The sequence below is a fragment of the Hemitrygon akajei genome, unplaced genomic scaffold (assembly GCF_048418815.1).
Source record: "Hemitrygon akajei unplaced genomic scaffold, sHemAka1.3 Scf000041, whole genome shotgun sequence".
Lineage (NCBI taxonomy): Eukaryota > Metazoa > Chordata > Chondrichthyes > Myliobatiformes > Dasyatidae > Hemitrygon > Hemitrygon akajei.
The window spans coordinates 608,689-680,777 of record NW_027331927.1 but is presented as its reverse complement, the minus strand read 5'-3'; the positions used below and the strand labels follow the sequence as shown (position 1 = coordinate 680,777).

Below are 72,089 nucleotides of genomic sequence, written 5' to 3'. Positions count from 1 at the left end.
CTGAACAGCTCTGTACGTGGCCGTATATCTCTGTGCCGCTCTGTACGGGGCCGTATAACTCTGAACAGCTCTGTACGGGGCCGTATAAAATCTCAGAACACCACTATACGGGGCCGAATAGCTCTGCACCATTCTGTACGAGGCCGTATATCTCTGTACCGGTCTGTACGGGGCCGTATAAAATCTCTGAACAACTTTGTTCGGGGCCGTAATTCTCCGAACAGCTCTCTACGGGGCTGTATATCTCTGTACCGCTCTGTACGGGGCCGTATACGTCTGAACAGCTCTGTACGGGGCCGTATATCTCTGTGCCGCTCTGTACGGGGCCGTATAACTCTGAACAGATCTGTACGGGGCCGTATATCTTTGAACAGCTCTGGACGGGGCCGTATACGTCTGAACAGCTCTGTACGGGGCCGTATAAAATCTCTGAACACCACTATACGGGGCCGTATAGCTCTGTACCATTCTGTACGAGGCCGTATATCTCTGTACCGGTCTGTACGGGGCCGTAAATCTCTGAACAGCTCTCTACGGGGCCGTATATCTTTGAACAGCTCTGGACGGGGCCGTATACCTCTGAACAGCTCTGTACCGGGCGGTATATCTCTGTACCGCTCTGTACGGGGCCGTATATCTCTATACAGCTCTGTACGGGGCGGTATATCTCAGAACAGCTCTGTACGGGGTTTTTATATCTCTATACCGTACAGTACCGTGCCGTAAATCGCTGAACAGCTCTGTACGGGGCCGTATACCTCTGAACAGCTCTGTCCGGGGCCGTATATCTCTTTACAGCTCTGTACGGGGCCGTATATCTCTGAACAGCTCTGTACGGGGCCGTATATCTCTGTGCCGCTCTCTACGGGGCCGTATACCTCTGAACAGCTCTGTGCGGGGCCGTATGTCTCTGTACCGGTCTTTACGGGGCCGTATAAAATCTCTGAACAACTCTGTACGGGGCCCTATATCTCTGTACCGCTCTGTACGGGGCCGTATAACTCTGAACAGCTCTGTACGGGGCCGTATATCTCTGAACAGCTCTGTACGGGGCCGTATAAAATCTCTGAACAGCTCTGTACGGGGCCGTATATCTCTGTGCCGCTCTGTACGGGGCCGTATAACTCTGTACCGGTCTGTACGGGGCCGTAAATCTCTGAACAGCTCTCTACGGGGCCGTATATCTTTGATCAGCTCTGGACGGGGCCGTATACCTCTGAACAGCTCTGTACGGGGCCGTATAAAATCTCTGAACACCACTATACGGGGCCGTATAGCTCTGTACCATTCTGTACGAGGCCGTATATCTCTGTACCGGTCTGTACGGGGCCGTAAATCTCTGAACAGCTCTCTACGGGGCCGTATATCTTTGAACAGCTCTGGACGGGGCCGTATACCTCTGAACAGCTCTGTACCGGGCGGTATATCTCTGTACCGCTCTGTACGGGGCTGTATATCTCTATACAGCTCTGTACGGGGCGGTATATCTCAGAACAGCTCTGTACGGGATTGTATATCTCTATACCGTACAGTACCGTGCCGTAAATCGCTGAGCAGCTCTGTACGGGTCCGTTTATCTCTGTACCGCTCTGGACGGGGCCGTATAAAATCTCTGAACAGCTCTGTACGGTGCCGTATATCTCTGTACCGCTCTGTCCGGGGCCGTATAAAATCTCTGAACAACTCTGTACGTGGCCGTATATCACTGTACCGCTCAGTACGGGGCCGTATATCTCTATACAGATCTGTACGGGGCGGTATATCTCAGAACAGCACTGTACGGGGCCGTATATCTCTGAACAGCTCTGTACGGGGCCGTATATCTCTGTGCCGCTCTCTACGGGGCCGTATACCTCTGAACAGCTCTGTATGGGGCCGTATGTCTCTGTACCGCTCTGTACGGGGCCGTATAAAATCTCTGAACACCACTGTACGGGGCCGTAAAGCTCTGTACCATTTTGTACGAGGCCGTATATCTCTGCACCGGTCTGTACGGGGCCGTATAAAATATGTGAACAACTCTCTACGGGGCCGTATATCTCTGATCAGCTCTCTACGGGGCCGTATATCTCTGTATCGGTCTGTAGGGGGCCGTATATATCTGTGCCGCTCTGTACGGGGCCGTATAAAATCTCTGAACAGCTCTGTACGGGGCCGTATATCTCTGTACCACTCTATTCGGGGCCGTATATCTCTGTACCGCTCTGTACGGGTCCGTATATTTTTGTCCCGCTCTGTACGGGGCCGTATAACTCTGAACAGCTCTGTACGGGGCCGTATAAAATCTCTGAACAGCTCTGTACGGGGCCGTATATGTCTGTACCACTCTATTCGGGGCCGTATATCTCTGTACCGCTGTGTACGGGGCCGTATATTTTTGTACCGCTCTGTACGGGGCCGTATATCTCTGAACAGCTCTGTACGGGGCCGTATATCTCTGTACCACTCTTTACGGGGCCGTATATCTCTGAACAGCTCTGTACGGGGACGTATATCTTTGTACCACTATTTACGGGGCCGTATATCTCTGTACTGCTCTGTACCGGGCCGTATATCTCTGTACCACTCTGTACGGGGCCGTATATCTCTGTACCGCTCTGTACGTGGCCGTATGTCTCTGTACCACTCTGTACGGGGCCGTATATCTCTGTACCGCTCTGTACGGGGCCGTAAATCTCTGTACCACTCTGTACGGGGCCGTATATCTCTGTACCACTCTGTACGGGGCCGTATATCTCTGTACCACTCTGTACGGGGCCGTATATCTCTGTACCACTCTGTTCGGTGTTGGGACCCCTGCTTTTTACGATGTACGTCAATGATTTGGACTATGGAATTAATGTATTTGAGGGTAAGTTAGACAATACAAAGATCGGTGGAGGAGCGGGTAGTGTTGCAAAAACAGAGATTCTGCAGACAGACTTAGATATTTTAGGGGAATGGGAAAGGAAGTGGCAAATGAAATGCAATGTTCGAAAAGTGCATCGTCAGGCACTTCGGTGGAAGAAATAATTGGGAACACTATTATTTAAATGGGTAGAGAATTCGAAATACAGAGACGCAATGCGATTTGGGAGTCTTTGTGCAGGATACCCTAAAGGGTAACCTCCAGGCTGAGTGGGTTGTGAAGAAGGCAAATGCAATGTTGGCATTCATTTCCACAAGTATAGAATATAAGAGCAGGGATGCGATGTTGAGGCTCTCTAAAGCACTCGTTAAACCATATTAGGAGTATTTTGTGCAGTTTTGGGCTCCTTAGCTTTTAAAGGATATACTGACATCGGAGAGGATTCAGAGAAGATTCAAGAGAATTAGGGTTAGGGTTAGAATTAGGGTTATGGTTAGGGTTAGATGCCTGTTCTCCATCTCACTCTGGTGTTCCACTCCCCCTTTCTTTCTCCCTAGGCCTCCCGTCCCATGATCCTCTGCCTCTCCAGCTGAGTATCACTTTTGCCAATCAACTTTCCAGCTCTTAGCTTCATCCCTCCCCCTCCTGTCTTCTCCTATCATTCCGGATCTTTCCCCCTCCCCTCCCACTTTCAAGTCTCTTACTATATCTTCTTTCAGTAAACACACAATATACGTTCTGTATTTCCTGAGCTATTTTTAGAACAAGAGTCTACTACAGTCAGTTTACGTTAATGTTGTGAGAGAGACAATGATGACAGTTTTATTGAGCGGTACGTTCAGCGTCATAGAGTCATTTGACAAACAGCCCATTCGGCCCGGCATCATCCTGCCTGCTACACCTTGCCCACCACATAGAGCCAATCGAACAGCACCTGATCTGCAACTTCCTGTGGCTTGGCAAAGCAACTTCTGAAAAGTTAAATGAGAATAAACAGAACAATCATTCTAATTAATTTAAATAATTAATTAATTAAATTGATAATTGGTCTGAATAAATCCCATCGGGGCAGTGCTTTTCAGTTCTAGCAGCATTTATAGGAATACATTTCTCTCAGCAATTCTGAATTGCTACCTTCACCGTGTATCTCTGCAGTCTTATGTTTGCCGATTCTGTAACATATTCTCATTTTTTCATTTTAAAATCTTTTTTAATAATTATTATTGATTAACAAAAAGATGCATTAAGTCAATATGTCATTATATACAATAAAGAATTAAATTAGCAAGTAACTGATTGACAAAGCTAAGCAATATGTCAATAATAATAAGAGAAAATAAAGTGTTAAGTATATTTTTTGGAAGAAAAAGAAGGAAAATAAGACCCCTGCTAACTAAAAAGCAACCCTACTAACTGAAAACAAACAGACAAACAAAAAACATTGGGAGCACAACCCTGGAGCTATACAGCATACAAGCTTCCATCGAAAAAGATATCAATCCGTCAATTCAAACCCACTTAAGAAAAACATTGGAAGAAAACCATATTAATTGACTCAAACCAAATGATAGTAGCGGACTAATGAACCCCACATATTCTTACATGTGCACTAGAGCGTGAGTTTATCCAGGTTATGTACCGCTCATAATAATATCATAATCATTTCGATTTTCCTATGACAGCTTTAGACTGGTCTGCAATATGCCATGTATTCTTCATTGATGAAATTGTCACTGCCTTGTCCCTGGCAGCACGGAGAGAGTTTGTAAGTAGGAAAGCGAGGGAAGCTCAAGTTTCTCATTTGGAATAATCATTGCAGCATCGGGGTGATTGGTAAAATCTTGAGAAATTGGCGTCACTGCTTATGTCACAGCACAGCCGGGGGTGTTCCGCTCGTCAGGGACATGGTGGGCGGAAGAGTTTGCTTCTGTGTTGCAAGACACCGTGTTCAAAATTGCACTCATCAGCGCGGAAGAAAGAGATGAATGCAGGTGAATGGACAGAGGATGATGAATAGATTGACATTACAATGTGAACACATCAGATGACACGTTGGGATCAAGGGACAGCAGAGTACAGGAACAAGCCCTTTGACTCACTACTCCTGCGCTGAATAAGATGCGGAATGAGACTCAACTCTGATGAATGTACGTGACCCATCTCCCTTCATTCACTGCATACGCATGTGATTTGACTGAATATTTCCCGTTATGGGAATCTCGAGGTTACATCTCAATAGACAACAAACCTTTACCACCAGCTTCCTTGTTGAAGTAAATATTGGAGAAGGCAAAAGAAAACACTGATTGATGAAACAGGTGAGGTTCAGTTACAGACATCCCCGGAAGGGAGCAGGAAGTCTGGTGAGTTCGCCAAACTAGAATCAAGTTGGGTGATGAACTGGAATCCACATGTAGAGATAGGGATAGCAGAGAAACCACCAAACTGTATATATACATAGAGTTAGTCATGACACAGCAACAGGATCAGCAGTTTGCAAAGGTACAAAGAGGAGAGGATTCTGAAGAGTATATGGAGTATCGAGGGATACAGGCACGGAAAGGGATTGGGCTTAATAATGGTAGATTTGTGGTGCCAGATGATGCATTGTCACCATGACATTTGTGGGCATCAAGGGGCAGATAGAACTATGGAACCGCTGAAGAATCTGTGTTGATAGCCGAATTTGCGAGGGGATGTCCACCATTATTGTAAGAATTGTTTGTTTTGTGCCCAGTAATAACCCAGATGAATTGGCTTTTGTAAAATTTTAAGATACGCTCCGTAGAAGGAGCATGCGTTAACTTACTGGATTATTTTGTTGGATTTTCATCTCCATCCCATGGAGGACTGAAATATATCCTCGAGATAGTGGATGTTTTCACCAAGTGGATCGAGACTTCCCCAACTAGATCATGGAAACCGCTGACGTTACAGACACGATTTTGTTTTTGAGAGAGTTTTTACCAGTTGGTGATTGTCAAGCACTCTAGAATCAGTCATGGTCGCCGCTTCGTCGCACATGTGATACAAAATGTATTGAAACTGTTTGGGGTAAAACACAGGCTGGTATCCATTGTCGGCCACAATACAGTGCAATTGTTGAATGGGTGAACACAACTTTAATGACAATGTTAGTTAAAATGAAAGGGTTAGAATCCTTGTTTGGGCTAGATTTATCATCAACCGAGTCTGGTGGCATTGGGAAGGGCAAATGCACGCAGCAATTAATTGACTCTATTCAGGAGGCCCATTATGTTGCCACCCATAATAGGAGACGGCAGAAACAGCAGAGCAAAGCTTATTTATTTCGAGGTGCGAACAAAACCGCGGGAGTTGGAAATAGGTCAAAAGGTAATCATGTCTCTAAATCAGCCGAGCCACTTTACAGCTTCGCGAATTGTAGGGACATATGATATCGCTGACAGAGCCAGTAGATCAGTACATTGAATTCAGACTGCTACAAATAAGTTGGGTTAGTATCATATTAACCAACTCAAACCCCTTGGAGGTAGTCAACGTCTTCTCGTAGCTGAGTTCCAGAAAACATATTGTCAATGGGATGCTCTGGTCCGAGATGAGTGATCCTCTTAGATTTATGTTTCAGGCAATTGGCGCTGATGGGGATGAGGGAGCAGTTGTTCTCTCAGTGAGTTGGGCAACCACTTCCTGTTTGTACCCGGAGGCTGAGGATAGGTCACATCTTTGCACTCGCCCGAGTGAAGGCGGAGACACTGGAAGAGAAAAACATATGAGAGAAGGTTTTCGGTGCGTGGTCTTCTGGAAATAAATTGGGAGATAATTGATCTGATATGAATAGACTTTAACAAGGCGTTAAGGTTATACATGGTAGGACCAATCATAACATCCGAACGTTTGTTATCCAAGTAAATTGGCTGGTGGATTCTGTACTGACGCCCACAGAAGGCGAAAGATAGTTGTGGCTGGAGCGTTTTCTCCCTAGAGGTTGGGGACAGGTGTCCTGCAGAGATCTGTTCTGAGATGCCTGGCTTTTCGTGTAGTTTTGAATGATGTGGATGAGGAGGTGGAAGCGTGGTTTATTGTACTTGTAATGATGTGCAGGTTGGTGGAATTATGGACAGTATAGAAGGTTGTCACAGATTATAACAGGACAGTGACAGGACGCAGAGCAGCGCTGAAAAGTTACAGATGGAGTTCAACCTGGAAAGGTACGAAGTGATTCATATTGGAATGATGAATTTGAAGACAGAAGTGATACTTTCTCTAGTCAACCGAGGGCAGCACATTAGTGCGAGTTCCACAATGGAAACAGAATGATGAGACTTTCATTTAATGACGCTCGAAAGGCAATATACTTGACAGCAAATCAGGAGGAAAAAGAAAAATACAACTTCGTGGCAAATAATGGAACAGCCTGAGAACCTGCGGATAGTTCACAGATTTCACTTGCTACTTTTGTCCAAAGAGAGACTTGATGGAGAAACAGTGGTAGAATTGAGGCAGATTTGAGAATAACTTTTAAAGTTAAATAGACTGCATCGCAGGTCACGAGTGTGGGGTGGTCAGGTCAGTCACTGGCAGAGGTCAGTTCCTGCCAAACGGCCCATGTGTGCGCTGAAAAACATTGTTCTTCTAATTGTCCACAGCCCTCGCTAATCTCCTGAAGACACTCCCTTTTTGATCACCGGTCTCTGGAATATCTCTTTGGATCGTTTAAAGTGTTTGCAGGAAAATGTGCAGTGTATCTCATTGTAAAATATGTCAGCTGTCACTGTGATTTCCATCTCTCAAACCGCCTGGAATGAAGGACACGAACGAAAGAAAAGAATGAATGAACGTTCTCCTTTAATAAAGAAGTGTGCTCCATGTCACCTGCCAGGCCAAACACTTCCCTCTGTTTTAGAAGCAAATGTAATCCGTTCAATGTTATACAAATACATCGACTTCATTATGAACGCGTATGTTAGAAACAACACTGATGCAACTATGTCCTCTTTAAACAGCTGAGGTTCGGTGCCATGGAAACTAAACTGGCAAATTCACATTACATTTTGTTTTAAAGTAAGCAGATTGCAATGTCCCTTGAGGAGTCAAATTCATGGCACAGTGACAGAGTGAGTAAAAATAGGTTAACGTAAGTGTTTGTGCAGTTGGTTGTCACTAATGTCCCTGACGTGAATCCCACGCTAATTGCCTCAGTGGAATTGCTCTCACCTCAATAAAAGTCTGCTAAACCGACCCCCAGTCCATCTGAGCAGTTGAAACGCTCCGTACAACTGAACGCTGCTTCTGACGGAATATGGGATATCCGGCGATTTACTACATCGCGGCCACTTTCTATCCCACACTTGTAGCGGTTGGTGTCCCCGGTAAGATGCCGGAGCTGGTTACTTTATGTATGGTGCCTTCGTTACTCTGCTGCGGTATCCGCACTGTTACTGAACACAGATGCTACCATCGGCTGAAACGTGTTTCCTGAATGGAGGATTCGGGCATCTAATGTTTTTATTTCCATTTTCCGTAGTTCGATCACAGTGCTTATTTCTTTTGTCAATTAAATTGTCGTTGTTTTAAAATTTCACCGGGCTAGGCTTTCTGAAGTGATGCTGGTCTCTGCTTGTCTCGGTCGGAGTATCTATCAGTGCAGTAACTTCGAGACCTTATAACAACGTGCAGCTTATTTACATGAGGGTTCAGTTTATTTTAGACACGTAGTCAGTAAATGAAAACTCGTGCTTTGTATCTCATTGATGTCACTTTGTTACCGCTACAAAAAATTCCCTCAGCTCTTTCACCTCGAGTAATGGAAACGGTGTTGTTTACTGGAGCAATTGACTGCCCACCGGTACGTAAGCCTTGGAACTCGGATACCTCGCTCTAATCAGTCAGAAGGTCGGCCATGCCAATCCGTCATTGTCCTCCAGCCGGACTGCAGACACAGCCCGTACACACTGGACTCCCGCTTCGAAATAAACCATAACCTGCACAGCATCAGAGGAATGGGATGGGGGCGGGGGAATTTAATCAGTTGAAGCTAAACCATACCCTGCATCGCATCTCCGTAATAGGGTATTCAGAGAGTTGCCGCTGACGATATTTCTCTTTTTTTCCATATTCTTGTAGTTAATTTAACGGCGATTGTGATCCTCTCTCGGGGAAAATGCGGACTCTCCAAATGCATCACCCGTTACCTGGTTGGAGTGGCAACAGCGGATCTGATGGTGGTTATCGTTGTTGCTTTAGTGGATCAGACCAACAATATCTATATTTATTCTAGATCCCTGCTCATCACTCCTGTATGCGCTCTGACAATTGTATTTCGGGTCGTGACGATGGACTGCTCTGTTTGGTTTATGGTCAGTTTTACCTTCGATCGCTTCATCGCAATATGTTGCCGAAAGCTGCGGGAGCGATACTGCACTGAGAGAACAGCAAAGCTATTATTAATGCTTTTTGAGATAGTGATTTAGATGCATATCATATTTTTTTATGAGTTAAGTATTGTATGTAATTAGTTTTGCTACAACAAGTGTATGGGACATTGGAAAAAAGGTTGAATTTCCCCATGGGGATGAATAAAGTATCTATCTATCTATCTATCTATCTATCTATCTATCTATCTATCTATCTATCTATCTATCTATCTATCTATCTATCTATCTATCTATCTGTCTATCTATCTATCTATCTATCTATCTATCGTGATCGGGGTTCTAGTGAGCTGCGGGAGAGGTGCCCCGGTTTACTTTGCCGTTGAACCGTACGTCATCATTGACAATACGCCGTGGCGTTGCGCTCTCACACATGAATACGCGACTTCACCCGTGTGGAGAGCATTCGCATTGCAGGCCAGCATTTTAACACCATTGCTGCCAATCGGTTTAATTCTGGTCTTTAACGGGTTAACTGTAAGACATATCCTTGTGGCAAATAGAGTCCGCAGAAGGCTTCGGCACAGCAGCGACAATCAGAAAGATGTCGAGGTGGAAAAACGCAGAAAGTCCATAATTTTGCTGTTTTCTATATCAGCTAATTTCATATTATTGTGGATGCCCTATGTAGCCCATTCCTTCAATTGGCAAAAACAAAACTATTTTTACCAGGACAGATATTTGAGTTCTCCGGTATACGTCCTCCAACAATTTGGGTATATGTTACAACTTCTCAGCGTGTGGACCAATACTTGTATCTATACACTGACACAGAGGAAATTCAGAGAAGAGCTGAGGAATGGAATGAAGAATGTGTTTACATTAAATGGCCGTCTGTGTAGATAACGGCCACGACTAACGTTAAGTCGGCGGGTTTTTGAAATAAAGCCGTTTTACAATGAACAGGTTTGGAAAACATGTCATTAATTCAAACAATCATATGCCTGGTCATCCGAAAATTGCAGAATTGGCGGAAGATTGCTGACTTCATACAGTTCAGATAGCTGGCGATACAAACGGTCAATGCTGATGGCGTGATTGTAACATTGGTTAAAGTACGTTCCGAACTATCACAGACACTGGACTGTCACAAGGGCAGGGATGGCTTCAGGACTTTCCGGGTGTTAGATGTTGAAAAATGGACGGGGTCGGGTAACAGAGTGTAAAGGGAATGTGATGGGAAACCAGGGACAGAAAGGGAGGACAACGTGGAACGTTTGTTTGTTAATAGACTGTGAGACGAACACAGAAACATAAAGGGTGCGAACACCCCATTTGGAATTTTCTGTTCAGCCGCCCACCAGATTAACAAAAACACTGCAACGGGAACGGTGAGGAACCGATCGGGAAGCGGAACCTGGACATGTGCCATGATATTGGCACGGGCAAATGCAACTTCCACAATATTCTTTGACAAATCTCCCCGCTGGTCAGCATATCCGGAACGACAGGGAGAACTCCCCTCCATGTACCTTGCACAGGGATAGGGCCAGGAAGCATGGGATCTATTTTATTGCGGGTCACTGATTTATGGTGCGACCTGGCAGGGACTTGGGAAGTTAAATTGGGAAATATTGTACTCAGGGAAGTGCGCAACAGATATGTGGGGATTGCTTAGGGAGCCCTGACATGGGGTTCAGTAAGGGTTTGTCTCATTGGCGCGGGGAAAGAATGATAGCGTAAGTAGCCCTGGGTGACAAGAAACTTGGAACAACTCATCAAGAGGAAGAAAGAACGATACTTAAAGATTAGGAAGAAAGGATCAGGTAGGGTTATTGGGAGTTACAATGTAGACAGGAAATAATTTAACAGTGGACTTAGAAGTGTAGAAGGAGAAGAGAAGCCCTTGGCGAGTTGCACTGTGAAGAACAGGAGGAGACTGGAGAGAGTGTGGGCAGATCGGAGGAGAAAGAGGTAATGTGTCTGGAGTCCAAGGAGGCGGTGAAGCTCCTTAATACATTAATGAATGTAAACACAGCATAAAAAGGCTGATATGCCAAACATCCCGACGCTCCGAAAGAGGACGAGAATGGAAACTTGGAAAATACTATGACAGATGATTCCCCGGTGCCGGAAGGGATATAGTCCAGATAATTTGGGAAAGCGAGCGAAGATATTACTGCACTTTTGGACAAGATATGTGTGTCTTCGCTCGGCAAGGAAATAGAACTAGATGATTGGAGGGTGGAACATGTTATTCATTTGTTGACAAAAGATAATAGGCATACTTCTTGGAATTATAGACCAGCAAGTCTTAGATCAGTAGTGTGTAAACTACTGGAAAGCATTATTGAATAAGGAATTTATGAGTATTTGGAGAAACGTACTCCGGCTGAAAAACTGAAAATAAAACAAACTGATGAATCAGAACAGACGATGTGGGTGCATTAATCTTGGTCAGGAGTTTGATCAGTTCCCCATAGTAGACTCATTCTGAAAGTCAGGAGGCATGGGGTCCAGGGAAACCTGGCTGTGTTGATTCAGAATTGGCCACTAACAGAAGGCAGATGATGTAGTAGATAGAGTGAATTCTGGATCGAAGTCAGCGGACAGCCGTGTCCCGCCAGGAGAGTGGAAACTTCGGTACACTTTATAACTTTATTTGGACTCTGCAGTTACAGGTTCCAAGAAATAGGGCTGAGGGATAATTTATGGACTTAGGGCTACGGATGTAAGCAAATCGCTGAGCTGTTGACTGCACCGCCACGTTACCTAAACTGACCTTCCATTTACATATTACAGGGCAGATCCTACAATGATTTCAAAACATTTTTTTCCAATGGAGCCCTACAATTTAAAACCAGCATTTCAAAGTGTTCAGCAGCAGATTTTTCTGCTTATTAAAATAACTCGCCTTCGAAAATGCCAATTCCAAATTCCCAGTTCAAGTACGCACCAAGTTAACCTAATGCTAATTTTCCTCCGAATCGTGGTTTTATCATATCGGGTGTAGACATGCTCATATTTCGATCGATTTAACCCTAAATCCACATGGCCGGTGTGGAATCCGTGTCTCCCTCTGAAATCAATAATAAATGAAACATACAAAACTACACAAGCTAAAAACGCAGCGAAGGCAAAGCAAATATCCGGGCTCACATTTGTCTTCCTTCCTTCAAACCATCGCAGGCAATTGAAGAATACAGAATAAACAACTTCCAAAGCTTCCACCTTCTCATGCTATAACCATCCATTAACTCAGTCTCCATGCTTCAGTGTGTGCAAGGACAGAGGGATCGAACACTATCAACGACTTTCTAGATTGGTCGGTGCTGTGAGACACGAAAGCTCTAACCCAGATATCCAGTCAGACAGCCAGAGGAAACCACCGCACAGAAACAGGGTCTTCAGCCCGTCCAGTCAGTGAGGAATTCTTTAAACTGCCTACTCCCATCGACCTCACCCGGACCGTGGCCATCTATATCCCAGTACTTATCCAATCATCTCTTAAACGTTCAGATCGGAATCTCAATAACCATTTGCGTAGGCAGCACTGTCTACAGTTTGGAGTCCATCCGGGTGAAGAAGTTTCCCCTCCTATTTTCCTTAAACATTTCACATTTCACCCTTCACCCATGATCTCTAGTTGTATTCTCGCCCAACATCAGTGGAGAAAGCCCGCTTGCATTTATACTCTCTATACGCGTCTTAATGTTGTATACCTCTATCATAATCACCCCTCAGTCTTCTACCCGCTCGGGAATAAAGTGCTAACATTCCTAATCGTTCCTTTTAATTCAAAACATCCAGCCCGGCAATAGCCGGGTAACTTTGTTCTGTATTCGTTCAAACGTATTTATTTCTGCCCTGTTGGTAGTTGAGCAAAAACACAACAATATTCCAAATTAGGCCTCAATAATTTTTTTAAGCAGCATCGACATAACAGCTCAACTCCTGTACTCAGTACTTTCGTCTATGAGGGCCAATGTACGAAAAGCTTTTTTTTGCGACACTGTCTAACTGCGCCACAACTTCCATTGAATATGGACCTGATTCCCAGATTCATTTGTTCTATCGTACTCCTCAGTGCCCTGTTTCTCATTGTGTCAGACCAACCCTGGCTGGTCCTCCCAAAGTGCAACATCTAACCCTTGTGTATGTGTTACATGCGACCCGCCGTTTTTCAGCCCGTTGTTCAAGTTGGTCCAGATCCCGCTTAATGCTCCGTTAGTCTTCCTCACTGAGGAGAAAGAGACTGGGGAATGTAAAGAGACGGTGGCGAGAATCTGAGAAGGACGGGAGGGAGAGAGACGCAGCCGAGATTTTAGGAGAGGAGAAATGGCAGTGGGGGAGAGAAACTGAGCAAGACCGGTTGGGGCGGGGTAGAGGGAGAGACCGAGGGCTTAGAGAAAGACCAGGGGGAGGGTGACCGGGGAGGTCGAGAGATCTGGAGTGATAACAGATATTTGTGATGTGGAAAGATCAATGTGAAGAGGAAGATTAGAAGAGAACTCGGAAGGGGAAAGCCCAAGACAGGGGTGGATATGAGTGAAAGCGGGTAGGAAGAGAAATTGGCCGCGGGGGTGGGGGGGGGTGTTGGGGAGACTGGTGGATAGAGAGTGACGCGAAATCAAAATACTTGGAAGAGAAATAGACACTACGGGTTCAGAGAGATACTGGGATGAGGTCGGAAAGTGTGAGTCAGAGAATACTGTCCATAAATGCACTGAACGATTAGAGGACTTTCCTTCCTGGAGGGAATTCTGGGATTACAGCGCTTCCATTCTAAATTCCTTCAGAAACAAGCAACCAGTGTGGTCTCGCTGACCTCTCTCACCACGCCTGCTTAACCACTCTCCTTCCCACACCGTTTCCTCGATCTCGCTTTCCTAAACTGGTCTTCACGGTCTTCACCCTTTCTCTCCGTTCCTGTGATCACATCCGTTGGCTCCTGTTACGAACGCCGCAAAGTAGTATGATGAAACACACTGAGTCATGTTAGTAACGGGACATTCTGGACAATTTACAAGTGGGACCTTCTCCCCGGAGTCCCTCTACCCATCTGTCGGCTGTATAACCTGCCCGACCAGAAAGGGAAGTAATGGCTTACCTAAATGACTCTTTCGCGGCGGGCATTATCCGACCCTCATCTTCCCCTGTAGGCGCAGGATTCTTCTTTGTGGGGAAGAAGGACAGCTCACTGAGCCTCTGCATTGTCTACCGTGGCCTGTGTAACATTACCATAAAGAATAAGTATCCACTGCCCCTTATCAACTCTGCCTTCGAGCCCCTTCACGGAGCCACAATTTTCTCTAAGTTGGACCTGCGGAGTGCCTATCACCTGGTCAGGATAAAGGAGGGAGATGAGTGGGAAAACAGCTGGTAACACCCCGCTTGGTCATTTTGAATACCTGATTATTCCATTCCGCCTCATCAATGCTCCCGCTGTCTTCCAAGCCCTGATAAACTATGTCCTTACGAAATTTATTAAACGTTTCGTTTTCTTTTATTTGGACGACATCTCAATCTTCTCCCGTACTCTCCAGGAACACACGCACCATGTCCGTCAGGTTCTTCAGAGGCTTTTGGAGAACAAGCTATTCGTTAAGGCAGAGAGGTGCAAGTTCCATGCCCGTTCCGTCAGTTTGCTGGAGTACATCACTGAGAGCGGGGAATTGAGGGCGGATCCCGAAAAGACCCGGGCGGTGGCGGAGTGGCCAAACCCCACGACGCTTAAGCAACTCCAGCGATTTCTGGGGTTCGCAAATTTCTACCGTCGCTTCATCAGGGATTACAGCCGGGTGGCAGCGCCCCTTACTTGATTCACCTCTCCTGCGACACCTTTAAACTGGACCCCCGAAGCGGACTCGGCCTTCTCGGAGCTAAAGATGCTTTCACTTCCGCTCCCATACTGGCCCAACCTGACCCTTCTAGTCAATTCATTGTGGAACTCGACGCCTCCGACTCTGGGGTGGGAGCGGTCCTCTTCCAACGCTCCAGACCAGACCAAAAGCTCCATTCCTGGGCCTCCTTCTCTAGCCGCCTAAACCCCGCCGAACGAAACTACAACGTAGGGAACCGGGAGTCAGCGTCCGTCAAACTCGCTTTGGAGGAGTTGAGACACTGAACATCCATTCATCGTCTGGACGGAACACCGGAACCTCGCATATATCCAAAGCGCTAAACGCCTGAACTCCCGCCAAGCACATCGGGCATTATTTTTTGGCCGTTTCAGATTCACACTCGCCTATCGTCCTGCTCCAAGAACGGGAAGCCCGAAGCTCTCTCTCGTCAATCTTCTCCGAGTAGGACTTCCCAACCCCGAGACCATCCTTCCACCATCCGGTGTGGTGGCTGCCCTCACCTGGGAGATGGAATCCATAGTCAGCGAGGCCCAGCGGACTCAACCTGACCCAGGGAATATACCCGACAGTCGTGTCTTCCTGCCCGACGCTGTTCGGTCTCAGGTTCTCCAGTGGGGGCACACTTCTCGTTTCGCCTGCCATCCCGGGATCGATCGGACTCTGTCCTTTCTGAAGAGACATTTCTGGTGGCCCTCCATGGATGCTGACCCTCGTTCCTTCGTCTCTGCCTGTTCTGTGTGTGCCCGTGTAAAAGCCTCACACCGACAACCTGCTGGATTGCTTCGTCCCCTACCTTTCCCGAGCCGCTCTTGGTCTCACGTTGCGCTGAATGTTATTACGGGACTACCCCCTTCACATGGGATCACTGCCGCACTCACCGTGATGGACCGCTTCTCCAAAGCTGTGCACTTCCTAACCCTTCCCAAACTCCCTACAGCCCGTGAAACACCCGACCACCTTGTTCATCACATCTTCCGTTATCATGGAATTCCCTCGGACATTATATCTGAGTGGGGTCCGCAATTCATCTCTCAAGTCTGGATATCCTTTTGTCAAGCCGTTGGAGCCTCAGTAAGTCTGTCTTCCGGCTTCCACCCACAGGCTAAAGGTGAAACAGAACGAGCAAACCAGGATTTGTAAGCAGCAATAACCGCCAGCAACCCGTCATCCTAGAGCACTCATCTAGCTTGGGTAAAGTACGCCCACAACTCCCTGGTCAGCACGGCCACCGGCATGTCCCCCTTCGAATTCTCCGTCCGTTATCAACCCCCTCTGTTTCCTGCACATGAAGACGACATCGATGTGCCTTCAGTTCAGGCCCATCTCCGCCAATGCGGCAAGGTCTGGAAGGATGCATGCGTGGCCCTGCTCCACTCAGCCGAAAGCAACCCGGAGGATTGCCGATCGCCATCGAATTTCTACACCTAATTAGCGGCCTGGGCAGAAGGTTTTACTCTCGTCAAAAGACATTCCCCTTAAGAACGAACCCAAGAAACTCGCCCCTCGCTACATGGGACCATTCGAAATTGAGTGTATAATCAACCACTCGGCAGTCAGAAACAAACTGCTCAGATCCAGGCACATTCATCCCACGTTCCACGTCTCCCAATTGAAACCGCTATCTCTTAGCTAATTGTGCCCTTCTGCCAAACCCCTTCCACCCACCCGTATCATTGACGACCACCCAGCGTACACCGTCTTGTGAATACTGGATGTGCGCCGGCGAGGCAGTACCTGGTCGATTGTGAGGGATCCGGCCCGGAGGAACGCTCCTGGATTCCCCGTTCCTTCATCCTGGATCCTTCCCTCATCCGTGATTCCATCGAGACAATCCGGACAAGCCTGATGGTTCGCCTGGAAGCTTCCGTTCGGGGGGGTGTGTACTATCATGGTCCTGATCGTCAATTCCGTATTTTCTTTTATTTTCCTTTGATTGCGCCACGATTCCGACTGCTAATTTCCCATTTGCTGCTACATCCCTTTGATAACGGCATACCTATTTTTCATCAGGACCTGCAGCATAAGAACCGCGGATTTGCACCCACTAGTTGCCTGATCGTTGGTTTTGCCTGTGTGGTAATTAACGTTTCCCGACCGCTTAGGACCGTATCTTCTAAGTTTTTTCTCCAGTATCGAGAATTACCTGTGAAACTCCATTTCTTCTTGTCAAGTTCAGTTTTCCAAGTTGAATTCCAGTTCAGAGCTTTACCCGTGAAACACAGCCTCTTCGCATCAAAATAAGTCTTCTAATGTTTTACTTCAGTGTAACTCTGCCTCTCCGTACTAAGAAGAGTTTTATCCGCCCTTTCTTTTTTGACGCTCCGACTCTTGATAAACCCTGTCCGACGTCTCCTGCCTACCTGCTCTCCCTCCTGTTTTCCGTTCACGTCTGCATCCTAACCAATACTCCGTGCCTGTCTCCTGCACTTGGGTACGCCTCATTCGTTGTAACAAGCACACCCTTTTCCTTAACATCTTCACACTTAATCTTTTCAGTCCACTGCAAGTCATATCTACAATCGCCAAGATCCTTTTTTTCCCGTGGTGAATACGGAAGCAAAGTATTCATTAAGTATTACTATCTCCTCCGGCTCCGTACACACTTTTCCACGCTCACCATTGATTGGTACTATTCTCTCACATCTTATCATCTTGTTCTTCACGTACTTTTAGACAGCCTTGAGGTTTTCACTCATACTGCTTGGAAAGGCCTTGTCATCGCACCTCAGGCTCTCGTGATTTCGATCCTAATCTCCATCCTGGTAGCATTAAAATCTTCTGGTTCATTACCATTACCTGTTTATCTGAACATTTCGTAAGCACTTCATTCTGTATCTGTCAGTCTCTGCTACAGTCTGTGAGTGTGGATTTCATTCTGTATCTGACACTCTCTACTCCCGTGTGAGTGTGGGGTTCGTTCTGTATCTGTCTGTTCCAGCGTTACGGTGTTGTCTCAGTCCCGTACCTGTGAATATCTGACTCAGTGTGAGCCGCTGTTTTTTTCTCTCCTTCTTTCCTGCTGTTCCACCAATCTAGTGAATACTCTTAAAATAGAATCTGTATTCACTGAGCTATTCTTAGGACAAGAGCCTTCTACAATTGGATGATGTTAAAATTGTGAGAGAGACAGTGCACTGATGAATAATGACGGTTGTACTGGGCAACACAGTCAGCACCATCGGGCCATATGGCAAACAGACCATCCTGCATGCTATACGTTGCTAAACCGCACAGCGCCAACTGAGCAGCATTTGATCCGTAAACCTCTATGTTTTGGCAACACAACTTCTGAAAGGTTGAATGAAAATAAACAAAATAAATATATTAATTAATTTAAATAAACAAGTGCGTAATTAATTTCATAAATCGATCGAAATAATACCCACCAAGACAGCCTGTTTCATGTTCCTGCATTATTTATATGAATACATTCCCCTCAGCAATTCTAAATTGCTCCTTCACCGTGTATCTCTGCACTCTTACGTTTGCTGATTCCGTCACATATTCCTCAATGTGAACCGGAGCGTGAATCTACTCGAGTTATGTCCCACTCATAAATAATATAAAAATCATTTCGATTTTCTTATGACAGTTTCGGACTCGTCTGCAATATGCCATGAATTTTGATTGGGAAAATTGTAACTACGTTGTTCGGGGCAGCACTGAGAGAGTTTGTGAGTAGGAATTCGAGGGAAGCTCAACTCTGACATTTGGAATCATCCAAAGGTCCACATTGCAGCAGGCGGTTGACTGATGAACTCTGAGAAATTGCTGTCACTGCTACGTCACTGCACAGCCGGGAATGTTCCGCTCGTCAGGGACATCGCTGGCGGGAGAACTTGTTCCGGTGTTGCAAGACACCGTGTCCTATGTTACACCCGTCAGTGCAGAAGACCAAGATGAATGGGGGTGAATGGACAGCAGATGATGAACAGATTGACATTACAATGTGAACCCATCACCTGGACAAGTTGGGATCATGGAACAGCAGAGAACAGGAACAAGCCCTGTGACTCACTACTCCTGCGCTGAACAAGATACCGAAAGAGACTAAACTCTGTTGTCAGTACATGACCCATCTCCCTTCATTCACTGGATGCTCATGTGCTTTGAATGAATATTTACCGTTATGGGAATCTAAACGTTGTATCCTAATAGAAGGCAAACCTTTGTCATCGGCTCCCTTGTTGAAGTAAATATTTGAGAAGGCAAGGGAAACCACTGATGGATTAAAAAGATGGAGGATCACTTAAAGACATCCGTGGAAGGGAGCAGGAGTGCTGGTGAGTTAGCCAAACTAGATTCAAGTTGGGTGGTGAAATGGAATCCAGATATAGAGGTAGGAATGACAGAAAAACCAGCAATCTGTACACACATAGACTTGACACAGCAACAGGATCAGGAGTTAGAAAAGGTACAAACAGGAGAGGATTCTGATTTTTATGAGAAATATCGATGGATACAGGCATGGATTTGGATTACACTTGAGAGTGGTAAATTTGAGGAGCGGAATTGTGAAAGAAACCAGATGATGCATTGACACCATGACATTTGTGGGCATCAAGGATCAGATAGATCTATCGAACAGTTGAAGAATCTGCGTTGGTGTCCAAATCTGAGCGGAGATGTACATTATTACAAGAATTGTTTGATTTGTGCCCAGTGAGAATCCAGAAAAATCGGCAGGAAAAGCCGTTTCAGGATATGCTCCCTCGAAGGACCGTGTGTTAACTTGCAGAAGGCAAAGGATAGTTGTGGATGGAAAAAATTCTCCCCGGATGTCCATGAACAGTGGAGTGCTGCAGAGATCTGTTCTAAGACCCCCGGATTGTTGTACTTTTATGAATGATTTGTATGAGGAGGTGGAAGGGAGGTTTATTGCATTTTCAGAGATTTGAAGGTTGATGCAATTACGGAGAGTATAGAAGTGTGTCACACATTACAACAGGACAGTGACAGGACGCAGAGCAGCGCTGGGCAGTTACAGATGGAGTTCAAACCGGAAAGGTTCGAAGTGATTCACTTTGGAAGGATGGATTTGAAGGCAAAGGTGATCCTTTCTCGAGTCAACCGTGGGCCGCACATCAGTATGAGTTCCACAATGGAAACAAGAGTGATGAGACTTTCTCCAATAAGCCGAGGTCCGCTCATCGGTACGAGAACCACAATCGGCACGGAGCGGTGCACTGCAGGAGCAGAAGCAAGTGTGATTGACAGGTGAGCTTGAACACATCCGGTGTTCCACACAGACTTATAGTGACGCTCGAAAGGCAATAGATCTGAAATTAAATCAGGAGAAAACTAACCCAACTTCGTGGCAAATAATACAACAGACTGAGAACCTGCGGATTGTGCATAGATTTTACTTACTATATTTGTTCAAACTGAGAATGGATGGAGAAATGGTGGTAGAATTGTGGCAGATTTGAGAGTACCTTTAAAGTTAAATAGACTGCATCGCACGTCACGGGTATGGGGTGGTCAAGTCATTCACTGGCAGAGGTCAGGTTCCTGCCAAACGGCCCATGTGTGCGCTGGAAAACATTGTTCTTCAGACTATCCACAGCCCTCGCTGATTTCCCGAAGACACGCTCCCTTTTTGATCACAGGTCTCTGGACCATCCCTATGGATCTTTTAAATTGTTTGTGGAGGAATATAAGTGCAGAGTTATTCTAATACATGCCAGCTGTCATTGTTTATTCCATCACTCGCACCGCCCGGAATGACTGGAACAAACAAAAGAAAAGAATGAACGAATGTTTCCCTTTAATAAAGAAGTGTTCTCCATATCACCTGCCAGAACGATCTCCTTCCCTCAATTTCAGAAGCGAATGTGCTCCGACAAACGTTACAAAATAAATCGATTCCAGGATGAATGCCTGTTTTAAAGCAACAATGATATAAAAATATTCTATTTAAATAGCTGAATTCAGGTTTCATGGAAAATTCACATCATATTTTGTTTTACAGTAAATAGATTGCAATATCCCTTGAGGAGAGAAATTCATTACACGGGAACAGCGAGTAAAAATAGATTAACGTAAGTGTTTCTGCAGTTGGTTGTCACTAATGGCCCTGACGTGAATCCCACGCTAATTGCCCCAGCGGAATTGCTCTCACCTCAATAAAAGTCTGCTAAACTGATCACCAGTCCATCTGAGCAGCTGAAACGTTCCGTACAACTGAACGCCGCTTTTGACGGAATATGGGATATTCGACGATTTACTACATCGCGGCCATTTTCTATCCCACACTTGTAGCGGTTGGTGTCCCCGGTAAGATGCCGGAGCTGGTTACTTTATGTATGGTGCCGTCGTTACTCTGCTGCGGTATCCGCACTGTTACTAAGCACAGATGCTACCATCGGCTGAAACGTGTTTCCGGAATGGAGGATTCAGGCATCTAATGGTTTTATTTCCATTTTCCATATCTCGATCGCAGTGTTTTCTTCTTTTGTCAATTAAGTTGGTGCCAATATCGTCACTGTTTCATAATTTCACCTCGTTCGGCTTTCTGAAGTCATGCTGGTCTCCGCTTTTCTAGGCCCGAGTCTCTATCAGTGCAGACACTTCGACCTTATAACAACGTGGCAGCTTATTTAAATGCCGGTCCAGTCTATTTTCGACACGTAGGTCTGTTTTAACATAAGTCAGTAAATGTTAAATTGTGTTTTGTATCATTTGACTCCACTTTGTCACGGCTACAAACAATCCCTTCAGCTATTTCACCTCTAATAATGGAAATGGTGTTGTTTACAGGAGCGATCGACTGCTCACCGCGCATCGCTCTAATTTGTCGGAAGATCACCAATCCACCGCCATTCCATTTCATAATTGTCCTCCAGCCGGAGTGTAGAGACTGAGCCCGCAACACTCTGAATTCCTGCTTTCCACTTCCAAACAGACCGTATCCCACATAGCATCGGAAGAATGGGATGTGGGCTCGGGGGCATCTGATCTGTTGCAGCTGAACCATATCCTGCACAGCATCTTTAGAATGGCGCATTCAGAGAGTTGCTGCTGACTATATTTCTATTTCTGACTGACACAGGACTGTGGGGAGAGAGTGGGACAGTGTGATTAGTTCGGGGACTGACACGGGCTGTGGGGAGAGAGTGAGACAGTGTGATTAGCTCGGGCACCGACCCTGGCTGTTGCGAGAGACTGCGACAGTGTGATTAGTTTAAGGTCTGACACGGACAGGGGAAATGAGCAGGGTAGTGGGATTAGTTTGGTAACTGATATGGGGCTGTAGGGAGAACACGAGGCAATAGAATTAATTTGGGGACCGACGGTCTGTGAAGATATGACGGGACAGAGGAATTACTTCGGGTACTAACAGGGGGCTGTGCAATCAGAATATGCTCTCCGTTTGTGAAGAGAGGCTGCTGGAACAGAGTGAATCACAGTAAAATATAAATTGTATTATATTTTGCATGTGGTTTGGGTTTGGGTTATTCCATAAATCGTTAAAGAAATCTACCGAGGGAAATTGAGACCATACAACGACTCCCCACTCTCCATCGAGGAGCTCCCCCTCACAGCCCAACGTCGCATTACCGCGCTTTCACCTGTTTGACATCAGGACCAGAGAATCCTCGAGCTCAACAGTACAGCCAACCCCAGCAGTGTCGGGGATCCCCCCCCCCCCCACCCCACCACCAGCGATTGCTCCATGGATCAGTCTAACCTTCTCTCCGTTTCCACGGACCATAAGAACTTCAGACATAGTAGCAGAATTAGGCCATTTGGCCCATCGAGAAGGATCAGCCTTGCAATCGTCGCACATCATTTTTTCCTCCTCCTCAACCCCATTGCGCGGCCTTCTCCCTGTAACCTTTGATGCCATCTCCAATTAAGAACCAATAAATCTTTGCCTTAAAAACACCCAACGATCTGGCCTCCTCAGCAGTATAAGTGTAAAGGGGATTTCTTCTTTTTCTTTGTTACTGTGTATGTAATCAAAATGGCATCTTTGTTTTGTTAAAAGTAGGAATACTTCTTTGTTGCGATAGAGTGCTAGAAGCTTGTTTGGGTTAAAATTTACTGATAACGAGAATTGTATTCCTTTGTAAACCAATTGGGATTAATGTTGTTTTTTCTTCTGAGTCTGTAAGCTATTGTTGGCGGGCTTTTGGGCAGATCGGCGCGAGGGGGTGAGAGAGAGAGGACGCGATGCTGTAAACTGGGCGAGGAACGGACCCCAAGGGGGGGGGGGGGGGGTCCGAGGTCAGGAGGTACCCTGAGGAGAGGAGACGACGATAGATGTGTTTGGTTGACCACTTCGGGTGGTCCTGAGCTGCGAGTCGAGGAGTTCGGAGGGGATCGAATGGTGGCCAGAAGACTTCAGTAATTGAGCTCCAACGGTTGTGCACGAAGTGGTTTGGACTTTGATAAGTTTGGCGCCTTTTCTTTATTGTTTTTCCTTCATATATACTGTATCGTTATTAATCACTTAGTTATAGTAACCTTTATAAATTGTACTCATTTAATCGCATATGGTGTACTGTCTGTTTATGGCGAGGCGGGGACATCACACAGCATCCATACCAGCTGATTACCCAGTTTGGCGGGGCCGAAGGCTGCTCCCCCTAGACGAGAACGAGCTGAGCGAGCTTGAGGCGACCCAGGGGGTTACATGTGCAATTCCACAAATTCACCGCCCTTTGGTTTCGCATCTCTGTTTTGAAGGGACGCCTCTCTAACCTGAGGGTGTGTCGTCTTGTCCTTGACTCTTCCAACATGGAGAACATCCTTTCCACATCTACTCTGTCTCGGCCTTTCACCATTCGAATGGTTTCAACGAGATCCTCCTCTTCGTTCTAAATTCCAGCGAGTGCAGACCCAGAGCCATCAAAAGTTCCTGGTATGATAAACCTTTCATTCCTGGAATTATCCTAATGAACCTCCTCTTGAACTTCTCCAACACAAGCTTATCTCTACTAAGATGAGGAGCCGAAAACTGTACACAATCCTCAAGGTGAGACCTCTCAGGTGCCTTGTGAAGCCTCAACATTGCATCCCTGCTCTTGCATTCTAGAACCTTCCTCGCCACTGACTCCACATGCAAATTAACATTCACAGAGTTCTGCACAAGTCCGTGGCATAGACACCAATCCAGAAATTACCAACTGGGAGGTCCTGCTTCTCAGCTTTCGACTTGGATTTAAAAATTTTCTTTTCAGGACCTCTTTGCTTTCCCTTCCTATGTCATGGAGGCTGCCACTCTCTGTGTCTGACACAGGAATTTTATGATGGGTCTGTCTGGAGGGAGATTTTCTCAAAGTCCGACTCTGGGAGTGTGCGATGGGACAGGGTAGAGGGAATTCTCTCTGTATCCGAGCCGCAGAGTGTATGATGGGACGATGCGGAGGGATCTTCACTCAGTGCTTGACTCCAGGACTATTTGTTGGGACAGTGTTTTGGGAGCTTAACACTATGTCTGACACTGGGAGTGTGCGTTCTGAAAGGTTGGGGGTAGCTTAATCCTTTGCCTAACCCCGGAAGTGTGTGATGGTATGCCGTTGTGAGAGGTCCACTCTGTGTTTGACCCTGGGAATGTGTGATTGGACTGTGTTTTATGAACCACTCTGCGTCTGACCCGGAAATGTATGATGGGATGATGTGGACAGAGGTACACTCTATTTCTGACACCGGGACTGTGTGAATAGATGGGGAGGATGAAGATTAAAACTGTGACTGATCCTCAGAGTGTGTCATGGGAATATGCAGGAGAAGCTTCAGTCAGTGTCTGACAATGGGAGTGCGTGATTGGGAGATGCAGAGGGAACTTCACTCTGAGCCTGACACGGAGAGTGTGTATTGGGACGGCGTGGAGGGAGCTTCACTATGTGTGTGACCTGGGAGTGTGTAATGGGATCCTTCGTGGGGAGCTTAGTCAGTGTCAGACACTGGGAGTATGAGATGGGCGGTGTAGAGGGAGCTTCACTCCGTGTTGATTGCTTCTGTTCGATTCCCCATCCCTGTCTTGTTCGCAACCTTTGTCGATGCAGGTCAGATATCATACAGTGTATGAGCTTCCAATATCTTTTGTCGTATTTGTCTGCGGGGGCAAGGAGTGCACGCAGGAAGGCGGGGGTTAGGGGAGTGCGTGATTCTGGGGTATGAGGAAGTGGTGTGTCAGACTGACTGGGGGATGAGGAGTGAAGAGGTCCTGAAGACCAGACGCCACCAGACTGACATCCCTCAGCTGAGACGCTGCTGTACCAGTGTGAGGAGCTCAGACCCATTATTTCAGTTCATCGTGTGCTGGGGGCAGCAGTAACCCCAGGTCACTGTTTCTCCTCTAATGAGACTAAAGTCCGACAAGACAGTAAGTTACAGCTGTTTATTGATTTCATCATGACAAATGTGAGCTGCTGACGTGCGGGAATAAATAAGCTGCTCCCGACTCACTCACAGTCACACACAATTAACTGACCGGCGACACCGAATGACAGGTTGAATCATCAGTCCCGTTTCTCACCGTCACTCTGCATCGGGGAACCAATGATTATAAAATCACAATTCAGAGATCCCTGTAGATCCAGGGTCACTGCCGAAGTATTTGTCAATTTAACATCATGTATCGGCCAGACAGCCGAAAGTACTGTCCTCAGCAAAGTAAACAAAAGGATTCTCTCCCCGGATAATCCCACCCCGGGATACTCGTGTCCGAGAATGAACCCGGCCACTGGGCTCTTCCTGACTGTGCAATTCCGCAGAGCCTAACTTGTGTGAGATCTCGAACTTGGTCATGCGTCAGAATCAGCGGCATTGGACAAGAGGAGGAAATACGTCACTGCAGGACAGCTTCAAAAGTCACAAAGCGCGAGACGAGAGCCCGTTCCGTTAGAATCATTAGGAATCAAACCTGGAGTGCGGGCATTGAAGAGGAGCTTGGGGAATCGGTGAAAATGTCACCATAAGTGTGGGGATGTTCACGCATTCAGATGTTCAAAGGATCACTATCAGTCCAGGTCTGTGATCCTGCACCGATCTTAGTTCCTTCTCCCCGGTCTCACTGAACCGATTCCCCACCAGTCTGAAACACATTGAAGAACAGAGATGAAATAAACAGTTTACACATCAGTGTCAGTAACAGGGGACGGGGATAATGTTTCAACATGCTCACAGACCAATACCCCTGATATTTTATCACATTGAACGTTAACACAAACACTCACCGGATCCACTCCAGATTTGGGAGGGTCAATATGAGGCGACAGAGAGCGGGTGCAGATCGGTCTGTGAGGGAGTTAATTCCCAGGTTCAGCTCCGTCAGTGATGGGTTTGTACTGAGTGCGGAGACAAGATGCTCGGCACCAGAATCTGTGAGGCCAACCTTCCTCAGCCTGCAGATAACGAGAGAGAGTGGGATTGAAAGACAGAGAGACAGGGTCGATACAAATCCCCAGTGTTTATCAGTAACACAATTACTGATCCCATTAATGTTCAGGGTCAGACACCCGGTGACCGTAAACACAATCTCCCTCAGTCTGGTACTTACTCCAGTTTCTGTATTTTACACTCCGGGTTCCCCAGAGCCGCAGACACCAGTTTCACTCCTGAATCTCCCAGTTTATTATCACTCAGGTCCAGCTCCGTCAGTGATGGGTTTGTACTGAGAGCGGAGGCGAGATCCTCAGCACCAGAATCTGTGAGACCGACATCCCTCAACCTGGAGATGAGGGAGGCAAACAGTGAATAACACAGAGACACAGGAGACGGTACAAACCCCTAGTGCTTATCAGTAACACAATTATTGATCACATTAATGTTCAGTGTCAGACACCCAGTGACTGTAAATAAAATCTCCAACAGTCTGGTACTTACTCCAGTGTCTGTATTTTACACTCCAGGTTCCTCAGAGCCGCAGACACCAGTTTCACTCCTGAATCACGCAGTTCATTTTCACTGAGGTTCAGCTCCGTCAGTAATCGGTTTGTTCTGAGAGTCGAGACGAGATCCACGGCACCAGAATCTGTGAGACCAACATGGTTCAGCCTGGAGATGAGAGAGAGTGAGGGTGAAGGACACAGAGAGACAGGAGACAGTACAAATCTCCAGTGTTTATCAGTAACACAATTACTGATCACATTAATGTTCAGTGTCAGACACCCAGTGACGGTAAACACAATCTCCGACAGCCTGGTACTTACCACAGTTGCTGTATTTTACACTCTGGGTTCCTCAGAGCTGCAGACACCAGTTTCACTCCAGAATCTCCCAGTTTATTTGCCCCAAGTCTAAAGCCAAACAGACAAATTGATGAAAAAAGTGATTCAAAAACCATGAGTCTGAGAAAACATCTCTCACTCGGATATTTCAGGAAACATTAAAATCTTCAGTAAATCACTGATTGGAGTTCCCATCACTGTCAATGTCCCTCACTGACCAGCTCCAGGGTATTCACCGAATGTCAGTAATTTAGTCTGTCGGTGTGACCCTGTAAACTCCACACATTCTGTCTCACTTCCAGACGGTGAAAAGAAGTGTTACTGACTTGAGAGCATTGGTAGGGTCAGGGCAGAAATGTGGGAGATATACCCACAGTGAGGAGGATTTGTGAATTATAAATTCACAAATTATAATTCCGATAGGAGATGTGGAAGAGGCACCACCTGAGGAAAAGGGATAGGAAGACAGAACATGCAGGTGGAAGGGGATGGGGAAGAGAGATCCAACAGGAGGAAGGAGAATGGGGAAGAGTCCAACATGATAGGTTGATCCAGTAAAATATTGCACGGGAGGGGTGTGTCTGAACTGAGACCCAAATTTGGAAGGGGAGATGAGCCCATGGAGTCTGAATATCTAGTAGTGAGTGTTGGTGATAGTCACACATGGGGAAGGGCAGGGGAGGACAATTTCACAATGATATTTCTTTCCTTCTCACTGGGACAGTCTGCTGACGGTCTCTTGGCCCTCACCGGGAAGGGGGAGTGAATCTCAGACCCACTGCTGCAGTCAGTGTCGGTCTGGGTATCAGTAACAGTGAGAAGGAATATTGTCAATGGACGTGTCACAGGCAGTGAGAAACACGGCCATTCCTGTGATTTACTACCATTAAACCAATGGCCATTGTCCACTGATCTGATGAAGTCTCCAACATCCCTTCACAAGGAACCACAGAACCCTCCGGTCCTTGGGAATTACTGACCTATACCCTGGTCATTTAACACAATCTTTTATTACCTGATATCCTACAGTTTTACCCAAATCGTTTTACATTGAAACAGCACAATGGAACAGTTTCATAGTTCAGAGATACAAATCAAGTTACCTCAACTCCTGGCACTTGTGCAGCCCGGGTCCCAGCCGCTGGATTCCTTCACACTGAATGTGACAGTTCTCCACGTCAAGGTGTTTTATTGTATCACAGATTCCGATGACATGAGACAGGACTGCGCAGTCAATCGGAGTCAGTGTCATTTCACTGAATGAAAGTGTTTTCACAGATCCCAGTGCGGCCTGAGCCAGCCAGCGATTCTGAGACTCAAACAGGTAGTGCAATGTGTTCAGGAGGCTCTTTTTACCAGCTTCACTCCTCGTGTTTCCACTCTGGCGTTTAACCTCCTCCTTCACCCAGTCAATCACCTGGCAGGTTGTTTCATGAGGAAATGGACCCAGAAACTCCTCCAGGCCCCGAGCTGTCATTGGGGAGGAGAGACCAGCAACAAAACGGAGAAATACCTCAAATCGCCCATCTGTCGTGTTCTGGGCTTCAGTGAGGAATTTCAGGATATCCCCGGGATGTGGATTCAGGAATTGTGCGACTGCAGCTACAAACTCTTGGATAGTGAGGTGTGGGAATGTGTACACCACACACGGGGGAGCATCCCCTCCTTCCAATAGCTCCATCAAGTACCCGGACATGAACTGGGAAGGCTGAAGATTGTTCTTGATCAAATCTCCATCTGTAAACACAATCGTCCTATCATACACTCCTCTGAAGGACATCTGACCAACCCTGAGTAACACATCACGGGGGTTCTCAATCTCACGGCCGTGGTTTTTCAGGATGTTGTAAATATAGTAGGAGTACAGTTGGGTGATGGTCTTGGGAAATCGCTGCGGGTCCCTGACTCTTTGTGTGAAGAAGGGACCCAGTGCCAGAGCAAGGATCCAGCAGTAAGAGGGGTTGTAGCTCATGGTGTACAGGATCTCGTTCTCCTTCACATATTTGAAAACAGCTGCTGCCACTGTCTGATCTTCAAAATGTCTGATGAAATATTCCTTCCGTTTTTCATCAACCAATCCCAGGATTTCAGCCCAGACACTAATCTCTGCCTTTTCCAGTAAGGGTAATGCAGTGGTTCGGCTGGTCACCAGCACTGAACACCCTGGGAGCAGCTTACCCTGGATTAAACTGTACACAATGTCAGACACTTCACACCACCACTCGGGATCTGAGCACTGGTGGTGGCATTCTGTGTCTCTTCGATTGTCAGCAAAATGAATTGTGTGCTTAAATTCATCCAAACCATCGAATATAAACAGCAATCCCTCTGGGTTCTTCCAGACCTCTCTCAGGATGTTCCCAAAGTAAGGATACTGATACAGAATCAGTTCCCTCAGGTTTATTCGACAATTAATGGTGTTTAAATCCCGGAATCTGAAACTGAAGACAAACTGGAATTGCTGATATATTTTCCCTGCGGCCCAGTCATAAACAATCTTTTGCACCATTGTTGTTTTCCCAATCCCAGGGATTCCGACCAATGCTGCAGAACTCCCAGATTTGGATTTAATCTGGGAAAAGGTGCTCTGGAACAAGTGATCTATCCCGATTTTTTCCAGCTCTCCACTGAGATGCTTCTGTCTCCACTCCTCGTGGACTCTGCCTCTTGCCAGTAGCTCATGTTCCACCAGACTCCGATGTTGAACAGTAGAAATGACCGTGAGCTCAGCGTATCGATCAACCAGCTGGAAAACCTTCACCTTCTCCCTCATCAGGATTGTGTTCACTCTCAGTGTTTCAGTCTGTGCCCGCAGAGTCTCCTTGTGTATCTGTTGAACGTCTTTCATGGGAACAGAGAACATAGTCAAAAAGTTCAGTAGCTCAACTGACAAAGAATATTATAACTGCATTTCAAGATTCAGTGTTTGAGATTACATGAATTGATTCATTGCATCCATGGATATTAGGACATAAAATAAAATGCTGTTCACAGACATCGGAACTAACAGCGATGTATGTCTTAGAAAAGATACAATACTGATATTGTGATGCATATCATATTTTTTTACTGAGTTAAGTATTGTATGTAATTAGTTTTGCTACAACAAGTGTATGGGACATTGGAAAAAAGTTGAATTTCCCCATGGGGATGAATAAAGTATCTATCTATCTATCTATCTATCTAGTTACATGTGAAGGCGAACATTCCCCTGATATCCTATTGCAATCCTGACTGCACATCCAACACAACAACATTTCACACTATTTAACACATTGTTTGCATCATTATCAGACGATGTTAATGTTCATCTGCTGTGGAAATATGGAGAGCAGGACACTGTGCATTTTGGTAAGTGTCCACTACTCTTGCATCAAAACAGGAGCAGAATATGCGGGAAATACTCCGGTCGGGCAGCCTCTGTGAAGAGAGTCACAGTGATGTTTGTAATGATAACCCAACGGAATGAGAAGAAAGAAAGCTGATAGTTTTCAATTTCAGTGATGGAGGAGGGGTGGAAAAGTGGAGATGAATCTCCATGAATGGGAGAGACCAGAAGCGTCTCAGTGATGGACGTCGTATTTGTCAGAGAGCTTAGTGAAGTGTTGGTAACTGGTGACGATCACTCTGTGAGGCGCTGTATTGATGACAACAATAAATCAGTAAATTGCCATATTATTGGCACATGCTCCGAGGTACAATAGACAACCTTTCTGCATGAGATGCAAATACATCATTTCATCATATCGGTGCAATGAGGCCGTACAAGGAAAAAGAGAATAGAATAGCTCAGGGAAACAGTGTTTCAGTTGCTGAGAAAATGCAGAGCAGGCAGACAATAAGGTACAAGGCCAAAGGGTCATTGGCAGGTCAGATTTTAATTGAACTACGCTCCTAAACTGCAGAGATCCTCACCTAAAACTACTGTACTGTGCAAATGTCTGAGGTACAGACAAACACATATATATAAACCGCATAGACTCGGATATTTGCTACTAATGTGTAAAGGATGCAGACTGAAGCTGTCACTTTTAAACACCAATGCAAAGCCTTTATATTGAACCTTCATTTTGTCTTTTATTTCCTAGTTTGCACTTTATCCCATTGTAATGCACTATGAACTACATCGTCAGGGTAAGAATTGCTTTATTAATAGGTTATGATTTATTTTTTCTAGGCTCAAACTGGTTTTTCCTGAGGCGCAGGCAAGCCAAACACACTCATCTCTCAATTGATAGGAAATTCCGGACTACTCTAGTGGTGTTTAACATTGTTGCTTTCTGTGGATTTACATAAATATTTCTTTGTAGAACTAATTGTTTAATGTTATTATGTAGTGACTTTGGGATGATACCAGTTGCAGATATTACTATTGGGACAGCGTGCTGCACAGTCTTTCAGTTTATTTTGCTAATTCAGCAGATTTCTGGTGTTTTTCAGCAATTGATTTCTGTATGTCACGTGTGTTTGGAATGGTTATGTCTATTCTGTAAGTAAGTTCTTCTTGACTTTTTATCCTGGATACATTGTCCTCTCTGTAATGATGGATCAGCCATAGTGTAATTTGCAGGACTTTGATTCTAAAACTGAATCAGGTTTGTATTTATAGTAAGGTACTGTGTCTTTTAAGAATGTGCACTGTGAAGCAATATTTTGATGAATGATGCTTTCCACTGTAATTAATCAATGCTGCAGGATCTTGTAATGTGTTGGATTGTATCTCTTGTCTTTGTCTGAATTTATCATCTTCAATTTGTTGGTCTTTTGTTTTTGTATTTTAGATATTTTCGTGCTAACCAACTGTTCCCATGTTGCCATAAGAAATCCTTCTGTTTCTGGGATGAAACCTTCAATTAAGAGCCAGCCGTTCTTGTCAAAATCTAGTCTGCTCAAATCGTGGCGATATCTTCCATGGAAGGACATGCTCTTCCATTCGTTATCTTTTTAGAACCATAGAACCATAGAACATTCCAGCACCAAACAGGCCTTTTGGCCTTCCTTGGCTGTGCCAAACCATTTTTCTGCCTAGTCCCACTGACCTGAACCTGAACTATATTCCTCCATATACCTCTCATCCATGTACCTGTCCAAGTTTTTCTTAAATGTTAAAAGTGAGCCCGCATTTACCACTTCATCTGGCAGCTCATTCCTCACTCCCACCACTCTCTGCGAGAAGAAGCACCTTCCCCAATGTTCCCTTTAAACTTTTCCTCCTTCACCCTTAACCCATGTCCTCTGTTTATTTTTCCTCCCCTAGCCTTAGTGGAAAAAGCCTGCTTGCATTCACTCATCTATACCCATCATAATTTTATACACCTCTATCAAATTTACCCTCATTCTCCTACGCTCCAGGGAATAAATTCCTAAACTAGTCAACTATTCTCTGTAGCTCAGTTTCTCAAGTCCCGGCAACATCCTGGTAAACCTTCTCTGCACTTGTTCAACCTTATTAATATCCTTCCTGTAATTAGGTGATCAACACTGCACACAATACTCCAATTTCGGTCTCACCAATGTCTTATACAACCTCACCATTACATTCCAACTCTTATACTCAATACTTTGATTTATAAAGGGCAATGTACCAAAAGCTCTCTTTACTACTCTTGTCTAGATGTGACGCCACTTTTAGGGAATTTTGTATCTGTATTCCTAGATCCCTCTGTTCTACTGGACTCCTCAGTGTTGAACCGCCCCTCTCTTTCGCCTCAGACCCTGATACTCTAACGTTTATCAGTCTGGCCAAGAGCTTAAATCATCATCCAAGCACCACTTCACTCACTTCGATACGGTCTGGGGGCGTAGACTCCGGTATCGTCCTGTACCCGACTTTTCAATTTCAACCCGGCACCCAGTGCCTTCCAAAGATCTGGTTCTGTCGCTTCAATACTCCGGGGAACTGTACCCAACATTTCCAACTCGGCCTGGTGCACAAGTCAATCGGACTTCGGGATTCTCCTGGCTCTCGGCCTCAGCCCTGCCGCATCAAATTGCCTCCAAGTCCAAAGGAAAGTTATAGGCTATTGCTTAACCTCAGTGCGTTCGAGTGCACATAATGTATTCCTAAAACTTTTCATTCAGTCCCTCTTTTTTTCTTTGTAAGTTTTCCAGATCAGTAACAGGCCAACATATTGCGCCAAAAGAATATTAATATAGGTATACCGAAAGCGTTTATCACTTTGCTGCATTTTGACGATTGCATCGCAGATTTTCTTAAGCATTGAAGTAAATTCCAATTAAACATTTCCCTTTATTGCAGAATGAGGTATTTTCATTGTTTGTTGATATCGACAATCCTTATATATTTCATATTCATCCATCGGTTGCATTGTATTCTGCTGATGACACAGGGGAAAAAGTGGTTCCTTGTGTGAATGTCCTCAAGCTCCAGTACCTCCTCCCCAACTGTAGCAATAAGAATTGGGCATGGCATGAGTGATGCGGTTCCTAACTGATGGATGTGCCTCTTTGGAGCATCGGGCTTTGAAGATGTAAAAAGACCCTAATGGTAGTTATATACAAACCCCCAAACAGTAAAAGGATGTGATCGACAAGTTACAGCGGGAGATAGAAAATGCATGCCAAAAGGACAATGTTACAATAGTCATGGGGGATTTCAATTTGCAGGTAGGATTGGTAGTCAGGATGTTGTGGGATTCCAAGAGGGGGAATCTCTTGAATGCCTGTGGTTGAGACCACAAGTGGATCAGCTATTTTGGATTGCATATTGTGCAATAGACTGGAATTGATTAGAGAGCATTAGGTAAAAAACCCTATCGGGGTAAGTGACTATAATATGATGGCCTTCACCCTGAAATTTGAGAAGGAGAAGTTAAGGTCAGATTTATCAATATTACAGTGGAGTAAAGGAAATTATAGAGGCATGAGATAGGAGGTGTGCAGAATTGATTGGAAAATAACACTGGCAGGAATGATGGCAGAGCAGCAATGGCTGGAATTTCTGTAAGCAATTCAGAAGGCACATAATATATACGTCCCAAGGAGGAGGAAGTGTTCCAAAAACAAGACACAACCGTGGCTAACAAAGGAAGTCAATCCCAAAGAGAGTGAGCATAACAGAACAAAAAACAGTGGGAAATTAGAGGAAGCTTTTAAATATCAATAAATATCATGAAGTTAAAGATGGAATATGACAGTAAGCTAGACAATTATATAAAAAGTCGATTCCAGAAGTTTCTTCAGATGCATAAAAGAGAAGAAAGAATGGATATTGGACCGCTGGAAAATGAGGCTGAAGATGTACTAATGTGGGACAAGCAAATGGTGAACGATCTGAAAAAGTATTTTGCATCAATCTTCATGTGGAAGACATCAGCAGTATGGTGGAAGTTCCAGGTATTGACGGGTCATGAGTGTCTGAAGTTACCATTACTAGAGAGAAGGTTCTTTGGAAGATGAACGATCTGAAGGTAGACAATGTTGGGATCAGGTAGGATGCTCAGAGATCTTGACACCTTTTTGAGGACAGGTGTGTGCCCCCTCATCTTAATCTTTGTGAAGTCCAATATCAATTCCCTTGTCCTACTGACATTGTGCTCAAGATTTTTGCTACAACACCACTCAACAAGCTGAAGTGTTTCGCTCCTCTACGCACTTCCATCACCATCTGAAACTCTGACAATAATAGTTGTGTCTTCAGCAACGTTAGAGATAGCACTAGAGCTGTCCCTAGCCACACAATTATGGATGCAGAGAGAAAAGAACAGTGGGATAAGCACTCATCATTAAGTTGCGCCAGTCTTGATTATCAGCCAAGTGGAGATATTATTTCCATTCCGCACAGACAGTGGTCTTCTGGTGAGGAACTTAACGATTCATTTGCAGTGATAGGTTCGGCAGCCCAGGTTCTGGAGCTTTTTGATCATACCTGTTCAAACGATCGTGTTATGTCTGACGTAAGTATTATTATCCTCTGGGTGATCCATGGCCGCGGAAAGAGCCAATGAAATCGCATCCGCTGTAGACAAATAGTGGTGATATGCAAATTACATTGGGTCTATGTCCTAGCTGAGGCAGGGGTTGATTCAAGCCATAGTCAACCTCTCAAAGTCCTTCATTGTGGAACTGAGTGCTGCGGGACAATAGTCATTAAGGCATCTCACCCTGTTCTTCTTGGGAATTGGTATGACTTCTCCCTATTAAAGCAGGTGGGAACTTACAATCGGAGCAATGAGAAGTTGAAAATACCATTGAATACACACGACAGTTAGTTGACACAGAATTTCAGAGCCCTACCAGGTACGGCATCGGGACTGCTCCCTTGCAAGCACTTAACGTATTGAAAGACCTTCCGAAATCGGCTTCCGAGTCAGAGATCCCAGGGTCAGTGGATGCTGCAGAGACTCTCATTGCAGTAGTTGTATTCTCCATTTCAATGCGTGCATAAAAGCTGTTAATCCCCACTGGGAGCGAAACATCTCCGCAATTCATTGTGTTTGCGCTTTGTTGGAAGTAATGGCCTGCAAGCACTGCCAGAGTTGACGTGCATCCAATTACGCCTCCAACCTCAATCAGAATGGTTATTTTGCTCTTGAGATAATCCTCCATATGTCATACCTGGCCTTCTTGCGCAGTCCTGGATCACCAGACTTTAATGCACCGATATTGTCCTTCCCCAGACATTTACAAATCTCTTGGTTCATGTACGGATTTTGATTCAGCTATGTATAATATATTCTGGTAGGCATAGACACATCCACACAGGTTTTTAGAGTCAGTAATAACTGGGGAGTATTCATTCAGATTTGAATAAAAATGCTGAACAGTCCAGTCTATGAACTCAAAGTTGTTTTGTAAGTGCTCCTGTGTCTCCTGTATCTAAACCTTATTGGTCCCCTCTACTGTTGCTGTGGTCTTCAATATCTATCCATAGATCAGACTTTCCAAATTACAGGTGTAGGATGGCACAGTGAGATGATTGTTGCATCACAGTGGTCCTATGTGTTACTCCTCTGGTTCCACAAGTGATATGTTGTTAATAACTATTTAGAGACTGTTTCACGCTAGCTCGGTTAAAATTCCCCAAGACGACGGGGAAAACATCAGGGTGTTCTGTTTATTGATGCCTGTCGCCCCGTTCAATAGAGACTGTTGGACTCGGGCCTGTGGTGGGCTATACCCCGCCACCAAGATGATGGCTGAAAACTCCCATGAGAGATAAAGTGGAGTATAGTTGTTCCCAAGATCTTCCAGGTTCAGAGAGCAGGACTGGAATAGAACTGCCATGTTTGTACACCACCAGCAGTGGATAATGAAGCATGCTCCTACTCCTCTGCCTTTGAAATATTCATCAGTCCCATCTTGATAGTAAATGTGATGTCAGCGATCTGTAAAACTGCATCTAGAGTGACGGGGATATCCAGGTCTCCCGAAAGCAGAAGAACACAACAATCATCCTTTGCAAACTTCGATTATATTTTCCAGAAACTGTATATCTGTCAGCAAAATAGCATATGCAAGTAAGAATCCAGCCCAGTTTCTGCTTTCTGCTTTCCGTAAAGGGGAAACGCTCTAGCGTCTGGAGACCACCATCCGATATTTATCAGCTTTGAGTAGCAATAGTGTAGCAATAGAGATTTTAACTGCCTTAACATGATGTTGCTTGCTGCATTATTTAAGTGTTTAGTTGTGGATTCCAGCTCTGGAAATCTAACATGAGAATATTTGATTTATTTCCATCAGGGCTGCTTGCATGAGTGGCCTTCTTAATGGTACTACAAAATCTGTTGTATGTTCTGCACTTATCAAGACCAAAGGTGATGTTTCTATCTTTTCAAAATAGCTCTACTATTTGAATTAATTGTTTTACCTTTTATGGATGGAGAGTATAATTTTAATTCATCCATGTATCCATGTATAGAAGGTATGCCAAGGTATAATTTGTTTGTCTGTATGTTTCATTTTGCTAAATTGTTACCCTATCTTTATACAATTCAGTAAATTAGTGAGAAAATTTAAAACCAGGCAAAACCACCGTGGATTTAAAGAGTCGCACTGAGAAATATCTCCTTTTATTTATTGGTGGTTGTTCTTTTTTGATTGAGAATAGACAGAGCGATTAGAGCACGCCAATGCTTCATCATATATTGTGCGAATTTCGCAAGTGTTGGGTGTATTTGTGTACATTATGAACTTCTATTAACAACGAGTGTGGGACAGAATCGAATGTTTTTGATAGTCAATGTAACAAAGTGAATGACTTTTTGCTTTTCCTGTTGGCTTGAATTGGCTATTCTCAGTTGTTCCTTACAGCTTTTCATACCCTTACTGCACACTTTCTGTTCTTCGCAAGTATACTGTGGTTACCTAAATGAGCGGTGATTATTAGTGAGATGCATGATGTTACAATTTCATATTTAGTTTGTAAAACAATAGGAGGCTATTTTGATGGGTTATTTGTGATTTCTCCTTTAGGCAAAAGATCCGTTTTATCTTATTATTCAAAAGTAATTATTATTATCTTACCTCTTTCAAATATGGACTTTTTTAATATTAAAGAGCAGATGTTTCTTCTGGATAACCCCACAGGAGGGGACCTCCTCCCCACTCCCCTCAGATGCACCCTAATAAAATGTCTGAGGATCTTATGTTTCACTGAAATCTAATCTCAAATGTCTAAACTCCAACAAGTATAAAATCAGTCTTCCTTCATAAATCATGTGAATAAAACTCCAGAATAGGTCATTTGCTCTGTTGTTTTATGTCAGTGGCTTACAACTCGCAGAATACGCCTTATTATATCTAAGAAACGTTATGAAATGTGTTGCTTTTTGGCACAGTAGAGCGCAGGACATAAAAACTAGTATAATTGACAATAAGAAATGAAAGAACTATATACCGCAAAGCAGGATTAGCAAGGTCATGTTCATGGACTGCTCAGAAGGCTAACTTAGAAGAAGAAGCTGCTCCTGAATCAATTTGCATCAATTGCAAATCAGGGAAAGAAAACCCATCAACAACACGGACAATACAATCCGATGGAATCCAACACTCTGCAAGAAGTGTAATTTAAATAACAGATGCATGAATCAATTGATCAGATGGTCAGTTTTTTTACAAGTGCTGCTGAAGGATTAGTGGTGCTGACGTTGCAAGAACCTCTCAGCTCTTCTTCAACAAAGCATCATATCACATTTATGGAGAAAAGAACTGAGACTTTGCTTTACATTACATTTAAAACACTGAACCTCTTCAGGACTCATGCCAAGAGGTTCAGGAACAGTTATTATCCCTCAACAAATAATTCTTCAAACAGAGCGGAAACTAAACTTGCCCCATAGGTTTGTTCCCACATCCTATGAATCCGCTTATATATTTATTATTATGTATTTCTTCTGTATTTGCAGTCTTTTGTATCTTGCAGACTGGTTGTCCAACCTGTTCGATACAGTCCTTCACTGGCCCTATTATGGTTATTGTACTTATTGAGTAGGCCAGGAACAAAATGAATCTCTGGGTCGCATATGGTGACATATAAGTGGTAATAATAAACTTACTTTTTACTTTGATATTATTATATGTGCTGTAAATAAGAGCTCATCTTAACATAGAATGTGACCTTTTAATAGACTTAGAAATGCAGAATTAAAGTTGTCCTTGATACTTTCAGGTTTATGTATCTTCTGCCCAATGAAGAAGTGGAAGTATGTGAGTTGGATTAGGATCAAGCAGCAAGACAATCCCCTGCCCCTTGCGTGAGTTCCTTTGAAATTTACCTTTCAATTCATTGTACTCTTACTCTGAGATAACTAACCTAGATGTCCCGATTTTCAATTTTCTACGTAACTCCATAAAATCTCTCTTCAGGACCTAATCACATTTCCTACTTGTGTCATTTGTGCCAATTTGTTTCAAGACCTCTGGCTGCTTTAGAATGCCATGGATCCATTCTGGGACATCCATGACACTGACACCTGGGAAGCAACATACCATCTGTGTATCTCTATCGTGCCCACAGAACCTCGTCGCTTATCCTCCGACTATGGAATTTCCTATCACCACTGACGTCCAATTCATCTCTTATCTCTTCTAAGCCACAACACCAGACTCAGTCCCAGAAACCCTGTGACTGCAGCTCTCCCCTGGTTAGACATTCTCTTCAACAGTATCTAAGGTGGTATACTTATTATAGAGGGAAACGGCCACAAGTATACTCTGCACTGGTTGTGCATTTCTTTTCCTTCTCCTGACAGTCACCCAGCTCCCTGTCTCTTGCCCCCTCCCTGCAGCTCCTATCTATCACCTCCTCATTCTCCCGTATGAGCAAAAGGTCCTCGAGCTGCTACTCCAGTGCTGTAGCTGGGTGCACCTGCTGCTGTTGTGGTTGTCCAGGAGACTGGAGGTCTCCAAGAACTCGCACATCTCAGCAGAGTACAAAAGACTGCCCCTGGAGGTACTCTCACTCCACACTCCACTCCTATGCCCTATCAGATAAGGAATGAAGAATTAAGAACAAAAATGGAATCTTACCAGATACTTCCCATAGCCCAAGCCTGACGAGCCAAAACTACATCACACTCTGACCCACTCACAGCAATGATGGCCTGAGGAATGATCGCTTCACTTGCCCTTGCATTATTTTGAATGATTAAGAAAGACAGATAACGTATAAAGAAGTGACCCATGACTGGGAATGTCATCACTCACCTATCAGTTGAGTGGGTAATTCAGATGACCCTCGGGCGATGTTAATGTATTCCTCTGGATCAGGGTCTGTTTAATTCAAAGAAAAACGTCCATGAAAACAGAACTAAAATAATTTAAACTGTTTATTTCAATGTGCCTTTGTGTTCAGTGCGTGGTTTTAACATACCTCGTTCCTGTATTTCCCTCAGTATTCTGTCCAACTTCGGTAACTCAGTCCTCCATGCCACAAAGGATTCCCACATCGCCCTCCGGGCCTGGGAGCCTTTGCCCATCACCAAACTGAGGAAGAGTCTGGAACTCTCTGCCCGGTTTCCCTTCTCTGTCAGCTCAGTGACTTTCTATAAAAGGAAAACAATGAATTTATTGTGGAGCAGATAGAAAGTCAGAAAGAGTTTTTACATGATCCTGTAAGCTCCTGTTGCTTTAATAAGAATTGAATAAATTTAAGAATTTATGTCTGACATGTTAGATGTTTCTTCTGGCACAACAACTGCTGAAATAAAACCTACACCACATATTTAGCCATAGGTTTGAGGATTAGTGCAGCAAAGACTTCTATGAATGTTATTTTTCATCCAAAGAAAAAATTTCCAGGGACGTTCCTGATAGGGTCTGCATTAACACAATTATGCGGAAACAACGCAGAGTAAACCAGCATGTAACAACAAAAGCAAAAGAGAGGGGGGACTGAGGCGGCAAAAAAAATGGATTTTGTGACCGAATCTCAGACACATTGGGAGAAAATTGAATTCTCAGAAGCTGAAATGCAGGTAATCAGAACAGCCACATTCAGATTAAAAGGCATTCAGCATGGCCTGGAACAGATAAGGGTGGGAATCATATCTGAAAATGCATGTTAAATAACTGCCATTACAAACCCACTGTTGACTCTTCATCCCTATTTGTCCATTGAGGAGTAACAGTTTATAACTGCTGATGAAGATAAATCACGCAGCCATGAGCGGGGATCTCCAGGATGAATTCCCGGTGCTGATGAAGGAACGGTGAGATTTCCCAAAGTCAGGGTGAGCTGAGACTTGAAGTGGATGCGCCAGGTGGCAGTGAGCAACATTTCCACTGCCTAGCTATGGTTTGATGGATTTGCAGGTTTGGGAGATGCAATCAGTGCTGCTGAACTTCTGCACAAACTGCAGGCAGTTCCTGACGGAGCAAAAGGATACATAATATTCATTAACTTGATGCCAGAACCATCCACCCTGTGTGATGCTCAGTTTCAGCTGTTGCAGGGGTAACATGCCGAGGCAAATGCCGGCGGCACCATCGCACTCCTAACTCACATCTTCACAGTAATGAAAGGATTCCCTTAAACGAGAGACATGCAGCCCCTGTCCTGCCCTTACAGTCATGTTTTGTGTGGCATCCATGACATGAATCGAATGAATTGACTTTACTACTTACATTCTTAATATACTAGAGGAGTAAAAATCTTTGCGTTACGTATCCATCTAAATGTGCAATGTGTAGCTTGAAGTAATTGATAATAAGTAGCAACACACACCAAATGCTGGTGGAACGCAGCAGGACAGGCGGCATCTATAGTTAGAAGCTCTGTCGATGTTTCGGGTCGAGACTCTTAGTCCTGCCGAAGGGTCTGGACCCGAACGTTGACTGTACTTCTCCCTATAGATGCTGCCCGGCCTGCTGTGTTCCAGCAGCATTTTGTGTGTGTTGCTTGAATTTCCAGCATCTGCAGATTTTCTGGTGTTTGTTGTCATAATAAGTAGTATGTACAACAGTCAATACAACATAGAAATACAGTTGTGTCAGCATGAAAAAATGCAAGATTGCACTTAATCAGGATATCAGGAGGGCCAAAATAAGGCACTAGGTTCCTTGAGCAGACAAGGTGATTCCAAATATCAAGGGATTCCTCATACATGTTAAGAGCAAAAGGATTGCAGGGGTCAAAATTGGTCCTTTGGAATACCAGAATGGTAATTCATGCATGGAACCAAAGGAGATGGGGGAGATTTTAAATGCATTCTTTGCATTTATATATACTCAGGAGACGGACAAAGTATTTTGAAGTGAGGCCAAACTGCATCAACTTCATAAGATCTATACACATTATAGATAAGGTGTCTGCTATTTTGAGGTGAATCCTGAAGGCCTGACTAGGTGTTGCTTGTGGGAGGCAAGTGTACACATTGCCACGGCCTGGGCAGAGATAATAAAATCATCCTTAGAGATAGCAGAAGAAGCAAAGGATTAGAGGATAATCAAAGTTGGAGGGAGGAGAAAATGGTGGCGCGACACAGCGCGCGTGGTCTCTCCAGTGAACGATATCTGTTATTTGTTAAGTAGGTTACCGTGCACAATTCTGATTTGATGGAGATAGATGTGAGAGCGCGGAGGAACATCTGGAGAAACTTCTGAAATGCCCGCTTCGCTGCCACTGCTACTGGGCGGTTAGGAATCTCCGGAGGAGAAGGCCTCCGAGACCTCGGCTTTGCTTGTTTCGGCGGCCGGGATGAGATCGGAGGCCCTCGGCAGAGGATGGCACTTGGGAGGCTGTATCAGAGGGGCTGGTCGGAGGCTCGATGTTTTCGGACAGACTCAGAGTCTGCTGGGGTCGGGTGCTTCCAATGCATCAGTTGTTGGTGCCTGGAGGTTTATAGCAGGGAGAGTTTCTCCCTTTCTGCTGCCTGATATCGGGACTATTGGAATCGATCGGGACTTGAGACTTTTTTTTAACCGTGCCCATGGTCTGCTTTTATCAAATCATGGTATTGCTTTGCACTGCTGTAGCTATATGTTATAATTATGTGGTTTTGTCAGTGTGAGTCTTTGTTTTGTCTGTTTCTTTTGTGATATCACTCTGGAGGAACATTGTATCATTTCTTAATATATGCATGCATTTCTAAATGACAATAAACGAGGACTGAGTGTCCTCATAACCTAAAAAAGTTGTTCTGCTGTTTCAGAAAGGATCTAAAAATAACCCAGGGAATTATAGGTTGATGAGCCTGACACCAGTCGTGGGAAATTTACTGGAAGGTATTCCAAGGGATGGAATATATTGGTACTTAGATAGACGTGGAGTGATTGGGAATAGTCAGCATGGCTTCATGTGTGGCAGGTCATGTCTAACGGATAGAAACATGGTAAACATACAGCACAATACAGGCCCTTCGGCCCGCAAAGCTGTGCCGAACACGTTCCTACCTTAGAACTACCTAGGCTTTACCTATAACACTCTATTTTTCTAAGCTCCATGTAGCCATCCAGGAGTTTCTTAAGAGACCCTATCACTTCTGCCTCCCCCAAAGCCACTGGCAGCCCATCCCACACACTCACCACTCTCTGTGGAAAAAAAAACTTACCCCTGACATCTCTGTACCTACTTCCAAGCACCTTAAAACTATGCCCTTTCGTGCTAGCTGTTTCAGCCCTGGGGAAAAGCCTTTGACTACCCACACGATCAAAGCTTCTCATTATCTTGTACATCCCTATCAGGTCACCTCTCATCCTCTATTACTCTAAGAGAAACGGCCGAGTTCACTCAACCTATCTTCTTAAGACATGCTCCCCAATCCAGGCAGTGTCCTTGTAAACCTTCTCTGCACCCTTTCTATGGATTCCACGTCCCTCGCATAGTGAGGCGAACAGAATTGAGCACAGTACTCCAAGTGGGGTCTGACCAGGGTCCTATATAGCTGCAGCATTAACTCTCAGCTCTTAAAATCAATTTGAAGGTCAAGCACTGTATGCCTTCACAGAGGCACAGATCGGACCTCAAGATCCCTCTGATCCGTCACACTGCCAGGAGTCTTATCCTTAAAGCTATATTTTGCCATCATTATTGACCTACCAAAATGAACCAGCTCACACTTATCTGGGTTGAACTCCATCTGCCACTTTTCAGCCCAGTTTTGCATCCTATCAGTGTCCTGTGTAACCTCTGACAGCCCTGCACACTATTCACAAAACTCCCAACCTTTGTGTCATCAGCAAACCTACTAACCCATCCCTCCACTTCCTATTCCAGGTCATTTATAAAAAATCACGAAGTGTAGGGTTCTTAGAAAAAAAAACACATAGATTTTTTCAAGCAAGTTACCCAGAAAGTTGCTGAAGGCAAGACATGGATGTTGTCTACATGAACTTTAGCAATGCACATGACAAGGTCCCACATAGGAGGTCGGTCAAGGAAGTTCAGTCACTCAGCATTCAAGATGTGTTAATAAAATGATAAGATTTTGGCTTCATGGGGGAAGCCAGAGAGTGGTAGCAGATATTTGCCTCTCTGACCGGAGACCTGTGACGAGTGGAGTGCCGCAGTGATTGGTACTGGGTCTGTTATTGTTTGCAGACAATATCAATGATCTGTGTAATAATGCAGTTAACTGGTTCTGCAGATTTTGCGGAGGACACAAAGACTGGTACTACAGTGGACACCGAGGAACACTAGAGCTTTCAGTGGCATCTGGACCAGCCGGAAACATGGGCTGAGTAATGGCAGATGGAATTTAATGCAGTCAATTGTGGTGTTGCACTTTGTGAGGACCAGCCAGGGTAAGTCTTGCACACTGAATGGCCAGGCACTGAAGAACGTGGTAGAAGAAAGGGATCTGGAAATAGAGGGACATAAATCATTGAAACAGGCGGCACAAGTAGATAGTTCGTAAATCATCTTTTGGAACTCTGGCCTTCATAAATCAAAATATTGATTACAGAGTTGGGATGCCATATTGAGGTTGTATAAGACGCCGGTGAGGCCTAATTTGGAGGACTGTGTGCAGTTTAGGTCATCTATCTGCAGGAAAGATGCAAATAAGATTGAAGGTGCATAGGGAAAGTTGACCGAGATATTACTGGGACTGGAGGGCATGAATTATAAGGAAATACTAAATGAATTCGCTCATAATACTTTGCAGCATAGAGGACTGAGGGGAGATTTGATAGATGTTTACAGATACGTTAAACGCAAGCAGGCTTTCACCACTAACGTTCGGTTAGACTACGACTAGAGGTCATGGGTTAAAACAAAATGTTCAAGGGGAACACAAGGAGGTACCTTTTCACTCAGATGGTCGTGAAAGTGTGGAACAAGCGGTCAATGAAAGTGGAGCAAGCCAGGTGGATCTCGACGTTTAAGGGAAGTTTCGATATGGATATGGATGGTAGTGGTATGGAGGGCTGTGGTCTGTTTGGAGGTTGCTGGGAGTAGGCAGTTTAAATGGTTCGGCATGATATAGCTGGTGCAGTACTTCTCTATGACTCTTTGAATGGTCAGCCACCCATTTGTATGGGAACTCAGATGGACAGCAGAGCAGGTGTGATTGGCAGCTTTCCCTCCCTCCTTCCCTCACTGACTGCAGTGAAGCCAGTGGGTCAACTGAATTTGACTGACAGCCCTGATGAGATGAGGATTGAATTGTAGTCTGAATGCCTTTCCAACAGTCCAGATATACAGCTACTGTTCTTATACCCCACTGATAAATACCGGTGCGAGAGGAAAATGTGACACTGAAACTGTAGTTCCCAATGCTCCACAACTTACCAGGTTTTACAGCTGAGGCCAGATCTTCTGCAGACAATTCAGGGATCTCGTTGGCCATGTAGAAATGTTAGAACATGTCGGAGATTAATTTTGATCACTTTTCCCTCTGATACCAGTGACGATACATTAAATAGACTCACCCCATGTTCCTGTGCAGTGAAATGCCCCTCCTGTCTCAACATCCAACTGAGTCTTTCAACACCTTCTTCTATCGCTTGTTTCAGTCTGTCCCTGTAGAATTTTGTCAGTTGGTATAGTCGATATTCAGCCCCCTCTGCCAGGATGTCAGAGATTGTAGACTCTGAGTCTGCGAATATAAAAAGGAGGAAGTGGGCACCAACCCAAATATGCCTCTTCTCCACCGCTTTTACAGCACTCACATCACGTCTCGAAACTCCTGCCTTCAGCTACAAACACAGATTTTCTCCCAAACTCCAACACTAGCCTTAAAGCCAACCCAACAACGCTCTGGGAGTTACTTTACCAGAAGGACCACATTTGCAAGAAATCAACCCCTCCACGCCACCCCCTCATTCGGTTCAATTTAGGATGGGCAATACATGATGGGGATGCCAATGCTATTCACTTCCCAGAGATACTCTATCCATCCAGGTGTCCCTTAATTCACATACCGGAAATGCACTCTTCATTTGTACAGCTCCATATTTTCTAATACACATTTCCAGTAGTGGGGTAACAGGTACACCACTACATCACATATACCAGTCCCACACATTTCCCCTCCCCTCTGACCTACCCTCCAATAAGACCTCACACTTACCCTCCCGATTGGAAGACAACAAATGTCATATCACTTTTTGAAAAAGGATGTAGCAAAAGACGGGGGGACAGGTGGATGTCGTATACTTGTATTTCCAGAAGGCGTTCGATAAGTTGCCGCACAAGAGACTTAAGAATAAGATACGGATGCATGGAGTTGGAGGAAGTGTATTGGCATGGATAGTGGATTGGTTAACCAACAGAAGGCAGAGAGTTGATATAAATGGGTGTTTTTCCAGTTGGCAGTCTGTGGTGAGTGGGTTGCTGCAGGGGTCGGTGCTGGGCCCACAGATGTTTACCATTCACATTGATGTTTTGAAAGAGTGGACTGAGTGTAGCGTAGCAAAATTTGCTGATGACACAAAACTGAGTAGAAAAGCAAATTGTACAGAGGATGTGGAGAGTCTGCAGAGGGATATAGATAGGTTAAGAGAGTAGGTCAATGTCTGGCAGATGGAATATAACAATGCTGAATGCAATATCATCCACTTTGGAAGGAATAATAGAAGAGCAGATATTATTTAAATAGTGAAAGATTACAGCATGCTGTTGTGCAAAAGGACTTGGGAGTGCTTGTTCATGAATCGCAAAAAGTTGGCTTGCAGGTACAACAGGTTATTGAGAAAGCAAACAGAACGTTGGTCTTCATTCCTAGAGGGATTGAATTCAAGAGCAGGGAGCTCATGCTACAACTATACAGGGTACTGGTGAGGCCGCACCTGGAGCACTGCGTGCAGTTCTGCTCTCTATACTTGAGGAAGGATATACTGGCTTTGGAGGCAGTGCAGAGGAGGTTCTCCAGATTGATTCCAGAAATGAAGGGGTTAATCTATGAGGAGAGATTGAGTTGCCTGGGACTATATTCTGGAATTCAGAAGAATGAGAGGGGATCTTATAGGAACATACAAAAATTTGAAAGGGATAGATAAGACAGAAGTAGGAAAGTTGTTTCCATTTGTCGGTGAGCCTAGAACTAGCGGACATTGCCTTAAGATTCAGGGGAGAAGATTTAGGAAAGAGATGAGGAGAAACTTTTTTCCCAAAGAGTGGTGAATCTGTGGAATTCTCTGCCCAGTGAAGCAGTTGAGGCTTCCTCACTAAATATATTTAAGATAGAGTTAGATAGATTTTTACATAGTAAGGGAATTAAGTGTTCAGGGGAAAACGCTGGTTGATGGAGCTGAGTTTACAGACAGATCAGCCATGATCTAATAGAATGTCGGGGCAGGCTCGATGGGCTGGATGGCCTTACCCCGCTCCTATTTCTTATGCTCTTATGTTTTTATGTTCTCCTCCCTGCCGCATTCTGCGAACACATCACCCTCATATTTCACTCACCCGCTCCTTGTTGGGGATTTGACAATTCCGTCTTTAATGAGCTTCCAAGATCACAGACAGTGACCCCACTTGTGCTGGTTCCAGAGTACGGATCAGTGTCCCTGATACCTCTGTGTCTGGGCTGATTTTGTTCGGCTTTCTCTGCGGCTGGACTGCATCCGCCTGGGACACCGCTCTCAATCCGACGCTGCTTTGGTACCTTGCTTCCCGTGTCCTGATTATCTTCCATCGATGCATTGCCTGGGAAGAATCTCTTGACTGCTGTCCAGAACCATTTCCCACCTGAAATAAATGATGAATTGCAGGTTATACTGGAGTGATTTAGAGCTGAGCAGAACAAGGATTCACAATGGGTGGGTACAACTGAGCCGAAACTCTGGCTGACCAGATTTGGATTGGGACCGAGCTGGTGAACGTGAACTGCACGTCCTACTAGTTACTGATTCTGATAAGCCGGTGACAGGACACATGCACTCCCAGAAAAAGAACAGGATAGACACAGTAATACTGATCACTAACTTGGTGCTGATGACCAGGGAATCTAAAGGGAACAGCGTCAGGTGATACCGGGTAATATTACTGAGTGTATTTTCCACAAGCAGAAAAATCCCTGGGTTACACGCTGTCCAATCGCCTGTGTCACACACAGATGAGCCACTGGATTACAGACTGTCCTATCCGTTTGATCACACATACTTCATTCACTGTGCAACAAACTGTCCACACCACTGGGTGAAAAACAACTATTTGCTATGCATCTCCTGCTCTCTTTAACTTTACAAAATGAACCTATTCTTTGGTGCACTTTTCACGTACATCTCAGACCCCTTGTAAATTTACATAACCCCCTTCACTGTCCGTTCTACCACCAATATTGCTGACACCTGCAAACTTCCAAACAATATTAACAACTTTACCTACCTGATCTTTAAAATAAGGAGCAAACAATAGACCTTGTGCCCATCCACACTACAGGTCATAAGCCTCCAAACTGAATAGCCCACCAATTATTAACCTTTGTATTCCTTCCTCCTAGCCAGTTTTGTATCCAGGTGGCTGGCTTGCCCGCAAGAAAATAACCTCAGTATTTTTTGTGGTGTCTATATGTACATTGATAATAAATTCAATTAACTTTGAACCCTAAAGTTTCCAGGTATACAATGTGTGGAGTCAACAGAATGTTTGCTGTTATTAGCTGCAGCGCAGAATATAGGTGCAGGGAGATCTTGTGACAAGGTTATAAACTATTGGTTGGATCAGTTGGAATAGCGTGTGCGGATCTTGTAATAATACCTGAGGAAGGATGTATTAGCACCCGAGAGATTGCAAATTGAACATTTCAATGACAAGAGATTGGATTGGATGAGCACATTTTCTGATTCAGAGTCTCAGCTCAGACTTAGATTATTCATTTCCCTCCATAGTTGCTGCCTGACCTGCTGAGTTCTTCCATCATTGTGTGTGTGTGTGTGTGTGTGTGTGTGTGTGTGTGTGTGTGTGTGTGTGTGTGTGTGTGTGTGTGTGTGTGTGTGTTACCCGCTCTAGATCCCATCTTGAAATGCAGTGGGATTCATTTTATTCCTACACACCGATAACATTATATTGACCCGATTCCTTATTTGATTCTATGTTTGTCTCCAGCTGTTTTATTTTTCCTGTGGCATTTCAGCATTCAACGTCTTAAAAACTTTTTTTTTGAGAAACCAAATTCACCATTTGTCAACAGCGCAGACATTCATTGGGGTAGTAAAACACTGAAACAAACCACAAGTATATCTACATATCTACAGTGTCGTCTCCTGATCCTTTGCCATTCCCAACGCTGGCAATGTTCTCGGCTCGGCTACAAAAAATACATTTCGTAAACTCCCCTCATCTCCTTTCCGCAGCAGCCAAGAAAACCGGGGGGGGGGGGGGGGTTTGATAGCTGCCTGTCCAAAGCATGAAATGCTGTGTTATCACACAATTTCTGAAATTGCGGAAAAGTTCCTATCAGCTGGCACTGAGTTTTATTAATGAAAGTTGGAGATGTCTCACACATCAGTACCTCTCTGGAGGCAAAACAGACCCTGACTCTTGACTTTTATATAACCTAAAAGCCTACTGTTGCATTCCTGTGTTTCACTCACCACCACCTAATTCAGGACGTCCTGCTCCTTTTACACAACTGAAGCTTTGCATGGCGAGCGGAGTGATTTCACCATTACCGGTGACAGGTCCCTGAGCTGCAACTGTTACGTTGATCAATTACTCAAGGCCGCAATACCAGTAGGATCAATGGCCCTGCAGGATGATACTTTTCTGTGCCCTGTTAACATCTGTGCAAGTTTCTTCATCTTAACTAACAGGACATAAGGTTAATTATAAAGATCTGAGTGAACATACCTGTAGCCATTCTGATTCTGACTGAAGATTGCTAATAGTCATCGACTTGTTTACACTTTGTTTCCAGTGCAGGGAAGCTCCACCTGTTGGTGATTCTGTGAATTACACAACAAGCAGATGGTGAGTCAGAGAGAGTATGACTAAAAATATGGCAATAGGTCTATCCCCTGTATCAGAGCAGCAGTTGGCTTAGAGGGCCAACCCTTCCCCGTTCCAGTGATATCTGACGCTTCCTATTGATAGAGTCACAGATCAACAGAGCACTGATACAAACCCTTCAGCCCAATGAGACAATGCCAACCACAGTGACCACCGAGATGGCCCCAGTTTCCTATGATGGGTCCATTTTTTCTCTTGGCTTCCTCACTCCATCCACACATCCCAACTACTTCTGTAATTAGACAATTGTGCCTGCCTCATATACTTCCCCTGGCAGTTCCCTCTACATAATCACTAACCTCTGCATGAAACCGTAGTGGGTTTTGCAATCTATTTACCACTCCTGCCCACTTAGATCACCTATAAGCTCCGATAATCTTCACGGTGAGCACCGTCTACTAACTTTGTGTCATCCGCGAACTTACTGGCCAAGCCTTGTGCACTCGCATTCAAATCATTCTCTGAAGAGAATGATGCAAAAACACCAGACATTAAATTCACTGGGTCTCTTATTTGTTAGAGTGTTGAATGAGTAACAGGACATTCCTGATCCACCATTCTCTATGATCACAGCTGGACTGTGATCTCAGTGGCACATCCCTGCGACTGTCTGCAACACTTCACTCCCTTGTCTGTAGAGAATCTGTGTCTGCAGAATTAAACACATTGAAAAAAAAACTCTCCTTCTCTTTCCCTTTGAGGACGAGAATTCCAAACGCACGGAATTTCCACCTCATAACAATAACCTCATGTATCTTCGCCAGTTTCAGCTATCCCTACAGCAGCAAACTTGTTCTCCACATTCCTGCCCGGACTCCACTTATTATTCAATGTATCCAGTAAGGGCTCAATTCATTTATAATATATATATTTATAAAATCTCCTCTCCATCTAAATAATAGTGACTACATTCAACTCCCGTGATTTTTTAATAACCATATAACAATTACAGCACAGAAACAGGCCATCTCGGCCCTTCTAGTCCGTGCCGAACGCTTCCTCTCAATTAGTCCCATTGACCTGCACACAGCCCGTAACCCTCCATTCCTTTCCTGTCCATATACCTATCCAATTTTAGTTTAAATGACAATACCGAACCTGCCTCTACCACTTCTACTGGAAGCTCGTTCCACACAGCTACCACTCCCTGAGTAAAGAAGTTCCCCCTCGTGTTACCCCTAAACTTTTGCCCCTTAACTCACAACTCATGTCCTCTTGTTTGAATTTCCCCTACTCTCAATGGAAAAAGCCTATCCACGTCAACTCTATCCATCCTCCTCATAATTTTAAATACCTCTATCGTCCCCCCTCAACCTTCTACGCTCCAAAGTATAAAGACCTAACTTGTTCAACCTTTCTCTGTAACTTAGGTGCTGAAACCCAGGTAACATTCTAGTAAATCTCCTTTCAATACTAGCGAATACAGTCAAATGCCCCCATTCATCCAGTACCCGAGGGTAAAATCATTCTACCTGTATTTCTACTAAGTCAATGAAAAGAAGCTGAGGTTGATAAATGTGGTGGCGCGGTATCGTAGTGGCCAGCATTGAAGCGGACGGTAGTCAGTGGTCAGCATTGAAGCGGACGGTAGTCAGTGGTCAGCATTGAAGCGGACGGTAGTGCAGTGGTCGGCATTGAAGCGGACGGTAGTGCAGTGGTCAGCATTGAAGTGGACGGTAGTCAGTGGTCAGCATTGAAGCGGACGGTAGCGCAGTGATCAGCATTGAAGCGGACGGTAGTCAGTGGTCGGCATTGAAGCGGACGGTAGTCAGTGGTCGGCACTGAAGCGGACGGTAGCGCAGTGGTCAGCATTGAACCGGACGGTAACGCAGTGGTCAGCACGGAAGCGGACGGTAGTCAGTGGTCGGCACGGAAGTGGACGGTAGTGCAGTGGTCAGCATTGAATCGGACGGTAGTCAGTGGTCAGCATTGAAGTGGACGGTAGTCAGTGGTCAGCATTGACGCGGACGGTAGTCAGTGGTCAGCATTGAAGCGGATGGTAGTCAGTGGTCAGCATTGACGCGGATGGTAGTCAGTGGTCAGCATTGAAGTGGACGGTAGTCAGTGGTCAGCATTGAAGTGGATGGGGAACAGCAGCAGAAGCCCCCGGACATGCACTCAGTGGCCACATTATTAGGTACAGGGGTACACACTAAAGTGGCCAATGAGTATAGAATTGGCTTTTTTTTTGTCTTTGGCCAGTGAGAATAACCACAATATTTTTTAATATAAATATCACTGTCTGATCTACCTTGTCTTTACTAAAAAAATGTGCAGTGAATAATGAAGCACACAGACCCTAAAGCCGCGCGATTTTAAAGTCAATATTGATATGGTTGCAATGCTATGGTTGCCGTGACAGGTGGGCTTATTGAAACACCAAACCCTGTTCTCACCTGGTGCCGGACTCCTGACTCTGTTCTCAGCGAATCCGAGCATCTGAATTTTATTGGCCCTAACAGTAAGTGAACACACCCTGAGCAATGTTCAGTTGATAACACGCTCATAATCCTGAACTTGTCTATTCTGCATGTAACGGCACACCTTGTTCCACAATGCTTGTGTTAAACCACACAGAGACTCATTTTGCTCAAATGTCTTCCTAACATGTGGATCAGGCCAGAATTACTACTTCAGTACACCTTTGCAATGGTTACCTTTCTCTCTAAAATTTGTTCTGCTCCAGAGTGGAATCATACCCCGCATCCAGGTTCAGTTTATCTGTCCAGTCTGATTCATTGTTCACCTTAGAATCAGTTTATCGCCAGACTATAAACCGCAGCACCAGCTAAGGGCAAAGGTCGCTGTGGGTTTATGGCACATAGATAGTAGAAGGAAGGGTGCTGTTAAATCTTTTGCATTTAACACTGCACACTTCCTTTCTCCAGATTTAACTGTGCAGCAGCTGCCTGGAGATGCTGTCACCTCAAGTTCAGCTTTTTTAGAAAGTCATTTCCAACAGTCGTCTGCCGTTGGATCATAAGAGAAATGGGCCAGTTGGGGAACAGCTGTGTTGAGATTACCATCTCCCAGGGATAACAACCGGTCAAAGTCGACAGCAGGAGAAATGTGCCCTTCTCCTTCAGTTTATTGCTCAATTACTGGAAACAAGTTACCATGGCAGAGCAGCAATCATGAAATTACTTTGAATTTGCCTTACATCGCCTTTATTTTACAGATACTTCAACTGGTTCTCATCAGTCAGTGATGGGAAATGGCTGTAATTTAAATTCACTTTGTCTCCTTTTTGTCTGAGCCTGATGCTGCAATATTGGATTAGTAGCAGGACATTCGGCCGCTCGATCCTGTTCCATCATTCTATATGCTGAACTGTCAGCTGAGCTGCCAGACTCTGCGTCCGCCTGCAAGAACATTTCCTGTCAAGGATCTGTGCTCAGCGGAATTAATCACATTGGCAAAAAACTGTTTCATCTCCCCCTGCAGTAGCAATCATATTCTCCACACTCCTGTCAAGATCCCGCTTGATGTTGTGTTCCAAGCAAGCGCTCAACTCGTTTATCCAATTATTATCAAATACAGCCAAGTCTCCATGTTTACCTAATACCACAAATACAGGCATTTTCTCCATTCATCCACTAATAACACATCAGTTAGAGTCAACTCTAATTCTTCCAATTCAGCGAAAACAAACGAAAACTCAGAGATACTTCCTGACAAAGGAATTCATACAAACCAGCTATCAATGTACTAACTCTTCTTTGAACTACAGCATTCATTCTGAAAAAAGAAATAAAACATCATGGCATGCGGTGACCCCCATCAGGTCTGAGAAACAGGCAATGAAATGAACACATCAACTCCTTATATCAGCAATATGGATAGAATCCACCTCCACTTCCTTTGCACTGTATTCGGAACTGTACAGACAGTGCGGTGTGGCCAATAGTACCGGGTTCCCAATGGAACTGCTCAGAAAGTTGCTTCAGATATCTGAAGGAAATAGTTAATCCCTTCAAGAGTGAATTTGCCACAATTCCACTATTCAATAGTTGAACAATTTCTTCCCATTGACCTTCCACAGCCATGTATCTCTTTTACCAATCAAATTCCCATCTCTTCCCTGTAAAGAGGTTCTAAAGAGAAGGTACTTGTCTTTAGAAGGTTCGCATTTATGTATCTCATCTGGGCCAGGTGTACTACATCTCAGGGTTCTGCAAGTGTTAGCTGTAGAGATTGTGGTGGCATTATAACTGACCCTTCAAGAAAAGAACACCAACTGCTCAATATTTTAAAGTAATTATATTTTCTAACTGTTCGCTGTTCAACACTTTGCCGAAAATGGTTGGTTCTCAGCAGAGGCTTGCAGAATGATATACGCGAAGGTAAGTAAATCATTGCAGCTTGCAACAATCGGATGAAACAATAGCATGTTGCTGTACTTCATGGTAATTCCACATTTCTGAAACCAGGACAGCTCGAAGCATTTCAGGCATCTTATAAAGAGACAAATTGTCAATGCATTTTGAGATGATTGTGACATAACACAGCCAAGCAAAGAAACATCAAAACTGACCAAAAGCTGCTTCAGAAGATGCAAGATCTTGAAATGAGCAAGCACTGAAGGAGTTGGAGTGGCTTTTAAGAGCTGGGCTGCTGACAGCACATTAGCAGTTCTGGGGTGATTGCAACTGGGTCTGACAGAGGTATAACTGGTACTTCTGGGCACATTGAGTCTCACTCCAACTATTTCGTACCTTCCCTTGTACAGACATATGCTGTCTAAAGGACCAGTGTTTGAGTAAATGAGACTCACCAAACTTTCTCCTGACTGAATCACTGGAATCTCCGAGTCAGAGGGGTTCTCTACAGTTGATGCTCTCAGTCCTCTGGTCGGTTCACTTGTTGCTGTTCCCTCATCTTCAGTTGTGGTTCTATTTTAGTTATGTGCTTTTCTTCCAATTAATAGCTCACCGCAGGTTTAACATTAACCAGAGAGTTGATGAAGCAGGTTAAAAATACAAAGAAGAACAGAACATTTCTGCACGATGTCCCTAAAAACTAAACTCACTGAAATTTCAATGTTGAAGGCAAATATCTCTGTGAATAAATCTGTAATTGTCCCTCGCACTTCACCAAACTTCATATAGGATATGAAGGAATCATCGTTCAGTCATGGTAAGATATAAGATATCGGAGCAGAATTATGTGCTTTGGTCTATCGAGTTTGCTCCACCATTCAACCATGACTGATTTTTCCCCCAATGCCATATCCCTGCCCTCGTCCTGTAACTGATGGTACTTAGCAATAAGAAATTAATCTCTGCATAAATATACTCAATGACAGCCTCCACCGCCATCTGTGCCAACGAATTCCACAGATTAACCGTCTATTATCTTAAGATATTTTTCTCATCTCAGTTTTAAAGTGAAGCATCTTTATTCTGAGCCTCTACTGTCAGACCCCAGACTCTACGTCTAATGGAAAAATCCTCTCCATGTCCACTGTCTCCAAGTTTTTCATCAGCATTTGTTGGGTTTAAGATACGACCAGCATTCTGAACTCCACTTGCAAACTCCTTGTGAACATTGTTAGCAACACGATGCTGCACAAATTCCCAGGAATAAGAGGCAAATTGGTATCAGAATAAATTAGTGGGGGGGAAAAAAACTGTGGTTTCTTTACTGTTCTGCTAACTAGCATGAAACAAGCGCCCGTGCACAGGTCAATTTCCAGGAGACTAAAATCATTCCAGGGTGAATGTAATTTTTTTAAAAAGCATGGGAATTACCGAGCAGTTAAGGGACAGTTGTGGGGAGAGGGATAAAGTGCCTATCTAAACATGTGCCTATCTAAAAGTCCCTTAAAAGTCTCCAATGCATCTGCCGCTACCACTACCGCAAGCAGCGCATTCCAGGAACTTAACACACTCTGCATAAAAGACCTTGCTTCTCACATCTCAATGAAAATTATCCCCTCTCACTTTAAACTCAAGGCCTCTGGTGTTAGATATTTCAACCTTCTGGGGAAAAATATTGTTTATCTACTCTATCTATGCTTCTTGCAATCTTATAAGCATCCATCCAGTCTTGCCCCAGCCTGCGCCGCTCTGGAGAAAACAACACAAGTTTGTCCAGCCTCTCGTTATAGCTCATGCCCTCTAATCCAGGCAGTATCCTGGTAAACCTCTTCCGTGCTCTCTGCAAAGCCATCGAACCCTTTCCAGAATGAGGCAACCAGAACTGCATGACATATTCCAGATGTTGACAAAATGCAGTTTTATGAAGCTCCTGATTTTTTGAACTCAATGCCTCGACTACTAAAGGCAACCATGCTATTTGCCTTCTTGACTATCTGACCAAACTGTGAAGCCACTTTCAGGGAGTGATGAAGATGGACTCCAAGATCCCTCTGTTCATCCATACTGTTAAGGGTCTCTTTACATTTGACCTGCATAGGTGCCAATACGATCATCACCTCTCAAATTTGATGAGTTTTCCCAGTTCCTGTTGAATTTATTGCCAAGTGTACAAGTACGGGAAGGTACAGGTACAGAGAAACACTGACTTGTGGCAGCATCACAGGCAAGTACAGTCAGATATCACACGGAACAGAAATTCTACGATTCTGTGTGATTAACAATATAGAAATATATTTATGTCATTAACATAGAAACATAGAAAATCTACAGCACAATACAGGCCCTTCGGCCCACAAAATTGTGCTGAAAACGTCCCTACCTTAGAAATTACTAGGCTTACCTACAGCCCTCTATTTTTCTAAGCTCCATGTACCTATCCAAAAGTCGCTTAAAAGACCCTATTGTATCCGCCTCCACCCCCGTTGCCGGCAACCCATTCCACACACTCACCACTCTCTGAGTGAAAAACTTACCCCTAACATCTCCTCTGTACTTACTCCCCAGCACCTTAAACCCGTGTCCTCTTGTGGCAACCATTTCAGCCATTCTCTGTCAGTAACAAAATAGAAACATGTTTTACGTCACCCTGCTAATAGGACCAGAACAACAGGGGCCGAGCGGCGGCTCATCTCAGACGGTTCTGTGTGAATGTCTCACAACCCGGACCGACCCCGGCAGTTTCTGTGAAGGAAGCGAGGCGAGGCCGCCAGTTCGGGAAACTTCATCCCCTCCCCCTTCAGGTTTCACCGATCACCTTGTGTTTCTCTCTCCCTCCCCACCCCCACCTTTTATTCTCCAGTCCTGCCGAAGGGTTTCGGCCGCTAATGTCGACTGTATTCTTCCCCTAGATGCTGCCCGGTCTGCTGAGTTCCTCCAGCATTTTGTGTGCGTTGCTCGCATTTCCAGCATCTGCAGATTTTCTCTTGTTTGAGTTCGGGAAAGGTAAAGGGACTCACTGCCCAACATCAGACCTCTCCGCTCCGGACCGGCTTCAATACTCACCGAATGTTGGTGTTGTCCCGCACAGAATAATCCGTCTCCGGCTCCCCACCGCAGGGGGCAAGGACCCCCTCCTGATCCCATCCCACCGCCAACATGCCTGAACGAAGAACGAAGAAACACTGCCCATGCAGGACTGAGCATGCGCGATGTCGTCAGCGAGTCATCAGGACGGTGGGCGGGGCCTCAGAAATAAACTTGCAGATGGTGCGGATCCGCGGCAAAACGGGTCACGTGACGGGTGGAGAGCCTCTCACCTGACCCGGTGACTCCGCTCCTCACACTTCACACGCCGCGTTTCCCACATTCCTTCATTACTTCCCGTATTATTGCAGCAACAGTTTTAATTTTTCCCTCCATATCTCCCTGACCCTTTCCCTCCACTCTCAGGACACAGAGTTCTCAGAGTTATAGTTCGATTCTCATCCCGGTCCGACACACACAGGAAATGTGCAGGTTTCACTGTCAATACAGTCAATGTTTATAAACACTAATTTCTATTCACGTTCCTCCGGAGCCTGACTGGACAGGAAAACTGAGACATCAAATGAGAAACAGAAGGAGGTGGCCATTCAGCCCCTCAAACCATCAACAAGATGGTGGATGCTCTCCCATCTCAGCCACATGTTTCTGCCCAATCCTCATTTACTCGATCCCTTCGGTCTCCACACATCTGCTGTCCTCTGTTTTATATGAGGAGGATCACTGAGTCTTCACTGCCCTCTATGGTGGGGACTTACAGACATTCACCACCCTCGAAGTGGAGGCATTTCCCCTCATCTCAATCCCGGACAGTCCACCCCCTTTTCCGAGACTGGGATCCCTGGTTCAACCGGTAATGATGTTGTTCATTTCAATGTGTTCACCTCTCAGTCCTCGATTCTCTAAATGAAAGGGTTATCACATTTGATCTTTCTTCATATGATGACCCCACCACTCCAGGGATCAGCCTGGTGAATCTTCATTGCACTCTCTGTAACAAATACTCTCTAACCTCGTTGTTAATCCTCTATGGAATTAATTTCCATCTTCTGCAGCCCCGGGTTGCCCCAACCACTCACCTCCCACCCCTGTCACTGTTTCCACCTTCCCACCTCCCCCTCACCTGGATCCACCTCTCGATCCCCAGCTCTTGCCCTATCTCCACCCCTCACCTCTTTTCTCTGACTATTTCCCGTCCACTCTCAGTCCAGAGGGAGGGTCTCGGCCCGAAATGTTGACGGTCCATTTCCCTCCACAGATGCTGCCCGACCCACTGAGTTCCTCCGGCAGTTTGTTCTTTGGTCTGTATAACACGTGTCAGTATGGGGAGCGGGATTTTACACCATATTCCAGGTACAATTTGAACAAACCACAAGTAATTGTCACTTTGCCCCAATGTGGTGAATCCACATTGGGCCCAGACATTTCCACAGATGAGCCCCTCCTGTCCCCACCGGGACAAACATCCTGTCCGCCCCCTCTCACACCATCTTCATCCTTTCAATAAAATCCCTCCTCCCTCTCCGGGGAACCGGCATCAAACCGACGGGCCGAGCGGTCTCCTCCTACCTCTCAGCGATACATCAGACTCAGGCCGCAGGAGACGCTTCACAAACGCCCCAACTTCCCTCGGAGGGAAATGGAAATAAATCAGAAACAGGACATTTACTTTGAGGTTTTCTCCGCTCTGAGGAGGCGGTCGGCGCTTGAACGGGAGACGGACTCAGCGGGGTAACGCCCACTCGGCTTGTCCGCCTCCGCGACTGGTTGTAACCAGTGATTGGCATCGCTTCGCACCAATGGGAATAGCACAGCGCCTGAATCCTCTGTTGACAGCGGTGGGGGAAGGGGCTGGTCACGTGATTATTAGCCCAGCCGTTAAACCGATACAGCTCGAGCACAGCAGCGCGTGGGTGACGTAAGACACCTCGCACATGAGGGCAGATCCCGGTGTGGGGAGCCCATGTGTGACGTCAGGCGCGTGGGGGGAGGAGCTGTGTGACGTCACCTGTGGGAGAGCGTTGGCATTTAAAAGCACCTTAATGGACTTTTCAGTGGGACAACAACATTAATCACGGGTTTCATCACTGAATCCAGTGTTGTGGGATGTAAAGTCCCCTGTTATGTGTCCGGCTGTGCCGTGTTGTTGGTGGAGTGGGCAGCGTGGTGTTTGTCTCGATTCGGGTCACAACACCAGAATTGCCAGCGGGGTCCACACACAGTGTATTAGTCAACAGAAAACCTCTCGTTCCTGCAGTCTTTGTCTCCTGGTAAACTCAACACCCTGACAGTGTAGACCATAGATACCCCTTCCTCTCAGAGTCAGGGGATCATTCAGACAGCTGATCGCTGAGAGGAATTATATTTATTGGTCATTAAAGTTCGCCCAGATTCGTTTGGACGGATTTGATGTGGAGTTCGGGGTGTCACAGTGAAAGGGCCGGACGGCCGAACTCTCTCCGTTGTCAAGACATTCTTCCAGGTGAGGCGACACTTCACCTGTGAATCTTCCGGGGTCGCCTGTTGTGTCCGCTTCTCCCGATGCGGCCGCCTCTACACTGGTGACACCGGCTCCTCCGCGGTTGTGCGGGGTAGGGGTGTTTTTTGGGGTTGATGATCGGGATGCTGTTCTTTTTTTATGCGGGGGGTGGGGTGGGAGTTTGATTTTTCTCTCTGAACGGCTTTCATGCTCTTTCTTTGTTTCGTGGCTCTCTGGAGAAGAAAAAAAATCAGCGTTATTTATGGATACCTGCTTGGATAATAAATTACCCTTTGAACTATCCGCTCCGAGCGGGACTTCCCGGTGTCCAAACATTTAAGTTCCGATTCCCATTCCCTTTCCGACGTGTCAGCTCATCCTGTGCCAAGATGAAGCCACCCTCAGGGTCCAGGATCAGCAACTTATACTCCGTCTGGGCACCCCCACCCCCACAACCTGATAGCTTAAATATGGATTTCTCCTTCCGGTGAACAAATTTCCCTCACACCCTTCCCTCCCACTCCCTCTCTTCCTCTCTGACACTTTTCACGTCCTCTCACCCGCTTATCACTTCCCTCTGGGTCCACTGCTCCATCCCTTTCTCCTATTCTCCACTCTCCTCTCCTATTAGACTCTATTTTCTTCTGCTCTTGAGCTTACCCACCTTCCTGGTTTCACCTGTCACCTTCCAGCGAGACATTTCCTCGCCCGCCCCGATTTTATTCTGATATTTCTCCCATTCGATCTCAGTCCTGAAGGAGGGTTCAACTGGAAACGTCGACTGTTGACTCTTTTCGATAGATGCTGCCCGGCCTGCTGAGTTCCTCCAGCGTTTTGTTTGTGTTGCTCTGAATTTCCAGCATCTGCAGACTTTGTGGTGTTTGTGATTTACCTCTCCGTTGTCCCTCCCGCCGCCGGCCAGTGGTCGCTCTGTAGGGACCTCTGGCCACGGCTGGTGCTGCCGCGAACCTCCTGCTAAATGCAGGCGCAGTGCCGACTGGAGCTGTCGCCGGCGGTTCTTCTGTTCAGGCGTCCGTGAAGAAGGGTCTGATCTCGGGTTTGTGGAAATCGGGGGCCGGCTGCCGTGGAAGCACAACTTTGTGGGCCGAAGGGCCTGTATCGTGCTGTAGGTTTTCTATGTTTCTATGAAAAGTGCCGGGAACGAGCTCTGCCGGACGGCTGGAGGCTCCGGGCTCTCCGGTCCCGCAGCCCCGGTTTTAGCTTTGCGCCCGAGCCCGGGCTGTGGGATCAGTTAGTTGTGGTTCCCAGGCTCGGAGGGGTTTGGGGTGAAGGGGATCTGTCTATGGGTGTGGGTAGAGGTTATGGGTGGACTGTAGTCGGGGGGTGGGGGGGGGGAGGAGTTGCTGTTGTGAGGAAGTTGGAGGATCGGATGTTCCGTGACCCGCGTAAAATAAAGTTGTGAACAGGGGAGGATCTGCTCCGTTGTATCGGACGCTGTCTGATAGATCGTTTTACAGTAATTGTATTTTTATATAATCTCACAGACGGTGACTGAGGAAGAAGCTTGTTGAGGGAGGATACCCGGAGGTGAGCAGGTCAGACACGGTATCAGGAGAGTGACGGAGATGTGATTTCCTGTGTCACTGGTACAGACAGTCGTCTCCAGTGAGGAGTTTGTGTGGAGATGCAGCTTCCCTGGAGGTGGAGGAAAGAGGACACACCAACAGGTGGAACCAGCTGTGGGAAGACATGGTTTGTCAGGTCTGACGACGAGCTGAATGTACCATAACCTTCAGACTGAATGAGAAAACCATTCTGAGGGTATTTGAAATGTCAGAAGCAGGGGAGATGTGATCCCATGTCTCCATCAGACCCTCAGTGAGATGGTTCCAGTTATAACGTGCAGGGATGAAAGCACAGTGTTTCGAGTCTGATTTAATCACTGATTCTGACACAGTGAGAGGGTTAGTTTTACTGTAAGGCAGCAACATTAATGGAAGAAGACACAGGAACTTCATCAATTGTCAGTTGTTTAGCAAAAGTGAACAATTTGTATGTTACCTTGACAGAAACAGATGTTCCCAGTGGTGACAAAGGGGTGCAGTCTTGTTTATTTCAGGTTGGAGAGGGGTGTGGAGTTTTGAAATCAATGCCTTGCGGTGCCACCATCGTTAATTTAGCATGTCCGGAGTGGTGGATCACACAGCACGGAAACAGGCCTTTGGCCGGCCATACCTGTTCTGACCGTCCACTCACTGTCTACACTGGTCCCATTTATCAGCACTTGGTTCATAGCTGACTGTATCTCGACAGTTTCAATGCTCATCCTGTTCGTAAATGTTGTGAAGGGACCTGCCTCCATCACCACCTCGGGCAGTGTGTTCCAGATTTCAGCTACCCTCTGAGTGAGAAATCTCTTCCTCAGATCCGTCCAAACCGCTTCATCCTCTGCTTAAATCTATGCCCTCTGATCTGTGACACCTCAGTCCTAGGATCGTGGCCGATATGGGCATCAGTGAGGCCTTTGATAAGGTTCAGCATGGTAAGTTGCTGTGGAAAGTCAGATCACACGTGATCCAGGGAGAGCTGGCTCACCGGATGCACAGTTGTCTTGATGGTAGGAAGCAGAGAGTGATGGTGGGAGACTGTTTATTGGACTCGAGGCCCGGGCCTAGTGAGGTTCCCCAGGGTTACACCCCATTGCTCTCATTATTCATTGATATTTAATTATATTTGCATTTGCACAGTTTGTTGAATTCTATGCTCCACTTGATCTTTCATTGATCCTGTTACTATTCTATAGATTTGCTAAGTGTTCCTGTAGGAAAAACAATCTCAGGGTTGTATGTGGTGACATATATGTACTCTGATAATAAAATTTACTTTGAACATCACGTATTGCTACTTGTCATCTAGATCAATAATTTGATTAAGAATGTACAGGGTATGGAGAGTAGGTTTGCAGCAAATTCAAACAATTACTTTTTCTGAAAGATATTCAGTATAATCTCTCTGCTCTGTTTCCCTCTCTGCATTTGACCACCCCCTCCCCTTACTGTCTTCCCTCTCTGCCCCGTCCTCCCGCTCACCCTGACATTGGACATACATTCAGGGTGAAAGTGAATTATTTTCGGGGAAATCTGAAGGGGAATTCTTCACTCAGAGGTTGGTGAGAGTGTGGAATGGGCTGCCAGTGGAAGTGGAGTATGTGGGTTTGATTTAGACACTAAAGAGGAATTTGGGTGAGGATGTGGATGGGAGGTGTATGGAGGCTCTTGTGCAGGTAGCTGGAACTAGGCAGAAACAACAAAAACAGGTCGGCATTGACTGGAAGGGCCGAAGGGCCTGTTTCATTGCTGCTGCTCTCTGTGACTCTAATAATATAGTAATCTGTAATTTCCACAGTCAGTACTTTGCTGTTTATGACTGAACCCAGACATTTACCCAAACAACAATCGTAAGACTCTTGGCTGGCTACAGAAAGCATTTACAAGCTGTGTTTCTTGCCAAAGGGGGTGTTACTAAGTACCGACCATGCAGGGCGCCCAAACTTTTGCTTCGGGCCCTTTTCCTTTTTTGTTATTTTGAAACTGTAAAAGATGGAAATTAAAATGTAATCTTGCTTAAAATATTAAAGAAATGTGTCATCTTTGACTTTATGCCTTTTGGAAATCAGGTCATCTTTTACTCGCTGAGCTATTCACAGTAACAGAAATTTTGACCAGGGGTGCCCAGACTTTTGCATGCCACTACTGGGCTAAGTGTGTAAATGTAGGACGGGACCACGTTGAAAAATAAATGTGCTAGGTTTTCCGAAATTGACCCCTTCCACCTGAGGCCACGAATATATCAATCATCCCTTATATACATTTTCATCCAAAATGAACAGGATTCAGCACTCCATGTGTGTATATGCAATTGTGATAAGAAATACAGACCAGAAAACTTAAATGAGAGGCCAGCTCAGAAAAATGAATCACCACTCTGGAAGAAAACATGAATGAGTGGAATGAGTATGACCCTCCATGGGAGACATCCCAACAATCTGAGCAGACGAGATGGTGACAAATGAGCCCTGAATAAGGACGTTCACTCCCAATGTCATTCTTCCTCAGCCAGAGATTTGAGGGGCGAAGAACATTTCAGACAGAACTGCAGTCAGCTCGACTTCTTCAGTCTGCAAGAAATTCAAGGGAAACCTCTTCACCCAGATTGATGACAATTTGGAACCCATCACCACAGGGAGAGTGAGAGGTGAACAACAGGGGAGGATTTGAAAGATTTGTTGTGGAACAGAATCAGATCCAGCCGGCCTGAGTTGACTCTCTACTGTACACTAGGTGTGTTATAAATTCTCTAAGTACCAGAGACAGTGATTAAAATAGAGCTGATTTATTTGTCACAGAGCTAGTCCCATTAAAGATGAACATGCAGCAGAAGAAACTCCTCCCATGCCCAGTGACCAGGGTGCAGACTTGGGTGTGGTGAGCAGCAGCAATAATTGCAGAGTTCAGCACCGACAGTCACTCTCGAAATTGCATTCAGCAACAGTGATGAACAAATATCCAGCATGCAGCTCATTGAAACTTTCTCCCCAGTTTGAACCCGGTAGTGTGTCGTAAGTGCAACATGCTGTAAGGTTTCACTGCTGATGTAATGGACTCTCTGTAATGTTTCACTGCTGAGTTATTGGCTTCTCTGTTGCAGCAATGTTTAGGGTACGACTAGAGATAACAGGGTTTTGGAGTGTGGGACTATCCAATGACTGAAATGTTCTTTCTTGTGAGTCTGGAAGAGAGATTTTCGTGGTCTTTTGCTGGGGAGAGATGAGAAGAAGAGAGAGTGGGCCCTTTTTCTTTCTTTTTGATTACTGAACTAACCATATAGTCGAAGTAAGAATTATACATTTCAGTCATTTAATCACATATTGTGTACTGTTTGTTATTTCAAGGTACTGAATTGTAACAGGGGACACATCACACAGCATCCACCCAAACAAGATTTCTTAAGTTTGGCCGAGCTGAGGGGATATCACCCCCTGTATTAAGCTGCTAGCCGAAGAAAGAGTTGCATAGGGTTAGATTACTGAGTGAATCGCTTCCAAAATACACAGCAGGTGAACGGTCTCTCCCCAGTGTGAACTCAGTCATGCACATTAGGTTGATTTCGCTGACAGAATCTCTTCCCAAAGTCTGAGCATGAGATCGGCCTCTCCCCAGTGTGAACTCGCTGGTGTCTCTGCAGTTGAGATGTCAGAGTGAATCCCTTCCCACACACTGAAGCCTGAATTATGCTTCACCATGGAAGCTACGCCGTACGCTCCGCGTAGCCGTGTACCTGACGCGGCACGCTAGGCCATACCGTACGCCGTAGCCTAATGCGCACCTTACGAAAATGTAACTGTGCGTCACAGACCGCGAGAACTGTGATCGGTCTGTTTCGTAGCAGCACGTTTCCTCCTAGGGATTTCCTGTTGCTTCAAAGTTGGAAAATGGACCAAATCGAGGAGGGGTTAAGTCAGGAAGTCAGAAAATATGTACATTTGTACGACTCTTCATTGGTATACTATAAAGACTTGCAAATGGCACGAAATTCGTGCAAATAAATTTCCACAAACATCAGTTTGGACGTCACGGACTGCACAAAGAAATGGAAAAACTTCTCTCTTTTCCGCGCTGCAGTAATTTCAATAAAAGTAACTCTTGTTCAACATCAATTAGCTCCAACTCCAACAAGATGTACTCAGCAGTCGCCACCGTTCCCAACTCCACGAGTCAATTCAACACAGTGGCATAGAACCCCAACGCCAACTAGTGCAGGTCGTCGCCCGACTTGGTTCCGACATGTTTTGGCTCAGCCCTGGTTTCTCTTCTACTCGGCTCTTCATCCCTCAGTTGCTCGAGCTGCTCATCTATGTTCTCTTGCTCTTTGAGGAATCCCGACAGACTGTCAAACCGATTATCTGCTGCCACAGCATATCCCCTGTCAGCGACATAGATCGGCCATTCCTTTTTGAGAGTTTCTGGAAGTTTACTTTCAATTGATCTCGTCACCAGCGGATTTTTGATCGCACCCGTATCTCCAAGGTCACTCAAGTCTTGAAGTGCCTTCTCCACAGTTTGAATTAATTCCACTATTTTCCGTGGCTGATGATTGCTGACAGCTGGCATTTTCTGTAACTCTTCTACTGTTGCATTAGCAATGCACGTTTGATTTCCATAGCGGTTTTCTAGAACATGGAAGATGTCATCTGCAGTTTTATAAGTTTTGAGGCAAAGGTCTCTTCTGACTTTGTCGTTAAGACTGTCCAGCAGTTGAACCTTTTTCACCTCTCTTGAACCGGTCGGCTCTCCCTGCCTCTGGAGTGTTTCCCAGTCCTTTCTCCACCTGTGAAAATCACGTCTGCTGCCAGTAAACTTGGGAAGGGCCGTCGGTTTCAGTCTGATGGCTGGTGTGGGAAAATTGAAGGAAAAGCCCAACGCCGTCGGTGTTAGTCTTTCAGCATCCTCCTTTCTCCTTGCCTGTATGAAGTGGGCCTTCTTGGAAACCAACTTGGGGACGTGGAGTTCGAGCCCCTTTAGGTGACTCTGCAGGTCCTTCCAATCCCCTGGCGGGATCCATCATTCCTACCGACCATGAACCTCCTTTGCTGTCTTTACCAGTCCTTGCAGGTGGTTAAGCATGAAGTCATATGCCTCCTGGTGGCCATTGGGTTGTACAGCAGCAACATCATCACATTCATCCTCTGCTGCTTGTAGTACTGTGAGCAACTCAACATTTCCAAAGTTGGTCAAAAGAGTCTCCTGGATCAGCCTTCTGATTTCCTTTAGTTTCAACTCACACTCATTTGGCGTCTTTGCCAGGTCGGCTTTTTGCTGTTCAGTTGACACAGCTACTTTCTCTGTGTTCAGCTCCGCCTCCCGTTCTGCAGTGAGTCCGGCCTCCGCATCATCATTGGCTTCCATGACTCTCTCGGCTTCCATTGTGAGTTTATTGAAACTCACTCTGAGCTCCTCTTCAGACATGTCTTCATAGGTCCTGGTGATGCTGTTGGCCAGATGAGAAAACAATCTTTTTGCTGTCATTCTCTCCAGCTTGAGTTGCTCAACCGATTTCCCAATAGCTTGATCAGACATGTTTGATTCCGTCTGCAGGCTGTTCACAGGTGAGAGTACAACTTTTTAGTGATGCTTCGATGTTGTTTTATCTGAACTTGATTTCCTTCCTTTTTCAGGACTCCAGGTTAACCGGATTACATTCAATGACCAAACAACTTTCCTTCTTTTTCCTTTTTTATTTTTATTTTTGCAAGTGTGGCAACTCATAGTTCTTAGTTATTAGTCAGTAGTCATAAATAATCAGTCATGTCAGTTATTAGTCTAGTCAAGGTTAGTCATAAGGCAGTAGCATTAGCATCCACCTTAGCATTAGGATTAGATGAAAAACTGGCTGCCTCTCGGACTTCGGAGACGATTTCGGAGCTGCACCTCCGTTTCTCTACTGGATCATTATGGCTCCAAACTGGGTGAACTCTCTCGAACGTTTGCGAGCTCTTCTTAAGCCTCGCGCCGTTTTCAAGAAGTGCCTGTGTGCGATGATCCCCATGGCGGAGTTAACCCAAACGCAGTGACAGCAGTGCTCCTTTCCCTGAAAGTCTCAACAATTATTTAAAGTTCGGCATCTTACCGCGGGTTGTGACGCTGCTCCTGGCTGCCGATGTGACGCTGCTCTCGGACTGTCACTGTGACGCTGCGGGTTCTGCCCAAATGTTCTGGGCGGAAACCACCCTCAGGCAGTAGGTTCCGTCCTCTCTGCCAGTGAATTCTTGCTCTTTCTTAATACCTTCCTGAAACTCCAGTTTGAGTTGACAATGATGCACATTTGGTGGAGGTGGCCGAGAGAATCTCTTCCCAAAGACGGAGCAGGTGATCAGCCTCTACCCAGTGTGAACTCGCTGGTGTCTCAGTAGATTAGATGACAGCGTGAATCCCTTCCCACAGTCTGAGCAGGTGAACGGCCGCTCCCCAGTGTGAACTGACTGGTGTGCCAATAGTTTGGACGACTGTGTGAATCCCTTCCCACAGACTGAGCAGGTGAATGGCTTCTCCCCAGTGTGAACTCGCTGGTGGTTTTGTAGATCAGACGACTGAGTGAATCCCTTCCCACATTCTGAGCAGGTGAATGGCTTCTCCCCAGTGTGAACTCGCTGGTGTCTGTGTAGGGTCGATGAATGACTGAATCCTTTCCCACATTCTGAGCAGGTGAATGGCCTCTCCCCAGTGTGAACTCGTTGGTGACTGTGTAGGGTGGATGAATGACTGAATCCCTTCCCACATTCTGAGCAGATGAACGGCCTCTCCCCAGTGTGAACTCGCTGGTGTTTTTGTAGATCAGATGACTGACTGAATCCCTTCCCACATTCTGAGCAGTTGAACGGCCACACCCCAGTGTGAACTCGCTGGTGTGCCTTCAGTGTGGATGAGCAAGTGAATCCCTTCCCACAGTCTGAGCAGGTGAATGGCCTCTCCCCAGTGTGAACACGCTGATGTACCTTCAGTTTAGATGAGCAAGTGAATCTCTTCCCACATTCTGAGCAGGCGAACAGCCACTGCCCAGTGTGAACTCGCTGGTGAGCCATTAGGCCAGATGACCGAGAGAATCCATCCCCACAAATTCAGCAGATGACCAGCCTCTGCCCAGTGTGAACTGACTGGTGTGTCCACAGGTGGGAAAACCGACTGAACCCCTTCCCACACACAGAATAGATGAATGGCCTTGCCCAGCGTGAACCTTCAGTTGAGATTACCGAGTGAATCCATTCTCACTGTCTGAGCAGGTGAACGGCCTGTTGATTGTAAAATGACGGACGTGTCAGTTGGTCAGATGACCGAGTGAATCCCTCCCCACAGTCTGAGCAGGAAGGATGGCTGGTTGAATCTCTTGCTCCTTAAATATCTAGACAGAGACAGCACAACTGGTGTGTTGTGTTTGAATTCCCATAGACAAATTCCTTGTCGATTTTAACCTGTAAAAAGATTTAAAAATCCATCAGTGGGTGAAGGACAACATTTGAGATGAGATCACTTGAGTTGCCAAGATGTGATCTGACATCACACTGTTACAGTGAAGTTCAACACATTGGAGAGCGAATTCTCCTTCTAACTGGGCACAGTGCTGGTATCTGGAATGACCCTCAAACTCTCTGATGCTCTATAAGAATGGGGCACTTATGCCATCTCCAATCTGTGACTTGGCTCTGTTTGACTCTGTCCATTTGAATTATTCCCTCTTCCCACTGAGCTGAAAGGGTGTCTGGCCCCACAGTAACAGAAACCCTCTCACGTAAATAGCCTTTCTTGATGCGCAGCTAGGGTTTTCCTTTATGTAATGTTAATTTAAAGTGCCACAGTTTCAATGCCATGTCAATATCTCCTGACCTGGCTGATGGCGTAGTGGCATCAAAGCCAGACTTCGGGACGAAAGCTCCTGAGTTCGAATCCAGCTGGTTCCCCTGCACGCTTTCCATCCGTGCTGGGTTATGAGCTGGTGATCTCTTTGGAAACTCGCCCGGCAGAAGTTTCCCCTCATGTTTCCCTTAACATTTCACCTTTCACCCTTAACCCATGGCCTCTGGTTGTAGTCGCACCCAATCTCAGTGGTAAAAGCCAGCTTGCTTTTACCCTATCTATAAACCTCTAAATAGTAATATAACTCCATCAAATCTCCCCTCAATCTTCTACATTCCAAGGAATAAAGTCCTGGCTTGTTCAATCTCTCCTTATAACCCAAGTCCTCCAGACCTGGCAACATCCTTGTGAATTTTCTCTGAACTCTTTCAAAGTCTTGACATCTTTCCTGTAGGTTGCTGACCAAAACTGTACTCAGTACTCCAAATTAGGCCTCACCAATGTCTTGTACATAGTCAACATCACATACCATTCAGTACTTTGGTTTATGAAGGACTATATGACAAAATCTTTCTTTCCGTCCCTATCGAACTGTGACACCAGTTTCAGTGAAATATAGACCTGTATTCCCAGATCCCATTCCTCAACAACACTCCTCCATGTCCGACCAGTCACTGTGTAAGACCCACCCTGGTAGGTCCCACCAACATGCAACACCTTGCACTTGTCTGCATTGAATTCCATTTTCCATTTCTCAAGCCATATTTCCACCTGGTCCAGTTCGCACTGCAAGCCATGATAGTCTTCTCGCAGTCCGCTGAATCCCGAGTCATGGTTTCATCCACAAATTTGCTGATCCCTAACCATCTTATCATCCAGACTACTGATATAGATGACAAACAACAACAGATCCAGCTCTGATCCCTGTGGCACACCACTAGACACAGGCCTCCGGTCAGAGAGGCAACCATCTGCTACCACACTCTGGCTTCTCCCAAAGACAGTGTCTCATCCAATTTACTATCTCATCTTGAATGCTGAATGACTGAACCTTCTTGACCAACCTCCCATATGAGACTTTGTCAAGTGCCTTGCTGACGTCCATGTAGACAACGTCCACTGCCTTGTCTTCATCCACTTTCCTGATAACTTCCTCGAGAGACTGTATAAGACTGGTCAGACATGACCTACCATGCACAAAACCATGCTGTCTATCCTTAATCAGTCCAAATCGATCCAAATACTTATATATCCGGTTCCTGCACATATGGTCTAATAACTTTCCCACTACTGCCCAAGATCTTAAGGCACAAACTAACGGAGATGGGAGTAGACTCTCACATGGTGGATTGGATAGTGGATTACTTGACAGATAGACCTCAGTATGTGCGGTTTGGAGACTGTAGGTCTGACACGGTGGTCAGCAGCACAAGAGCGCCGCAGGGAACTGTACTCTCTCCGGTCCTGTTCACCCTGTACACATCAGACTTCCAATATAACTCGGAGTCCTGCCATGTGCAGAAGTTCGCTGATGACACGGCCATAGTGGGGTGTGTCAGGAATGGACAGGAGGAGGAGTATAGGAAACTGATACAGGACTTTGTGATATGGTGCAACTCAAACTACCTGCGTCTCAATATCACCAAGACCAAGGAGATGGTGGTGGACTTTAGGAGATCTAGGCCTCATATGGAGCCAGTGATCATTAATGGAGAATGTGTGGAGCAGGTTAAGACCTACAAGTATCTGGGAGTACAGTTAGACGAGAAGCTAGACTGGACTGCCAACACAGATGCCTTGTGCAGGAAGGCACAGAGTTGACTGTACTTCCTGTTGGGCTTGAAATTCTGCCCTGTATTCTTTTAGGAAGAGAGACAACCAACACCGGAATATAGCAACACGTAGCTTTATTGGCTGGAATCGTAACTGGTACAGCGAGTCGACGGAATCGCTGGAGAAGGCGCGCTTTCTGGCCTCTCCTTACAATCTGCTCTTATTTATATCCCTTTTTCCCCCCACCACAATACCCCGTTACATATTAGGTAATATCGGGCACTCGTGTCCATCTATTGGCCCATAGCCAGATGCTCACGAGTTTCTTTTGTTTACTGTATCGCGTGACACTAATAGTATCGGTGTAGCGGGGTCCCCAGTTTCGCTCCCCCTCGCTCGCATTCCAGCTTCCTAACATGATGTGCGTTACGTGAGCCACTCCTGACCTGTAATGGCGGTCCCGAATTAACCCCAACACGAATTAACCCCGACACAAATTAACCCCAATACTAATTAACCCCAACACTCCCTCCCTTGGCCTCCCAGAGGCCACATCCCCACATCCCTTACACTCTTTTCCGAGGCTGCCGGGATCAGGCAGGGAGGTGAGTGTCCCCCAGCACTCTTTGACGTGTCCTCCCTATTTGCACATCCTGATTTGTCTGACCTAGGGTCACAAAATATGGGTAGGGGTTCCCTAAACATTCGCAATTTTTACAAGTAGCATGCAACATTTCAGAAAACTTATTCAAAAACAACTCTCAATTTCCTCCTTGGTATGGCCCATTCCAGTCCGTGTTCTCCCATAGTGCGTCCGCTTTCGGGAGGGCCTCGATCGCCCCTTCCACCGGGAACAAGGGTGCCTGGTACGCCGGTGGAGGTCCATCCTTTCCAGTCAAGGCTCGATCTATAGTTCGGACCACTAGGGTCCTGATGCAGGGTATGCAACAACAACCACACGTGATAAAGATAGCAATTGAAATAGACAGTCCCAGTGCCAACTGTCCAAGTA

General features: G+C 45.5%; 1 protein-coding gene across 3 annotated transcripts; it reads right to left on the bottom strand.

Moving 5' to 3' along the window:
* Positions 1-20,712: 20,712 nt before the first annotated feature.
* LOC140720354 (NACHT, LRR and PYD domains-containing protein 3-like) lies at positions 20,713-57,582 on the bottom strand. Of its 3 annotated transcripts, XR_012097169.1 has the most exons (13): positions 57,479-57,582; positions 49,938-50,032; positions 47,553-47,834; positions 45,575-45,741; positions 40,077-40,248; positions 39,911-39,976; positions 28,348-30,085; positions 27,227-27,313; positions 26,901-27,071; positions 26,575-26,745; positions 26,252-26,419; positions 25,939-26,109; positions 20,713-20,945 (listed from the first exon to the last, which is right to left on the bottom strand). XR_012097169.1 is itself a non-coding variant. In XM_073035217.1 (12 exons), exons 2-12 carry the CDS (start codon positions 49,945-49,947, stop codon positions 26,022-26,024), a joined length of 3,120 nt encoding a protein of 1,039 aa, XP_072891318.1. In that variant the 5' UTR covers positions 49,948-50,032; positions 57,479-57,582; the 3' UTR covers positions 25,746-26,021. The 3 variants fall into 3 exon arrangements, 2 of the variants coding, with proteins under 2 accessions (XP_072891318.1, XP_072891319.1); XM_073035217.1 differs by lacking the exon at positions 20,713-20,945 and having other exon boundaries at positions 25,746-26,109; XM_073035218.1 differs by lacking the exons at positions 20,713-20,945; positions 47,553-47,834; positions 49,938-50,032; positions 57,479-57,582 and adding an exon at positions 40,789-41,071 and having other exon boundaries at positions 25,746-26,109; positions 45,575-45,658.
* Between the last annotated feature and the right edge of the window lie 14,507 nt (positions 57,583-72,089).

What these genes read in the sequence shown, in the direction of transcription:
- LOC140720354 (XM_073035217.1), bottom strand. An exon ending in ATTACCCACTCAACTGATAG is followed by an intron (nt 30,086 to 39,910) that starts GTGAGTGATGAC and finishes TTCCCATGAAAG; the next exon opens with ACGTTCAACAGATACACAAG. An exon ending in CCAAATCTGGAGTGGATCCG is followed by an intron (nt 26,110 to 26,251) that starts GTGAGTGTTTGT and finishes AATGTGTTTCAG; the next exon opens with ACTGGTGGGGAATCGGTTCA.